We start from the raw sequence: 72,089 nt of genomic DNA on the forward strand, positions 1-72,089 counted from the left end.
TACAGTTGGCCATGTATTTACTTACAAGAAAAAGAAAAATAATCTGGTTCCACACAGCAGTGAAAATCAATATGTCCTTTATTGTAGTAGGTAAGCGCTTTCTTGGAATAACATCCGCTTCATCAGACCAACAAAGATAGAATAGCAGTTACATTTTTAAACACTAAAACATCCAATCAAAAATCAGATAAAATGTGCATCATAGTTAAAAGCCATGTGATAAAATACATCTGTAGAATATATAGATCGTTAAAAAATTGAATAAAACAGACTAAATGAAAAATATGTACTTAAAACTGGTAACAAATACAATAGTAAAAAATAGTAAAAAATAATAGAAGATGGGCTATTGAAACATATATGATAAAATATTAAAGGAGAGATCAATGCTTTAATGGCCGTGCTTTAAGGAAGGGTTTCAGGGAAAGTCTGTTGTTTAAACCAGGAGGTTTATCAGCTTGAAAGCGCAAAATCCATTTCTGTTCACTAGATTCTGTTCTATTATTTATGTCACCTCCTCTCTTGGTACTATATAGAATCTCTAGTAACATAATGCTAAATTTATGTTCTTTACCCTCTTTAGCTACATGTAGTGATAGTGCACTGGTTTCTTTAACATTCCTGATATTCCTAAGGTGTTCAAGTATTCTATCCTTAAACACCCTGTTCGTTTTCCCTATGTAAAATGAGAAGCAGGTAGTACAATAGCAAAAACAGACAACATTTTTTGTTCAACAATTTGCATAAAAAGCAGTATCTATCTTAAAACCCAAAGTGGGATGTGTGAAATGATTACCAATATGTATATGTGTACAGGCCATACAATTCCTACACATATATGTACCAAGTCTATCAGATATTATAGTTGATTTAGTATTAAAAGATGGATAACAGAGCTGACTCTTAAGTGATCTATTATTTCTAAAAGCAAAATCTGGCTGTGTGCCAATGACCCCATTCAACTCATGTACAGTAGACAGAATATCCCAGTTCTTTTTAATAATATCACATGCTACATGCACATTACTGGCAAAGGTCAATGGCATCCTTAGTTTATTCCTAGAGGTATCAGTGGAAGCATCACTTGAGAAAGTATTGTCAATATTATCCCTGTTGTTAATACTAGTGGGGAGGGAGGAAAAGTATGGCTGGCACTTAGATCTATGCCGCCATCCTTCTGCTATTTGAGAATCAATAAGTTTACTACTATAGCCCCTTTCTAAAAATTCTTGTTTAAGTGTTTGTAATGCAACAATGAGACTATCATCATCATTAAAAAGTCTCATAGTTAGAAATATCTGTCCTTTCAACACATTAAATTTCATATGATTCGGATGCATACTGCCATAGTGTAGAACATTATTCTTTCTAACAGTTTTCTTATACAAAGTAGTAGACACAGTGGATAAATTATTTTTAGTAACTTTAACATCCAAAAACTCTACTTCTTTATCAGAATATTCATAGGTAAAACTCAAAAAAAGTATTTAACTGATTTAAGTATAAAAGAAACTCTTGTAGCTGCTGCTCTGAGCCATGCCACAACAAAAAATATCATCCACAAAACATTTATACCATTTGATGTTAACCTGGTATTCATTATTTGAAAGTACATGTTTAGCTTCCCAATTAGCTAGGGATAGGTTGGCGTAGCTATTAGCACAAGCTGTGCCCATAGCTACATCAACTTTTTGTGCATAATAAACATCATTAAAAATAAACACATTGTTTTCTAGGATGATTTCCAAAAGTGTGCAAATAAGTATCACCTTAGTATCAGGGGTGTTTCTCTCACACAGTAATTTTCTGACATTTTCAATTCCCCATTCATTGGGTATAACAGTGAACAATGATTCAATATCCAGAGTTACAAATAAACATTGTCCTAAGATAATTTCATTTTGTTTAGATAGCTCATTTAAAAAACTGTTGGTATCCTTTAAAACAGTGCTACAATTAGCCAAGGCAGCATGCAAAGTCTTTTCTACAAAAATAGAAAGTGGCTCAGTTATGCAACCTCGGCCTGAAACTATAGGGCGCATAGGTGGAGTTAAGGGATTCTTATGTATTTTGGGTAGACCATATATCAAAGGGACTGTTGGATGTTCTACCTTGAAATACTCAAACAGTTACCCAGATATCATGCTTGTTATTAATAAATCAAAGATCAAAAACTGTACTTTTTCTATGACACTACTCAGTATATGCATAGGTAAAATGGCATACGTATCAACGTCACTGAGATGACAACACAGATTCTATATATTTGTCCTTGTCGATAACAACAATACCACCTCCTTTATTAGCTGGATGTATTTCTATACTATTTAGTTCTTTCAATTCAACTAGAGCTTGTAACTCTGCAGCTGATAAATTACTAAAATTATTAGTTTGCTTATCTAGAGACTTCTCTCTAAGTTGTTTTTCACAAAGGTCAATGAACAGATCTATAGTAGAATTACTAGGTGGTATGTAAGTGCTGGGCTTTCTAAATATACAATCAGCATTATTAGAATTGCCAAACATAGCTTTAAGTGTAAGAGTTCTGCCAAAAAGGTGTAGGTCTTTAATTACCTCTGTTATGTCCATTTTTTGAGCTGGAACAAATGTTAGACCTCTGTTTAACACAGATAATGGTGAGTCAGTTAAATTTAAAGTAGAGATATTGTGAACTAAGCTTGTTTGTATCTCTTCCCTGACCTTATTTCATCCTCCTGGCTGTGTAGTCATCGTGTACGTTGATTTTGCAGGCGATTCCTCTATCTGCCTCTTATAGGCAGTGGTTCTTTCAATAAAAAATGTCCACGGGTGGAGCCTGATAGTACAGAGGCCTGCTCTGTGGAATGCAAACTCACACTGGAAGCCATGCTTGTTTTAGGTCTAACAGCTGCAGTGCTTGTGCTAGCATCAGAGTGACTACTTATAGCAGCTACAGAAGTATTTAGGTTGACTTCTGAAACAATTCCCTCACTTACAGGAACAATAGGAACACTGGGTAAAAGTTCTGTGGGTTCTGTAGAACTGGTAGTTTTAACAGCATTTGCATATGCTGCTTGTTCATCTGAAACAGTTGAATGCAATGTAGTTCTGGGTCTTACAGAGCTCTGCCCATTTCCTGTTATATGCTGTATGTTGGAGTTAGTATTAACCCTTTCATTTACCCAAGAGAAGACATTACTTTCTTTAAAATCCTTCAAATCCCTTTGTAATTTTTTGTTTTTGGTTGATGTACAACTAAATCTGTACGCAAACTGCATCTTGTCTTTTTTTCGATTTAACGTACTTTCAACGTACAGACTAGGACCTATATATATATATATATATATATATATATATATATATATATATATATATATATATATATATATATATATGGGTGTTTATTTATTTATTTGACATTTGTTTACTAGGAAAGTCTGACTGAGCCAGAAAGTGCCCATTTTCAGTGGAGGCCTGGAAAGAGAAGCTCCACAATCACAATCCTTCAGAAATCAATTAGAGGTGGGTGTGGCCAAGATGTCAGAGAGATAACAGCACTTTTTTGATGCTCTGCTTAACAGAAATTTCTCTGACAGGAAATTTTCTTAATATTATTTTAAAAACATCTAAGTTTTCTTTCACCTATATATTTAGATACAGTGGATTATTTTTTTCTACAAATATTTCAATTTTGGTGAATAGAAAGTGAATTACATCCTGTCAGAAGTACAGCAGCTGAATATAACAAACTCTCTCAGCCATGAGTCATTCAAAAGCCTCTCTCCAGGAAACTTCCATGAAGAAAGAATTACAAACAATAATATCCAGTATTCAAGATCTTTCCATGAAAATGTGCAATTTAGAAAAAATCATGGAAAACATGAAGAAAGAAAATAGAAAGCAGATTGAAGAATTCAAGGAGATAATTACAAGACACACAGACCAGATAACAGAAATTGAAGAAACTCTTAATGAAATAGACAGAAGACAGCATGAAAATGATAGCCAGATTGACTTCTTACTAAAGCAAAACACCGCACTTTCAGATAAAGTGGAGGACCTAGAATCAAGGTCACGAAGAAATAATATTAGAATATATGGCATACCTGAAAAAATGGAAGGAAATAACACAATACAGTTCTTGAATGACTGGTTGCCTAAGACACTAAACCTACCTGAATCTCTCTCTTTTGGGATAGAGAGAGCTCACAGGTCATTGTCAAATATGTCTGTGTCAAAAATCCAAATGCTTCAAGATCCATTATTGTAAAATTTTTATCATCTCAAGACAAGGACTTAATCCTGAGAACAGCGTGGGCAGGTAATCCTATACAAATTAATGGTCAAAACATAAGATTTGACAATGACTATACCTCTACTATAATAACTAAAAGAAAAGCCTGCATTCCTCTCATTAAAAATCTAAAGAAAGCTGAAATTAAAGCACAAATCATTTTTCCTGCCAGAATTAAAATACATCTATCTGAAGGAATAAAAATATTTAATAATCTTGATGACGCCTCTGAATATGTGAAAAAGAATAAGATTTGGAAAACACTGAAGATATGGACATCTCATTACCTAGTTTAAAAAGGCAGGCAACAAATGGAAAAATGTTATCGATTGATAAAACAAGCAAGAAGCTTAAGGGTAAATAATACAAATGAAGCTCTTCCACAATCCCTTCAAATCCCAAAATTTTCATGCTACAAATCACCTACATCGGGGAAAAACATACATGTTAAGGTAAAAATCATTTAATATTTATTAAGTATGCTTATTTATTTATTTATTTTTAAATTTATTTGCTGTTTAAAAGCCTTTAATACAAATACGCTAGAATGTTAAACATAGATGTTAAAATTCTAAATCTTCCCTTGACAGAGTGTGTTATAAGTTGACAACTACATAGGGGCAATGTAGCAATACCATAGAAATATTGGTTAAAACAAGACCCCCCCTTAATACCGGATACTGTATGTGTATTAGATTGTGATGATATAGATCACTCCGATAAGTGAAAAGAAGGCTCCCTATCTCAGTGTAATTAAATGAAAGTGTAGCCCCTTTTTGCATTAGCGGGCTTTCTCTCCTGTTAAATGTCATGTTATGCTTGGGTCCTTTTAGAGCTAACGGATATAACTTAATGTGACTTGTACTAAATAGTTTAAAAGGTATTGGAAATTGTTCTTTATCATAATAAGAAAAGATTGTTTTCTTTCTAAGAATCTGTCATGACATGTAAAAATGCATTCTCATACACTTGAGAGGTTTGTGTCTTTACTAAATGTGGTTTTGGGTCCATCTGCTGATGGAGAGGGAAAAGGAGAGGTATTTTCTGATGAAAGCTGGTGGAGTGTGTGTTGCAGGGACAGAAGGGTTTGTATGCTTGATATCAGATACATTGGCCAGTAAAATTGATAGTTACAGAGAATTTTATATTTATATAAAATGGGGAAAAGTTGTTTTTTTTTTTTTTTTTTTTGTACTTCATATACATGCTTTTTGAGTAACATATTCTGTTTTTCTTTTCTCTCACAAAATGCACATCACGAGTATCTTGTGAACAGTTATCATAGCTTGCTGCAGATTCCCTAGCGAGAGCTTTTAACCACCAAAATTCAAATGTTAAAGGAGAAGGAAGGGAAAAAAAAGGAAAAAGAAGGCTGTTGCCTCGAGACATCTTGGTCAGATCTTCTTTGTAATACAAGAGACTTATGCATGTACTCTCTCAAAGTCTCTTTTGTCATATGAACTTTGGTTACGTATTCACGTTACCAGAAATCTTCACATGAAAAAAAAAGAAAAAGAAAACGGAACAACTGAATGCTTTATCACATACCAAGAGCGACAAAGAAAAATATATAAAAAACATAGACATATATAAAGGTCCTTTTTACTAAACCAGTGTTGATGCCTTTGTTGTTCCCTTCATAATAAGTTTTCTGATGACATGTTTTACAAAGTAGTTTACACTTGATCATTAGTTGGCAGCTGTAGCTAACAGATACAGTGAAAACATAGACTAGGTCATCTGATCCTGTTTGGTTAGCAGAGCAGAAAGCGGCATATACAATGGTTATAAAGCCACTAAAATACATTATCTATTGGGGGTTAATGTGTTCTTATTATTTTTAAAGTAGATTTTGGGACAGCTATGTATTTTCTGTGCTTTCATCTTGATATCTTCGTCCACAATCTTATTGATTATATGAGTTGTTGGTTGATGGCAATACTGCTGGAATGGGGAAGCCAAAGCTGCAGACAGACCATTACAATAAATAATAATTCTGTTATAAAAGGGTGAAATAATATATTGGGGCAGGAAAAATTTCGGTTCCAAAGAAAAAGAGACAGTTCTGCTTAGAGAATGATCTTAGTTGTTACTGAAGTGATGCTTTTGCCTCACTAGTCAGTGATAGTAGTAGAAGACTGTTAGGAGGGCAGTGCAAAGTGGGGATGGTTACTCTTGACTTATAGTTACTACTTTCATCAGGACATGAGGACAGTTGTTATTTCCAAAGGTAGCCTTTACTTTTTAACTGCTTTTCTAATTAATAGTTTATATTATGTTGGATTTATAGTGAATGGTGAAATTGTGATCTACTTAATCCACCTCCAGCTACATAAGTGCATACTACAATCTGACATTTTCACTAATATTCATAAAATATTGAATGTTTTACTGTCTGTAGACTACATTTTCTAGCAAAAGATATATTGCATGTTAACAACTGCCACTCTAACTGAAAAAATATTGGTAAAATGTGTTAATGTATTTTGTTAAAAAGGACAACTTAAGGAAACACATTATTACTATAACATCTAAAACTGAAGTGTCCTTGAAGGTTAAAAGCTGTGACTTCATTATATGATATTTTTATCAAAATCAGGCTACACTACATAGTTTCTTTAGACTCACATCTTTGGAAAGAAAAGCTAATGTTTTTGATGATTACACAGATCTATATACCTGCATAGATATTTGTGCAACTAAAATATTATCTTCTCATGTAAAAAATTCTCATTAGTACATCTTTATTTTAAATATCTTTAATACCTTAAGAAATTATTTAAGGTTAATCAGATATGTTTTTTTTTTTTTTTTTTAGGGGAAGGAAAAACTGGTGATTTTATATCTTATATAAAAGGAAAATAAGCCTATAGGCTATATATTAATATGCTGATTCTATAGTAAATATTAACACTGTTGTGATTTCACAGACAAGTTCATACAGGAATGTTTTGTTACATGATAAATGTTCTTATTTTTATACATAAACTTCTTTACTGAATTCCTAGATAAGTAGGTTTTGATCTAATGTAGTATACTTAATTTTAAATTGTTTTTTTCTTAAAACTTGCATATTTTCTGTCCTTGACCTAGCACTCTTGTGTGGGGTCATTTACTGCACTGTTATAACTTGATATTACTTGTGAACCTCTGCTATCTCTGTAAAAAACAAAAAAAAATATCTTGCTTTTTTCCCACTTTTCTGAGAGTTAAAAAAGTTCAGTTACAGGCTTGCTGTTCCTGAACTGTTTGAAAGTTTCTGTGAGGCCATTTTGCTTGGGCTGAAGGAGGGTCTCTGTTCATCAGTGGCAGTGACTAACATTGAGCAGCTCTCCTGCCCCCCGTAGAGGTGGTTACTGACTTGAAACTGTAGTTTTATTGGCCACTAGGGGTCATTTCCATAACTCCTTCATCTTCCTCTCTTAAAACCTAGTTGCCTCGTGGTTTGAGCATCTTTTCAGGCTTGTTGGCTGTTGGTGAAGCACCTCCAAGAGGAAAAACGCTGAGAGAAGAAGGAGCCACTTTTGAGATTTTAAGTATTTTTCTCTGTTTATTTGCTAAGTTTTTCTGCATAGCTGCCTAGGTTGAGCATTTTCTGGCTTGTTAAACTTGATTTCTGTATTAGTAGCTGTATTTAGAGCACAACCAAAAGCTGTTTGCTGAATTTCCTGTTTGCACTTAATTTTAAATTGTTTTTTCTTAAAACTTGCATATTTTCTGTCCTTGACGTAGGACTCTTGTGTGGGGTCATTTACTGCACTGTTCTAACTTGATATTACTTGTGAACCTCTGCTATCTCTGTAAAACAAAACAAAAAAAATATCTTGCTTTTTCCCACTTTTCTGAGAGTTAAAAAGTTCAGTTACAGGCTTGCTGTTCCTGAACTGTTTGAAAGTTTCTGTGAGGCCATTTTTCCTTGGGCTGATGCAGGGTCTCTGTTCATCAGTGGCAGTCACTAACTTTGAGCACCTTCCCTGCCCCCAGAGAGGTGGTTACTGACTTGAAACTGTAGTTTTATTGGCCACTAGGGGTCATTTCCATAACTCCTTCATCTTCCTCTTAAAACCAAGTTGGCTGGTGGTTTGAGCGTCTTCTCAGCGGTGTTGGCTGTTGCTGAAGGACCCTCCAAGAGGAAAAACACTGAGAGAAGAAGGAGCCACTTTTGAGATTTTAAGTATTTTTTCTCTGTTTATTTGCTAAGTTTTTCTGCATAGCTGCCTAGCTTGAGCATTTTCTGGTTTGTTAAACTTGATTTCTGTATTAGTAGCTGTATTTAGAGCACAACCAAAAGCTGTTTGCTGAATTTCCTGTTTGCACTTAATTTTAAATAGTTTTTTCTTAAAACTTGCATATTTTCTGTCCTTGACCTAGCACTCTTGTGTGGGGTCATTTACTGCACTGTTATAACTTGATATTACTTGTGAACCTCTGCTATCTCTGTAAAAAACAAAAACAAAAAAATCTTGCTTTTTTCCCACTTTTCTGAGAGTTAAAAAAGTTCAGTTACAGGCTTGCTGTTCCTGAACTGTTTGAAAGTTTCTGTGAGGCCATTTTTGCTTGGGCTGAAGGAGGGTCTCTCTGTTCATCAGTGGCAGTGACTAACATTTAGCAGCTTCCCTGCCCCCGTAGAGGTGGTTACTGACTTGAAACTGTAGTTTTATTTTCACTTTTGGGTCTATTCCTGCTTCTTTCCAGCCCCTGCTATCAAGCACGCTTTAACGTGCTTTAGCACTTAGCGGAGTTGCCACTAGAGCAGCATCGGGCAGCCGGTTAAACAAGGTTAAACTCTTTCTGGCTCCAGAAAGTCTGTTCTTCAATTTTTCCCTTAGAACTGCTCTGTTAGGAACCTAAACAGTTTACACCTACACTAAAAAGTGCAGCACTTGTTCCAAATAGCTTTTTCTTCTCAAAAGCTCAGCACCTGTCTTATAAGCATATCCCTTGTCTTATAAGCATTCTCTTTGCAGGTCAAGCACTCCTATATTATACAAATCTCTCACTAGCAAAACCCCCAGGAGTGCCCACTTCCCTGCTAAGCCCACTACTTTTCTGTCTCATACCAACTCATAATTCTTTCTAGCATGTCGAAGGGTCAGATGCTGGCGTCCTCTCCTGCCCATTTGGTGAATCTGGGAATTCTGAGACAATGTTACAATTGCCTCATGTACACGGACAACCATCTCCTCCTCCCATGTAACACTAACACTTGTGAGAGATGCAGCTATTTAGCCAGACTGGAGGCTGAGCTCTCTCAACTCAGGACTGGCAAGACCAGGCAGGAGGAGAAGGCAACTACACACACCACAATACCAGTCTCACATAACTCAACCACACCACTGAATCAAACACATAAACACACTAAGACATACTCGGTTGCTCTGAGTAAAAATTTACCTAAACAGCAGAGGCCTCCAAAGCAGACACCCAAGCAACTGCAAACTCAATACACCACACAAACAACACATAAACAACAAAATCAGTGTGCAAAGCAGTCACTGCCCTTAAGGCCAACACCAAACATACTTGTCATAGGTGACTCCATAGTCAGACACACTGACGTCCCGCTCACCAGACTGAGTAAGGAGAAGGTCACAGTAAGCTGCCTGTCGGGCGCTAGAATCCGCCACATAACACAAGCACTCAGGTCTCTCAACAGCAGGTATAAGTATGACTCAGTCATTGTCCACGCTGGTGTCAATGACCTGAGACGTACCTCCTTGGACTACATGAAAAGAGACATTGAGGAGCTCTCTGATTATGTAGCCCAGGCAGGTATGACCCTGACCTTGAGCAGTATCCTACCTTCACCTAGAATGATGCCACAATACAGTGATAAGATGATCAGCTTTAATAATTGGCTTAAATTCTGGTGTCATTCAAAGGGGATCCAATGTCTGTCTGCCTGGGATGACATGCTGGACAAGCCACGCTGCTTCGCAAGGGATGGCTTGCACCTGTCACCCCTAGGCTTCCGGATATTGGCAAAGGCTCTTGCCACCCCATAGTTCCTTTTTAGGCAAGGCTCAAATTCTAAACCTACCACCCTAGAACACAAAAAGTAAAAACTAAGGGTAATGCTGCTCAATGCCAGACGTCTCAATCTCAACATGCACGCTCTCGAGGCCCTTCTCAGTATCGAGAACATCGATGTCTGTGCTGTGACAGAAACCTGGTTCAAGGCTCCTGAGAGCACCCCAGCACTAGCAGGTTTCACCTCATATCATGCGTTCCGGCCCCAAAATCCGGACAACACCAAGAAAGGAGGGGGGTGTCCATATTCATAAAGGACACCCACACCTCAAGGTTGGTGGCAACGCACGATGCATCGGAGACCATCCAGGTGCAATTAACCATAGGCAAGACTGCTCTGCAATTTGTAGCATGTTACAGGCCACCCTCTCAAATTCAGGAACCTCACATGGCCTTCCTGAAAACAATGGAGGGGATAAATGTATCTCCAAACACCATCATACTAGGTGACTTCAACTACTCTAATATAGACTGGGAACACTACTCAAGCCCAAACATTCTAGCCCAAAGGTTCCTGGAGTTCATAAACTCAAATGCCATGGAACAACTAGTCACCATCCCCACAAGAGGAGAAAACATACTTGATCTCATCATCACGAACATGGGATCACAATGTTCAACACCGAAGTATACCCCTCACTGGTGAGATCAGATCATAAACTAATCTCGCTGGAGGTCCTCATCCCGCCCCACCTGAAACAAAAAGACCACAGTGAAAAACTTCTCAAAAGCCGACTTCACACTTCTAAAAACTAGTGTGGTCTCCTTTAAGGCCCCTGAGCCAGTGGTAAACATTACTCAAACCGCTGAATCACTTACAAATGCCTTCTACCAGCACCTACAGGACTGCATGGATCAGGCAATCCCAAACAAAACTAAGACTCTTTGTACCAAAGGCAAGCGTCCAGTCTGGTGGACCCCAGCCATAAACAAGCTCTACAACAAAAGGAGGAAGCTACTACAAGATAGAGCAAAATCCTTGAAAGGTAAGACACCTTTGATCATTATAAGTAAAAACTAAGAGCTCTCATAAAATCATCCAAGGCAAATTTTGAGAGAAAAATCGCCAAGGATTCAAAAGACAATCATAAGGCCTTCTTTAGCTATGTTAGAAACCTAGGAGGAAACTCCCAGATATGCTCAGAATTAGTTCAAAATGATGTGAAGATTACTGAACCTACACACATTGCCAACATACTGGCTGACAGGTTCAGTGCAAACTTCTCCCTCCCCCAAAAGGAGAGATATCTATACCAGAGGATTGTAGCCCCCAAACATCTCCAACGCCCAGGTGAGAACTGCTCTCTCCAAAGCAAAAACACAGCATCCATGGGACCGGATGGTGTCCCGGCTGTGTGCTCCATGAACTCAATGAGGAATTAAACCCGCAGTTACGACAGCTGTTTAATCTTAGCCTCACCTCAGGATACGTACCCAAGGAGTGGCGACGGCGACTGTGGTCCCACTTCACAAGGGCGGTGCCTCCACCGACCCTGGAAATTACCGTCCCATTAGCTTGACAAGCCTTATCTGCAAAGCCATGGAGAGGATCATAATGGAACTCATAAATAAAGACATAGGGAACTTGCAGACTTTGGATCCAACCCAGTTTGGCTTTGTCAAAGGCAGATCATGCCTTTTAAACTTGGTTGACTTTTTCGAGACAGTCACCAAGGCCATTGATGAGGAAAGGCAGTCCATACAGCCTACCTTGACCTGGCAAAGGCCTTGACACAATACCCCACTCAGGTATCATCAAAAACTCATCAGCTTGAATGTAAACCCATACATCACAAGATGGGTTACAAACTGGCTAAGTGACAGAACCCACAGGGTCAGAGTTGCTGGAGCCATGTCAGACTCAAAGCCTGTCACAAGTGGTGTCCCACAGGGCTCAGTCCTGAGTCCACTCTTGTTCAGCATCTACTTTTCTGAAGTACAAGCAAACACAGGAGGGTTATGGCTGACAAAGTTTGCAGATGACTGCAAACTGGCCATAGTCGAAAACACATCTGACACAGATATCCTTCAGAAGGGCCTCACAGAAACGGATAACTGGTGCCAGAGCCATGGCCTAAAGTTAAATGCCAAGAAATGCATAGTCATACCCTTCGGGAAAAACAAGGTTACCCCTAGCTACCATATAGGTGGCAATCCACTGAGCACAGAAGAAGTCATCAGGGATCTGGGGACCCAGGCTGACAGTAGCCTTTTGTTTGACACTCATGTTGCTAAAGTAGTTAGGAAAACCTTCTACATTGCCCACCTGATCATGAAGGGATTCACATCTAGATCAAGGGAGGTCATCGCCCCTGTACTCATCACTCATTAGACCTATGATTGAGTACAATGCCCCATTCGGAATGTATCTGACCAGACACCTGCAGCAGCTGGAAAGGCCCCAAAAGTTCCTCACCAAAAGGATAAAGGGTCTCAAAAATATGTCTTATGCTGCCCGACTGAAAGAACTCCAGCTCTATTCAGTCTCATACCGCTTGCTCAGTGGTGACCTGTGCCTGACATATAAGGCCATGTCAAACCCTGATTTGATGAATATGCTTCACCTCAAAAAATCTAGATCCCTCAGAACCACAAGGCGGGAGACTTAAACCTTGACACGGTTATTAATAGAACATGCTGGAGGGACAGATTCATCACCCAGAGACTCCCTATGCTGTGGAACAAAATCCCGGTACATGTGAGGCAGAGCACCTCGCTGGCCTTGTTCAAGAGGAATCTTGACCAATGGATGGGGGATCGCAGATATACCCCAGGGATTACTTCAGTGTCACTGCTTTACAGAGGCACAGCAAAATAATAGGCATAGTTTTATTCAAACTAAAGGGGTGGCGAAAGCCAAATAACTATGGGCTAGGCTTATAAATGCCCTTGGGCAGATAGCCTAGTATGAACCTATGAACCTATGAACCTATAAGATCTGTATTAGTATAGAATAGACATAAATGAATATGATATACTATGTCATAATACAAGTTTAAAGACACTGTTCTTAAAATTTTTGAAAATTACATTATTCATGGTAATTGATGTTTTTCCACAATATCTCCTACATAGTAATACCTGTTCATCCTGGAGAATTAATAGGTTGTAGTTTGTTGATTCAATAAAATATTAGGTAGTAGCATTAGAGAATGATAGTCTTGAGCACTAAGGATGATAGAGGGTGGTATTGATGACTTCTTCATCAATCCAGGAACTAGATGTTCCATGGTTAGTTTTGTATATAGTTATATTTTCATCTTCTCTGAACGTTACTTGTTAATTAAGTCCAGAATAGTATTTATCCATCAAAAGCTTAAAGTAATCAATGTCTGGGTTTAAATGTCTGTCTCTGAATGCACATGGTCTTAATAACCCTACTAAAAGAGGAAGGTTACTCAAATACCTAGCATCTAATAAAGCTGACATTATATTTTTGCAAGAAATGCACATTATTCAGAAAGATCTAGGAAAAAATGGCTTTTAAAGGTTATAGTATTCTAGCTGAATCTCATTTCCAAACAAAGAGAAGAGAAACCATGATTTTGTGGAAAAATACATTACCAATACCTAAAATAATTAACAGTTTCTCTGATAAAAATGGTATGTTGTGTCTAGTAGTATTGGAATTGAATAAGAACTATTTTACTTTAGCAAATATGTACTAGCTACCTGGTATTGGTGCTAAATCTGCAAACAAATATTTGGAAATAATAACAGCAAATTCTAAAGGAGATATCATTTTGGCAGGTGATTTTAATTGTATTCTATCATCTAAAGATACCACTAATGTCAGCAATATTAAGATACCTGCATCAGCCAAAAAATTGATAGATTTTGTCTCATTATATAACCTAAAAGACATATACATGATCAAAGAGCAGAGGTCTCTAAATTTTGCTCACTTTTCTTATAGATATGGTACACAGACGACTATTGATAAAGTGTTTATATCTGACAGCCTATTATCTAAGACTCAAGATGTAGTGATTACATCATGCCCTCTGTCAGACCACAATGCCATACTATTTAAAATTAAAATTAAACCAAACGATCTTATTCATTGGCAGAGACTACCAGCCTATATTATTAAGATAAAAGGATTCAAAGAATGGTTTATAAAGGAAGTAAACTATCATATTGAACTTAATAATAATAATAACACAAATAAAGTGTTTATTTGGGACTCTTTAAAATCTTATATATATGGGAAAATAAAAACCTGGTATTTACATAAAAGGAAAGAATGGGACAAAGAATTATTAAATCTACAATTGAAAATTGACACTTTAAAAAAGAACTTACACCCCAAAGAATTGGGCTCGAATCTGGAATTAAAACAACTAAATCTCGAATATTAATTCTTAGTCATAAAGTAGCAATTAATTTAGAGAGGTTAAAATTACAATCTTATTCATCTAATCCAAAACATATGCATAGATTAGCAGCCAAAACGAAAAGTTTTCACAACAGTAAACACATAATTGAAATATTAGACTCATCTAAACACAATTCAAAACCTTCTTCAGATCTAAAAGATATTTTAGAGATTTTTCGTTCATATCATGAAACAATGAATAAAGCAAACTTAAACTTTACTAATAATAGTTCAAAAATAGAATTTCTAAAAAACAATATAAATAATAAACTTTCTAAAGAACAAAATAATAGATTACCTAAATCAATATCATTAATAGAAGTTAAAGAAAGAATACAAAATCTTAAAAATAATAAAGCCCCTGGTCTTGATGGCATAATAGGTGAATTATATAAAATTTTCCCTGATTCTGCTTTGAAGATATTAATGAAAGCACTTGAGGAAGTTCGTATTAAGTGACAAACTTTGTCCTCCTTGGAAATATTCGCCAATTTCTCCCATTCTAAAGCAAGATAAGGACTCCAAATTTTTTTCATCATATCGTCCTATTTCCCTATTAAATATAGATTATAAAATATTTACGTCTATTTTAGCAAACAGATTAAATCAAATGATGCCGACTTTAATAAACAACGATCAAACAGGTTTTATACTGAACAGAAAAGTTCAGGATAATACTATTAGACTTTTAACTTTAATAGATTTTGCAAATAAAAAAAAAAGAATTATCACTCATCAGTCTAGATCTAGATAAAGCATTTGATTCTATTAACTGGACATACTTATTTATGGTACTAAAAGAATATAATTTCTCCTCAGAAATCTTAAACTTGTTAAAAAAATTATATGAAGGTTCTATAGCGTATATTAAAATCGGCGCTTTTTTATCTGGCCCACTTCAAATTCTAAAAGGCACTAGACAAGGTTGCCCTTTATCCCCACTACTATTTGCATTAGCAATAGAACCATTTTCTAATTTTATAAGAAACAATATAAACATAAAAAGTTTTGATGTTAATGAGAACTATTCTTCTAAAATTTTACTCTTTGCAGATGATATCTTATTAACTATTGGAAATATTGATTCATCTATTGATCACATTATCAGATCATTAAAACTCTTTGAGGAAATCTCAAACCTTAGATTTAACCAAAACAAAACAGAAACTATTCTCATCAATAAAAAATTGAATAACACTCTATCTAATTACAATAACTTTAACTGGACCAATGATAAACTGAAATATCTAGGGGTTCATATTCTGTCTAAATGGAGGGACACTATAAATATAAATTATAAAATGTTATTAAATAAAATCACAGAATACATTAATAGATGGAAGAAAATGTTCTTTACTATAGAAGAAAGATTATCTCTGATAAAAATGATTCTATTACCAAAAATTCTTTTTTATCTTCAAATATTATTGGCTTCTCCTTCTAGAAAACAACTTAAACACATAAACACTATATTAATTAAATTTCTATGGTATCCTCAAAAACCAAGGATTAAATATGATTGGCACTATAAAAACTGGATTGAAGGAGGGATTGCTTTTTCCAAAGTTTGAGCTTTATGCTGATGCCATTATTCTTAATATAACAAGTCTGTGGTTAAGTCCAAAATACCATTCAAATTGGAAACATTTACACAAAACAATACTATTAAGTAATTTTGACAAGTTTTTCAAAAACATATATTGTTCTGAAAATATTAAGCTATTTATAGTTATTAAAGAATTCCTATTCAACAATGAGCAGGAAAAATCACATCTTATTCCTATAATTAAATATATCTTGCAAAATTTTAAAAAAGTAATGAATAAGAACCTTTTGAACAACAATTTGTCCATTCTAATGTTTCCAATAATCTTAACCAAGGGATGCTTTGATTCCTTTAACATGATGAAAATAAAAACTATGGAAGAAAATGGGTTATTATTCTGGCATCATGATACTACCTACCTTTTAGCCAGGTATAATATCTACCAAAATAACTGGTTAAATATTCAAATCTTCAGAGAATTTATTTTAACGGAATTTAAAAGACATCATTTTCCTGCTATAACAGACCTCCCCAAAAAATTATCCATCCTCTTTGACTTTACCAATATAGGCTATAATAATGGTATCTCATTGTCAAGATTTTACAACATTCTTAGATCAGATCTAATAATATCAGACGACAATTTATGGAAATATATCAACAATTTCAACAACTCCCAAATACATATAAATGATAAAACTTTAATTCTCAGATCTGTTTACCATACCTCTTCTTCCACATATTGGAAAATTTTTACATGGAAATTAATTCATAGAAGTTTTATTACACCAAAAAAAGCCTCTAGAATAAGCAAGAAAGATCTTAATAGATGTTGGAGATGCGAGGAGCTAATAGATGCCGACTGGGCACATATGTTTTTAGAATGCAGAACAATAACCACATTTTGGATGGAGTTTAAAAATGTTATTAAAGCTTTATGGTCAGACAGATGCAAGATCTCTGATTCTATGATACTTTTTAATGCACCAATGCCAAGGTATGTTCCACTGAATCAAATGAACCTCCTTTGGACTCTACTTGCTATAGCAAGAAAAACTATTATTAGAAATTGGAAATGTAAAAATAACCTCTCATTTAAGGAATTTATATCTTTTACTAAGATTATTTGTAGTAGGGAATTACAAACAGCTATGTTACACTCCTCAAACATGACTCATAAACAAATTGCCTGGATAAAGCTTAAAAAACTATTAGACAAAATGTAATGTTATTGAAGATTTGGTATCTATTTTGGACTTTGTATATAGTTTTTGTAAAAATTTGATATTACGTTGTTTGTTCTTATTAAAAATTGTAATTATACTCTTGAAAATCAATAAAAAAAATGAGAAAAAAAATCATTTAGAGATATTTTAAATAACAACGTATCAGGTTACACTACAAAACATAGGAGTGAAAGAAAAATGTAATGAGAAAAACAGGATATGTGTTTCATAGTAGAATGCAATGAGAAATAATAACTTCATTTTTAGAAAATATGTGAGGAAAACTCATTAGTCATATTATTTGTTACATAGATTGATATGTGATAAATGAGATCAGAGATAATTCTAGTAAAATATTTAAAGAGATATTAGAGATTACATGATTAGAGACAATGAGGGGAAATTGAGTGATGTCTTAGTATGAGAGATGGTGTTCATATTATGGTTATAGTAGGAAGAAGGATAGAGAGAAAAGATTATAAAAAGAGTGCAGGTAGGATGTCTTCATGTAGCTTAAGTGAGTAGGGAGGAAAGCAAAAGAGGTGGAGGAAAGGTCTCTAGAGGTGAAATGAATAAGGTAAGGCAGTGGGGGAAAAAGAAAGGCGTTAAGCATGCGGTTAGAGAGGGTTGTGAGGGGTGACTTAGGTTGAAGGAGGGGGGTGAGTGAAGTATAGTGAGTAAGTTCAGCCAAGACTGGCAAAAGTGCAGGTTCAAGAGTTTGAAAAGTATTCTTTTAGGGAGCATTTAAAGGTGGGTAGATTAGAAATAGTTGTGGTGGTTAGAGATAAAGAGTTCCATTTTTTTGCTGCTGAATATGAGTATAGGTTTTGTCCAGGGGATTTATTTTGTTAATTAATGGTGAGACGTTTTGCATTTGTGTATGTGTGCGTGTATATATATATATATATATATATATATATATATATATATATATATATATATATATATATATATATCCTGATGGTTTTGAGACCACCTCAGGGGGTTTCAGTTCCTCCCCCTATCTGGTTATCTACCCCTAAAAGATCTAGGGAATCTGATTCCCCACAGACTCTGATGAGGATTCCTTGTTCTACTCTTCTCAATTGCCATTACCCTTGGATTGTGGTTCTAAGGAAGAGGAGGAGGAGTCCTTAAGTCCTCACTCCTCTTTGGAAGACTTGTCCTTTTCAGGTTACAGTGGTTCACCTGATGTAGAATTTTAATTGGGACTGCTACCAAATTTCTGACATAGACAAAAGTTATTATGAGTTGCTGCAGATAGACTCCCCTAAGCCTTATGCTGTTTCCCCAGTACTGGCTGCTGTACTGGATGCTTTTTCAGCTGTTTCTTTGGCTCCTGATTACCATCCTCCTACCCTTGAGAAGCCTCACCATTTTTATAAGGTTCCTGAGGTTTTCAGGTTTCTTTATAAGTGTACTTCTGATCCTGCTGTGGTTTCTGTCACTGCTGAGAAGCCTTCTTGGCTTTTGTTTTCCTCTAAACTTCTTCCCACAGACCAGGATAGTCAAGCTATGGAAAGGCTGGGGAAGAAGGTCTACACTTCTTACACTTTGTCATTTCATGGCATTAACTATCAAACTGACATGACCCGGTATACTTTATTCCTTTTGTCTCAGCTGGAAGGGGTTAAGTCTGACCTGCCTGATTCTGAGGGTAAATCCACTGCTCTTTCTTTGGTGGGTCACATTTCAGGTAGTTCATCACTCCATTAAGTATAGTTATGATGTTGCTGATGCCTCCTCTAGAGCTGCTACTTCAGGTATGACCACGAGATAATATTCCTGGCTGGTCTTCAGGCTTTGCCAGATGAAATTAAGGGTAAGCTTCTTGATACTCCCCTAGGTAATCAAAGTCTCTTTGGGACTCCAGTGGCAGATTTACTTAAGACCTTACAGGACCAAGGCAAGGTCATGAAGGACCTTAAACAGTTTTTTATCTCTCCCATTTCTAAGTTTCAGAGGAATTATCCTGCTAAAACTGCCTTTGTTTGTAGGCAGCCTCCTCAGCAATCCACAGGTAAGAAACTCCCTAGGCGTGTTTTTTCTGACAAACACACCCAGATGTCTAGACCTCAAAAACCTTCCTTTCAGGACATATCTGCCTCCATCTTACATTCTTCCTTTCCTTCTCCTTGGCCAGGCTCTCTGGTCTCTCAGACTGTCTCTGTTTCTCCCTGTTTGGAAACAGATTACTACAGAATTTGGGGGTCCTTTCTATCATCTGTCAGGGCTAAGTCATTGTCTGGAAATCTCTTCCTCCCATTTTCATGGATTCTCTTACCCTCTTCAGATAAAATTTCCAATGTTTCAAGGGTGTTGTGGGATGTACTAGATTAGGGCATGATTCAATCTGTGCCAGAGACCCTAAAGGGCACAGTATTTTATTCCAGGATATTTCTGGTTCCCAGAAAGTTGGGGTCCTGGTAGCCTGTAGTAGACCTTTCCTTTGTGAATGCTTTCCTCAAGGTATGCACCATCAGGCTGCTTTCCTTCCAGACCCTGTTTCCTCCTCTCGCTTCCTCTAGCCTTCCTAGTTTCTTTGGATCTGAAGGATGCTTACCACTATATTTCCATTCACCCTCTGTTCAGGAAGATTTTATGTTTATCTGTTTCTTCCTCTCATTTTCAGTTCTCTACTTTACCCTTTGGTCTTTCCACAGCACCAAGTATATTTTCCAAGTGCCCAGCTCCACTCATAGCTTTCTGCAGGCTTCAAGGAGTACAAATATGTCCTTATCTGGATGATCTGCCCCTTCAAGCTTCCTCTTTTTCCTGCAGGACCTGCTCTTTACTAGGCTCATGTTGCACAGTCTGGGTTTCACCATCAATCTCCAGAAGTCTGTCCTGTCCCCCCTGTCAGGACCACATTTTCCTGGGATGCAGGATTCAAACTGTTCCAATGCTGGTATCTCTGCCTACTTCCAGGGTACTGTGTCTAAGAATTTACCTGCAGTCCTTGCTTCCTTTGTCTCTCATGAATGCCAGGGAATTTTGAGGGTTAATGGCCTTGACCAACCCCATGCTCCCTTTTGCCAAGCTTCACATGGGAAAGTTTCAGTGTTACGTGCAGCTAGTGTGGCTTCAGCATTACTACTCACTGGAGTTTCCAATTCCCTTACTTCCTTGTATGAAACTCAAGCTTCAGTGATGGATTCAACACATATCTCTCAATCCAGGTGTTCCTTTCCAGCCTCCTGTTCTGTCTCAGGAGCTCTTTAGTGATGCTTCATATCAGGAGTGAGAGTCTGCTTCAGGCAGTATGAGGGTTTAGGGTCTCCCATCAGTGACTGGGTCACATCAACATCAAGGGAATGTGGGCACTTATCCTTGCTCTCCAGGCCTTTCATCTCCATTGTCCTCAGGCCCTTTAAGGGTCTATATAGACAACACCACAGTCAGATGGTACATCAACAAGTAGGGGGGCAGAAGGTCCTATCTTCTTTGCATATTAGCCCTTCAGAACTGGGATCTAGCTATCCAAATGCAGGTTTCTCTGCAGGAAGTTTACATTCCATCAGGATAAAACCTAGTGGCAAAGTCTCTGAGCAGGTCCATGGCATAGCGTCAGCTTCACAGAGTGGTGTGTTTGGACATAGTTCATTGGTGGGGTATTCCTCAAGTAGATCTCTTTGCCTCCCCTCTGAACAGACAGCTACCCCACTTCTATTCCAGAACCCCAAGTCCAGTAGCTTAGAGGGTAGATGTCATGTCTTTTTCATGGAAGGGGGTTGTTTCCCCTTCCTATTCTTCTGAGAGTCTTGCACAAGATAACACAGAATTCTCCAAATCTTTTGTTGGTGACTTTCTTTTGGCCTAGACTGTGCTGATTCCCCCTCCTTTTTCATCTGGCCAAGGGCAATCATCTTAAGATACCACATCTGATGGATCTTCTCATACAAGATGAGTGGTTTTCCTTCACCTTCGTCTGTAGACTCTTCAATTGATTCTTTGGGTGATAGAGTTTTAATCCCCCTTCAACACCATTTCTGTAAAGATGTGCTTAAGGTTCTGCAGGAGGTTAGAAAACCCAGTACCAGAAATAATATATATCCAAAAGAAAGAGATTTTCTCTTTGGTGTCTTAAGCTTCTCCAGAATCCCTCCTCAGTAGGGCTTTGGTTCTGTCTTACTTATGTGAACTGCTCCATGCTGATTTGACATATTTCTCTGTTAAAGCATACTTGTCAGCAATCACTGCTTGTCTGCCTTTGACTCCACTGTTAGCCTCTTATTTTGAGATTAAACAATTCCTGAAAGGTATCCTCCACATCAGGACTCCAGGAAAGCCAATCCCTCTTCCTTGGGACCTTATTTATTTATTAGTTTATTTGACAAATTGACCAAGGCTACTTTTGAGCTTGCTGTTTCTTCTCTGCAACATTGCACTCGGGAAACTGTTTTATAGGTTGCTCTCACTTCCACCAAGAGAGGGTATAAAAATCAAGTTTTGATGGCGGTTTCTCCTTTTTTTATTTTTCTAAGGGACAATGTGTCTCTGCAGATGTATCCTTATTTTATGCTCTAGGTAGTCAATACATTGTCCCTTAATCAGTCACTCCAGCTTCTTTCCTTTTTTCTTTCCCAGCACTCTGCTAATGAGAAGTTTCTACCCTCCATGGATCTTCATAGACAGCTCAGGTATTATCTAGATAAGACAAAGGCTATACATAAATCTGAGCAATGTTTTGTTTCTTTCCTTTGCTTGACATTGGGTTTGGATGTTTCTAAGTTAACCATCTCCTCCTGGGTTTCAAAAGCCATTTCATTTTGTTATTCCTTTCATGGCAAACAGCTTTGTGCCTCTGTTTGGGCCCATCCTACCAGGGCAGTGACCTTCTCCTGGTCTTTCTTCAAGGGTTTGGACACCAGTTCAATTAATGAAGCTGCTTCTTGGTCTTCTGTACATACCTTCACTAAACATTAAAAGTTGGATATCATTTCTAGACCCAGGGTGGGTTTTACCAAGGGTATCCTTGGGTTTGTGGAGGGTTCTTCCCTTCAGGACATTACAGATTGGATGGTCTTTCCAGATCCATTGTGGATTTTGTCAAGGCTGTCCTTCATGGGTTTGTGGAGGGTTCATCTCTTCAGTACATTATAAGTTGGATGTCATTTCCAGAGCCAAGGCAGGTTTTGCGTAAGCTATCCATGGGTTTGTGGAGGATTCATCCCTTCAGTACATTACAAGTTGGATGCCATTTCCAAAGCCAGGGCAGGTTTTGCGTAAGCTATCCTTCATGAGTTTTTATTCCTTATTGCTGTCCTTTTCTCATTCCTTACAATATATTTTCTGCTTTATAAACAAAAATGGCAGCTCAAGGCAGGATCCAGCACACAGTTTAATGGTAAGCGCTTTTGACTGGTAAAACCAGCCTTCTTCAGTCAATATCAAAAAACTCATTGACCCATTTTATACACTCCATATAATTGAATAATTAAACAACTAAAACCAATTCACACACAATTTATAGTATGAATGCATAACATTCACCTATTAAATACCCTCATTTGTAGCACACTAGAAACATACATGGTCTCATTCAAAACAGAAGCATTAAGAAAAACTTGCCAGCAATATTCTTTGTTTTCTAATATAACTTCCAAGGGACCCCTTGGGACACATTTTAATTTGTTCTACAATAATAAAAGCAAGTTTTTTTTAATTTTGTGTTTATAACTGTGGACGTTAAAGATTTGTACTCTTGTATTCCTCATGTGCTTGGAATTGAGTGGTTCACAGAATTGTGGGCTGAATTCTACTTTGAGCTGCCGTTTTTTGTTTATAAGCCTGTGTTGTTTATCTTTTCTGCTTTCCCATTGGTTATGAATATTGCAACAGTGATATGGAATGACATAATACAACTATGTAAAATCTTACCATAATAGAAGATGTTCTTCTCTTCACTGTTGCAATATTCATTCCCTCCCTCCTGCCCCCTTTTCTTCCTTTTCTATTTTTTCGGTTGAGAATATCTGCCTGGTCGAGGGGTGTGGGGAGCATACATCTGACATAAGGTACTGGTAAGAATTAAACATTTTGTTATACTCTCTGGTAATAGGGCTATCCTTGTTAAGAATACTGAGACACTGAAGAGAAGGACATCTACTGTTATGGTAAGATTTTACACAGCTGTACTTTCTTCTTGTATTAACTGCTCACATTGTATGTTTTATTCATGAGTGCACCATTTTTGTTCCATCTCATACATTTAAACTTCCTCTCACTTGCCTCTCTTCTACTTCATTATACATTTCAAAGTTGGCATTATATGCAATGATGGGGAAGTAAGAATTGAGTAACATGAGATTAAGACTTCCTTGGAGATAGATGAGATGCATTTGGTTATTTGTTTGGACAGGTAGAAGGATATTCTATCTAAATGTAAGCATCATTGTAGGTGAGGGCAAACTACTACTCAAGATCAGTGTCTTGCCTGCCTAGGAGACATGCTCAGTAAGGTTAGACAATATCCTTCTGCAACTCTGTTTGTGTATAACGCCTAAGGTTACTCACCCTGGAATGACCTACCGATGAATCATAACTGTATTTGTTCATAGGTTCATAGGTTCATAGGTTTATACTAGGCTATCTGCCCTAAGGCATTTCCTTATATGAAAACTGTGCCCATTAGTTTGTTGTGCCTCTGTCCAGCAGTGACACAGAGATGATTCGATCTCCCATCCACAGGTCTAGATTTCTCTTGAACAGAGTCAGCGAGGTGCTCTGCCTCACATGGATTCCACAGAGTCTCTGAGTGATAAATCTATCCCTCCAGCATGTCCTATTTATATCTGTGCTAAGGTTTAAGTCGCTTGCTCTAGTGGTTTTGGTGGATTTGGATTTTTTGAGGTGGAGCATGTCCATTAATTCCGGGTTGGACATGGCCTTGTATGTCAGGCACATGTCACCTCTGAGCAGACGGTATGGCACATGTCACCTCTGAGCAGACGGTATGCGACTGAATAGAGCTGGAGTTTCTTCAATCTGGCAGCATATGACAGATTTATCCTTTTGGTGAGGAACTTTTGGGGTCTCCAATTGCTGCAGATGTCGGGTGAGCTACATCCCAAATGGGGCATATCATTGGTCTGATAAGTGAAGAGTACAGGGAACAATGACCTCACTAGATCTGGATGTGAATCCTTCATCACCAGGTGGGCAATGTAGAAGGTCTTTCTAACCACTTTAGCAATGTGAGTGTCAAAAGAAAGGTCACTGTCAACCTGGGTCCCCAGGTACCTGATAACCTCTTCTGTGCTTAGTGGATTGCCACCTATATGGTAGCTTGGGTATGACTATACATTTTTGGCGTTTAACTTCAGGCCATGGCTCTGGCACCAGCTATCTGTTTCCGTGAGTCCCTTCTGAAGGATATCCGTGTCAATGCACTTTCCACTATAGTTTGCAGTCGTCTGCAAACTTTGTCAAAGTCCTCCCATGCTGGCCTGTACTTCTGAGAAGTAGATGCCAAACAATAGGGTGTGGGACACCACTTGTGACCGCCTGGAGTCTGACACAGCCAGCAACTCTAACCCTGTGGGTTCTGTCCTAGTTTGCAACCCATCTTGTGACATATGGGTTTACATTTAAGCTGGTAAGTTTTTCGTGGGTTATTGTGCAAGGTCAAGGTAGGCTGTATGGACTGCCTTTCCCTCATCAATGGCCTTGGTGACTGTTTGAAGCCAAGTTCAAAAGGCATGATCTTCCCTTGACAAAGCCAAACTGGGTCGGGTCCAATGTCTGCAAGTTCCCTATATCTTTGTTTATGAGCTCCATTATGATCCTCTCCATAGCTTTGCAGACTAGACTTGTTTTACCAGGGATCCTGTGGTAAGGCTGAGATTAAACAGCTGCACACCATCGGTCCCATTGATGCTGTGTTTTTAGCTTTAGAGAGCAGCTTTCACCTGCACATTTGAGATGTCCGGGAGGCTACACTCGGCTGGGATAGTTATCTCGTTTGCACTGAACCTGTCTGCCAGCATGTTGGCAATGTCTGTGGGTTCAGTGATTTTGTATCATTTTGGACTAATTCTGAGCATATCTGGCTAACATAGCTGAAAAAGGCCTTATGATTGTCCTTTGAATCCATGGCAATTTTTCTCTCAAAATTGGCCTTAGTTGATTTTGGAAACCAAACTAAATGGAAAGTGAACGAAAATAAACTAAGAACCAATATAATGAACACTAATGTAAAACTCGTCCAACAATATGTGGATATAAATGGATTGAAATTTAGCAAGTTGTTTCAATAGAGATTTCATCAGAATTAGTTGCATTTGCCAGGCTGTAGAAATCTAAAAGCCCACACAGCACCCTGGATCCAGACTGTAAAAAGATTGCTATTACCTTTTCTTCTCCTCCAGCCTAGTGAGTGTGTTGTCTGTATGCTTGATGATAGAAACATTGATTACCAAAACATTATACTGAGTGTTTTCAGATGTAGAATGCCTTAATGGCTTGGGATTTGCTCACTTGTGATTCATATATAGCTTTATAGGTGTGTACTAGGCTAATGGCCCTTGAGCCTTTGCAAGCCTAGCCCATAGGATTACCCTGGCAATGTGCCACCCGACCTTAGTTCCTAGTGCCTCTGTCAAGTAGAGCCACTGGAGTGATCCCTGAGGTGAATTTTCTATTTCTCATCCACTCATTAAGATTTCTCTTGAAGAGGGCCAGTGAGGTGCTCTGCTTGACATATATGGGAAGTGTATTCCATAGCATGGGCAGTCTCTGGATTATGAACCTGTCCCTCCAGCATGTTCTGTTGATTGTGGTAATGAGGTTGAGGTCTCTGGAGCGTGTGGTGCAGAGGGATTGGGATTTTTTTAGATCTAGCATTTCTAACAGAGATGAGTCAGACATGGCTTTGTAAGTCAAGCAGAAATTGCCTCTAAGTAGGAGGTATGAGACAGAGAATAGTTGGAGTTTTTTGAGTCTGTCCATATAGGGCAAGTGTTTAAGGCCTAGGAGTGTCTTTGTGAGGTACTTTTGCGGCCTATCCAGTTGTTGCAGGTGTCTAGTGAGGTACATGCCAAATGGGGCATTGTACTCAATGATTGGCCTAATGAGGGAAGAGTAGAGGGAGACAATGACCTCTTTCATCCTGGATGCAAAACCCTTAGCAATGAGATGTGTCGCACAGAAGGACTTTCTGACCACAGTGGCAATGTGGTGGTCAAAAGAGAGGTTGCTGTCAACCTGTGTTCCCAGATCTCTTATAACGCCTTCTGTGTTCAGTGGACTACCTTTGATGTGGTAATTCGAGGGAATCGGGTTTTTCCCAAGGGGGATGACAACACATTTTTTGGCATTGAGCTTAAGGCCATGGTTCTGACACCATTCGTTGGTCTCAGTGAGGCCTTTCTGTAGGCTGTCAACATCACTTGGGGAGTTAATAATAGCTCCCAACTTGCAATCGTCTATGAACTTTGTCACCCAGAGTCCCTTTGTGTTGGCCTGGACTTCAGAGAAGTAGATACCAAACAGGAGAGGACCCAGGACTGAACACTGTGGGACTCCATTCGTGATTGGACGGCAGTCTGACTTGGAGTCAGCTACTTTAACACTGTGGGTTCTATCTGTGAGCCAGTTTGCAACCCACCTAGTGATATAGGAGTTGATGCCCATCTTAGTGAGTTTTTCTATGATTCCTGAGTGGGGAATGGTATCAAAGGCCTTGGCCAGATCAAGGTAGGCTGTATGAACCACCTTGCCTTCATCCACAGCTCTGGTGACTGACACAAAGAAGTCGAACAAGTTGAGCAGGCATGATCTACCCTTCACAAAACCAAACTGTGTAGGATCCAGAGTTTGGAGATTCCCTATATCCTTGTTTATTAGGTCCATGATGATGCGTTCCATAGCCTTGCATATCAGACTCATCAGGCTAATGGGGTGATAGTTGCCAGGGTCTGTAGTTGCTCCCCCTTTGTGGAGAGGGGATGACTGTAGCAGTGCACCATTCAGTCGGGATAAAGCCTGAGGTGAGGCTGTGATTGAACAGGGTACACAGGTGAGGTGTCAGTTCACTCTGTAGTTCATGTAGAACACAGCCAGGGATATTGTCAGGTCCCATAGAAGCAGTATTCTTGGCCTTGAACAGTGCTGTTTTAACCTGTGCAGCAGTAATATTGGGTGCCTGGAAATCTACTTCTATTCTAATTGGTCCTTTGGGGGGGGGGGACCGGTAAAGTTGGCACTGAATCTGTTGGCCAGTATATTGGTAATATCTGTTGGCATGGTATAAGAGGTACCATTGTGCAGTAGCTCAGAGCAAATCTGGGTATTGCCGTGGAGATTCTTTACATAACTATAGAAGGCCTTCTGGTTGTCTTTACTATCTGCTGCAATTTTGTTTTCATAGCTAGCTTTAGGGGATTTGATGAGGGCTCTCAACCTTTTGTTGAGGCTGATAAGGGAATTTTTCCAGTCTTGGGACTTCATTTATTCCACATCAGTTTGGTTATGACAGGGACCACCAGACTGGCTTCCTTTTTTTGAGGAGAGCATCTTGGTTCTGTTGGGTATGGCGAGATCCATGCATTTGTGTACGTGTTCGTACAGTGCATTGGTGTATGATTTGGTGGTCATGCAACTATTATCCATTTGCATGGGTGCCGTGAAGTTAGCCACCTCTGTTTTTAGGAGCCCAAAGTTAGCTTTGGAGAAGTTTTTCATGGTGGTTACCTTTGTGGGGAGGTGGGAGGGATGTGGATTTCCAAGGTGATTAGTTTGTGGTCAGATATAACCAGGGAGGAGTTGACTATTGATGTAGAGCAATGGTCAGCCATGTTAGTAATGACCAGGTCAAGGATGTTGCTACCTCTAGTGGGAGTAAGAACGAGCTGGTCCAGGGCATTGGAATTAATGAATTCCAGGAAGGATTGGGCAGGTGTATTGCTACATGACCAGTTTTCCCAGTTAATGGAGAGGTAGTTGAAGTCGCCCAGTATGAAAGTGTTACGTTGGACCCTAATATTCTCCAGGGTGCTTAGGAACATGGAGTGTGAGTCTTGGGACATGGTTGAGGACCTATAGTAGGCTATGACCTGAATCACTGTCTTACCCAATGTTAGCTGCACCTGAAGTATCTCAGATGCATTATGTTGGGTTACCAGTCTGGTGGTGGGCGCATCCTTCATGAATATGGAAACACCACCGGATTTGGACTTTCAGTCCAAGTTCTGGGGCCGGAAGGTTTGGAATGAGTTATAGCGTGGTAGTGCAGGGGTGCTTTCTGCTGCCTTGAACCAGGTCTCTGTTACAGCACAAATGTCAATGTTCTCCATTTTAAGGAGTGCTTTGAGCGAGTGAATTTTGAGATTTAGACTTCTAGCATTGAGCAGCATGACCCTCAGATTGCCTTTGTTTGTAGCTGTTATGGTGGTAATTTGGTCTTTGGAACACCACCTAAAAAAGGCACTATAGGGGTGGCAAGAGCCTTGGCCAGTATCCAGAAGCCCAGAGGTGACAGATGCGGCCATCTCTGGCAAAGCATCAAGGTCTGTCAATCATGTCATCCCAGGCAGACAGATACTGGATCCCCTTAGAATGACACCAGAAATTTAGCCAATTGTTGAAATCAATCATTTTCTGCTTATACTGTGGTATCATTCTGGGTGATGGTAGGATGCTGCTCAGGGATAGCATCATACCTGCCTGGGCTGCATAATCCGAGAGCTCCTCCATGTCTATTTTCATGTAGTCCAGGGAGGTACGTCTCAGGTCATTCACACTCATGTGTATAATGACAGAGTCATATTCGTACTTGTTGTTGAGGGACCTGAGTGCGTGCGTTATATGGTGAATCCTGGCACCTGACAGGCAGCTGACTGTTACTTTCTCCTTATTCAGCCTAGTAAGTGGGACATCAGTGTGCCTCACTATTGAGTCACCTATGTCTAGTGTGCTGGGCATGCTGTTTTGCCTTAGGGGCTTTGGTTGAGAGGCACATTGTTTAGGAGAGTTATGTGTCTCCTGATTAGTGTTGTGTTGTGGTGGTCAAGTGCGTTTCTGCCTTGGAAGTCTCTAGTGTCTGCTCAAATTTGTGTTGCTGGGAGTCATGGTGACCTAGTCTGGTGAGTGGTTTCTCTTACACCTTCTTCCAGGTATTTTAATTCTCAGGGGCTTGGGGCGACTTCTTAACCAATTTAACATAACTAAGTGTATGGTGGGCATTCTGTACCATGAGTGAGAGAGACAGCAATGCTTATAGAGCATGACATGAATTGTCCGGGTAGTCTACAGATTAAGTACTTGCACCCTTTATATACTAAGTTAGGTTGTAGCAACAATAATGTATTTTAAGCAGGGCCGGCTCATCCCATCGGACTGCAGGACTGCAGCCCTCCCAGCAAGAAAAGGAAAAAAAAAACATGTTGTATATTAATATAAATTACATATAATTTATTTTTCTAAGCTGGCTAGCTGCTTTAGCTGTGAGTCCGACTGGCTCGCTGACGCTGAAGTCCCAGAACTTGAACTGCGCATGCTCGCTGAGTTCTGGGGTTTCGTTAAAAAAAATTAATTTCTGTTAATGAATCCAGACTGCTGTAAAAGCAGTCCGGATTATGGAGCAAAGGCTTCAGTGTGTGCCAGAAATCTATGCGGTTTTTAACCACATAGAATTAGAAGGGGCTTGGACTGCCATGTCCGCAGGCACGTACATGACGTGGTGGGCTGACTGGCTGCTGATTGGTTCTTCCTCTCTTCCCAGGCTTTATGTGCTGGGAAAAGAATGAGAAACAAACAGAGTAGCAGCCAGTTAAGTGACTGAGCAGTATTTTTGTTTGGAAGTTTGATTTCATTTGGAATTGAATTGCTGCCATTGCATTAGCAGCATTATGGAAATCGGTCATCCTCCTGAGGCTAATTATTGAATTCCAGACTGTGACGGTGAGTAAGCTGAGCTTTTCTTTCCAGAATGTATCTGCATTTTTTTAAGTAGAAGGACAATGTGCTATTTTAATTTTACAGATATGTGCACTGCTAACACTAAGCTTATGAGGGAAGTAGCTTGTAGATAGTTAACTGGTACAGATTTATGTTTATTTTTCTCCCAGGTTCCTGCCATGAAAAATGTTATATACTATAAGATTAAACAATATTATTTTCCCTGTATCGACGAGCAACATAGATGGATGTTAGCAGGGTGATACCGTAAGCATAACAATTGGTCAGTTCGATGCCCTAAAGTGAATCATGGACTATATAAAATACACAGACATTCTGCAAATTGACAAAAAATTAAAAACACTTGATTTCTTGCATTTTTAAAGTTGCAGTTCTAAAACAAAATGGTACTAACACAGAAGATCACAAGTCACACACAGAGTGATGTTTTGCTTTCAAGTTCATAGGTGCTCAGTGGTGAAGCTTATAGCCTACTGGACTGCTGCTGTACCCCTTATTGAGAGTTTGTTTCCCCAATATGTGCTGAGGTTATTGTTGAAGTAAACAAATGGCTCCTTCTGATTGTAAATTATTCCGTAATTTTTGAAGGTGCACTGTAATGTAATTTTACCATTTTTGTTAGCAAGAAATAAAATAGTATTTTGCGTTTTTTTTTTTTTATTGTTACAGTGTTTCAGAGTTCCCAACGGCATTAATGAAATACAGAAAGATAACTGGCAAACATTTCTGTTTAATGAGTTAATTTGCCTCTGAATGCACTTGTATACATTTTTTGAATAAAAATGAACTACTGAGCTGTCAAGACAGATCCCTTTTTCTCTCAAATACATCAGTACTTTGTTAATGCAAGAAATGAGAGGACTGTCCCACAAGAGTCAGGACAAGGTAGCAGTAGCCATAGCCTAACCCGAAGACATTAATACAACTTTACTGTTCATTGTGTCTGCGAAGCTCATTTTCAGAGTATAATGTTTATTATAATGGAATATATTCCACAATTTAAGGCTATTTTAGTTGCAGTTAGCAGGCAGTTGGATGGAAAGAAATCATCCTAATGGCTAAAGTTGATATTCCAGAATGAGGACTTCTAATAGAGCAGGGGATTGTGCAACCTGACAGTGTGTGTGTGTGTGTGTGTGTGTGTGTGTGTGTGTGTGTGTGTGTGTGTGTGTGTGTGTGTGTGTGTGTGTGTGACTGATGTGTTGTATATACTAATACTATGCCAATGCCATTTGCTGTAACTCTGTAACTGTTTTATAATGTGCAAGAGAGCAAGAGAGCAAGACAAGTTCAACAAGCAGTAGAAATAGGCATTATGTCTGTCTGGTACATGATGATTCATAATAATGCACATAGTCTGCACTGCATTGTTGTAGTGGGCATTAAAACTTAATAATTAGCTGAATATTTAGAAGTGGGGATGAAGGAGCAATAACTACAGTTAGTGGCTGATCAGAAGGATTTAGAAGCACAATGACTTGGACTGGATTAATTAGCTGCAACTAGAACCTCAGTAGCTGTAGTCATTTAATTCCTGGATTTGTTCACTTAATAAGTTAATAATAAAAGTGTCCCTGGTTGTCCCTGATTTCTTCTGGATTTGTCCCTGATTCTGTTGAAATTTATCCCTGATTGGTTGAGAGCTATGGTGGGGGTGATTCATATAAAATTGCTTTTTATAACAATTATTTTGTATTCTATTCTCATAACTGGATATGCTGTATTTGATCTGTCTGCTTAGGCAAAATTGTTGCCAGGAAAGCTCAGATGACTCAAGAACTCATAGTAAATCCTGTTTCAGACTTGCAGCACTTCTATCTGATGCTCGCTGCACCATCATTCTGAAGGTTTTCAAGCTAAGAATGAAAAAGTATGCATTATATAGTGCACATACTGAAAAAGGAATAACCATTTACAACAGACTGATTTTATACGTCACCTCACAGTCTGTTGTAAATGGTTATTCCTTTTTCAGTACGTGCTCTATATAAAAATTCATGCTTTTTCAATTAGTACTTTATCCCACACATCTAATAATCCCATTTCATCTGAAGTTCTGCATATAGAAAAAGTAATCACTTACTGATGCTTTTCATTTCATTTACTTTTTACATTAAATTGATGGCTGTTTTAGGGGAGTACATTCTGTCTACCATTGTAGACTCTTTCTTTCCTTCAATATGGCTGTTTTCGGTAATGATTTGACAGCATATTACAACCACCATGTCTTTCACTTCCTTTCCCTAGTCCTGTGAGTGGAAGACTTGGCAGGACACTCGAAAAATGAATTATAACAGAACAGAAGGGAAATTATGATAATAAACCTGTCCATGTGTTTACTTGTATGACATGAAGATGGTTACTATAAGGAAGTACTGGTGCATATATTACAAGCAGATTTGAAGTTAAGTGTTTTAGAGTCCACTAAAGGTTCTATGTAGAAAAAGAAAGTACTTATAATTATTTAGCATATGGATTTGGATATTATATTAATTTTACACAATGTATTCAAGTAAAATGCAAAAATGTGTTAATACATTTTAACAGGACAAGTTGTTTATATAAATGGAAACAAAGGTGATAAGGACTAAACTGACGTGTGTGTGTGTCTGTGTACAGATTTTTGCAGAATATCCAGATTTTCATTAAAGATTGAAGTTTGAAAATAATGACAGATGTTTGAGTTTCTGATTTCATACTAATACAAGACCTACTACTTTATTTATGTTCTAAGTTTGTAAGAGCAATATTTAAAATGTGTCCTTATTTTTCGGCCTTTGCCCTACTTTTATTTATGGCTTTATCCAGATGTCTTGCTTTGAGGTTGAGAGTATGACAAATGTGTCAGGGCCATCACAGTCAGCCAGAGACATTTCAAATTGTGACATATTTGTTGCACCCCACTCCCCCACATATTGACTCTGGATGTGTCCAAGCAAGGCAAGGAGCAGTTATGCAGTCTAAGTGTGCAGAGTATCCCCCATCCAAGGTAGACACAAGTACTACAGTGGCTTTTCATCTGTCCTAATATTCTTGTTTTCTGTCATATTTTTATGCTGTTGATTTATGCTTCTTATTCAGAAAATGCATGTTGTCGCATTGCCCTGTTGCTCTGTGTTTAAGTAGCAATGCTTTAATAACCATCAGGTAAGCTTGTCTGAGACTGTAAGATGCAAGTAAGCTTTAATAAGCATACTGTTAAAGAATTACCAACATTGAAAGCATTTTTGTTGTTACCATGCAGACAATATTTATATAACTAGATAACGTATAAGCCTTGGGTATTGAAATGCATATGACAGTATTTGTAATAAAGGACAGGATTACAGTATTTTCAGAAGCTCATTACATTTGTTGGAGATTGCAGTCATCTTTGCAGGCTTTACCCGTAAACTACACAGAATGTCAATCTATAATGTGTGGTCCATAACCTGTGCAGTAATCCTTTAAGCAATTTATCTTGAGCTTGTTTCTTGTTTGCTGTTCATTTTTTACTTTGATCATGTTTTCTCCATGAAACAAATAGGTAGTTGTCAGGCATAAGGTCTTTTTTGGATAAGAAACATTTTTACAAGTGAGGGTATCGTAGAGATTGCTACTTTCAGCATGTTACTCGGTACTTTTATAAAGCTGAATATAAATTATAATTAGAACTGCAGTGCAAGGAGAAGTGGTTTGAGTTGAGTGCTGCTTGTTTTTTATACTTGATTTTGACTGGCATTCCAGTAATGCATTTAAAAAGTAATTTATTTTTCCATGCCTCGAAACCTTTTTGTTTCCATCTAGATATTAAGTAAGCTGTCATGTAGCCAATGCATTGAAATATTTTTTTTTCTTCTACAATTTATTTTGTCTTGATTGGACTCTCATAATGATGGTTTGGCAGTGGCACAAAGGACAGCATATTTAAAGTGCTAGTTTTTTTGTTTTATAGAATAGCCCCACCCCTTTCCAGTTGATCACACTCTTTCTGTTGGCCCCACCCATTCTGCTGTCTTCTGCAGCCCTCCTTTGATTTGAAGTCACCAGCAGCCTCTGATTTTTAGTAAGCAGGTAGTAATTGTTGCATTGCCTCAAAACACCAAGTCATATTAGGCTGGATACAGAGGTGGCTAGAGCTGATTCTATTTCTCTTTTAGCTAGCAAAAAGTCAGAATCAGTCTTATCTCAATCTACAGTATTGTCACAGCTCCCAGATCAGTCAAGAATTGCGGCAAGATGCATCCACGAACATCAGAATGCCAAGAAACCAATATGCAAAAAAAAAATAATGCCATGAAGTTCAAAGGGCAAAAAAACTTTACAGCAAGTGTTTCTCGCAAACTTACATATACCAACTCAATGGTTACACCAACTCAAAGAAGGGAGAATTGTAATTAAAAAAGGAATCATTGCCAGAGCACAATAAAACAAAAATTGTCATTGTGTTTCTTGACATCTTGTATTCAGGCAACTGACACTGGGGATTTCACCTCAGCCACCAGTCGATATACCACTGCATGCTAATAATAGAACCCAGCTCAGTATAATGTAGTGGGAGTAAAACAGCTGGCTACTCACTGAACCTTCCTTTCTAATTAATTAAATGGAGCATAACTCTTCCTATCATGCTTTTAGTAACAAATCCATAAAAACAAACCAAGGCAAACCCTGAGCTTAGAGCACCAAATATAGTAGTCCAAAAAGCCACTCAGGAACCACTGACCCAAAAAACATTATAGAGAATTAGAAAACAAGGCAAAAGGAATTGAAAGACCACCAAAAAAAGAAGAAATAGATACATTTTGGAGGAGTATCTATGAAGATCCTGTGGAACATAACAAAGGCACCAAACTTGATAGAAGAACTAATAGAAAGAATAAGAAGTTTAAAAGTGCAGGATATGAAATGGGATGAGGTAACAACAAGAGAGACTGAAACAAAGTTAAGAAAAACCTCTAAGTGAAAAACCTGAGGCCCAGATGCAGTACCTAACTTCTGGTTAAAAGTATTAATATCTTTGCATGAAGCTTTAGCCATGAGTAAGAACTATTTATATGTACACCCCAAACAGACACCAACCTGGCTAATAGGAAAAACAATGCTCCTACTTAAGGTGAACCTGCAAGCTACCCTAAAAATTATAGACCAACAATTAGCCTTCCAATGACATATAAACTATACATGGGAATTGATGCCGACAGAGTTTATAGTCATTTAGAAGAAAACTCAATTATGGCAGTAGAACAAAAGGGCAATAAAAGAAAGTCATATGGAACAAAGGATAAATGCCAGAAGTCTTAACCTCAAGATGCACGCACTCAAAGCTCTCCTCAGTATGGAGAACATCGATATCTGTGCAGTGACAGAAACCTGATTCAAGGCTCCAGAGAGCACCCCAGCACTACCAGGTTATACCTCATATCATGCTTTTCGGCCCCAAAACCTGGACCGAACCACAAAAGGAGGGGGAGTGTCCATATTTATCAAGGATATCCACACCTCCAGGTTAGTGGCATTGCACGAAGTATCGGAGACCATCCATGTGCAACTAACAGTGGGCAAGACTGCTTTTCAGTTTATAGCATCCTACAGACCACCCTCTCAAAGTCAGGAATCCCACTCGGCTTTCCTGAAAACATTGGAGAACATGAAGATCTCTCTGAACACCATTATATTGGGTGACTTCAACTACCCAAACATAGACTGGGAGCACTACTCAAGCCCCAGCACCTTAGCCCAAAGGTTCCTGGAAATTATAAACTCAAATGCTATGGAACAACTAGTCACCACTCCCACAAGAGGGGATAACATACTAGACCTGATCATTACCAACATGGGGACTCTATGCTCCACACCTGAAGTATATCCCTCATTGGTAAGATCAGACCATAAATTAATTTCACTGGATGTCCACATCCCGACTCCACCCCCAGCCCAGAAAACCACAGTGAAAAACTTCTCAAAAGTGAACTTCTCACTTCTCAAAACTGAAGTGGAATCCTTCAAGGCCCCAGGGCCAGTGGAAACTACGGCCCAAACTGCAGAATCCTATATAAATGCATTCTATGGACATCTCCAGGAATGCATGGATCATGCTATCCCAAACAAAACCAAAACCCAAACATCCAAAGGCAGATGTCCAGTCTGGTGGACCCCAGCCATAAATAAACTGTACAACAGAAGGAGGAAGATACTACATGATAGAGCAAAATCCCTAATAGGGAAGGCATCCTTGATCAGTACTAGCAAAAAATTATGATCCCTCATAAAATCCTCCAAGGCCAGCTTCGAGAGAAAAATTGCTCAGGACACTAAAGACAATCATAAGGCTTTTTTCAGTTATGTTAGGAACCTGGGATGCAACTCCCAGACTTGTTCTGAGTTGATTCTAAATGACAAAAAATACACTGAACCCACAGACATCGCCAATATCCTGGCAGACAGGTTCAGTGCACACTTCTCCACCCCCTCCCCCCCCAAAAAAGAGCAAGTATCTATCCCAGCAGAGGGCTGCCTCCCAAACATCTCTGATGCTCAGGTGAAGGCTGCCCTCTCCAAAGCAAAAAACACTGCTTCCATGGGACCAGATGGTGTCCAGGGTTGCATCCTACATGAACTCCAAGAAGAACTAATCCCTCAAATAAAACAGCTGTACAATCTCAGCCTCACTACAGGATATGTGCCCACAGAATGGCGTACAGCAACAGTGGTCCCACTCCACAAAGGTGGAGCCTCCACGGACCCTGGAAACTATCGCCCCATAAGCCTGACTAGCTTAGTCTGCAAGGCTATGGAGAGGATCATCATGGAGCTCATAAACAAAGACACTGGGGACCTACAGACACTAGATCCTACCCAGTTCGGCTTTGTCAAGGGCAGATCCTGCCTTTTGAACCTGGTTGACTTCTTCGAAACAGTCACCAAAGCCATAGATGAAGGGAAGGTAGTCCACACAGCCTATCTGGACCTAGCAAAGGCATTTGACACAATACCCCACTTGGGCATCATAGATAAGCTATCCAGCTTAAATATAAACCCCTATGTCACAAGATGGGTCGCAAACTGGCTCAAAGACAGAACCCACAGAGTGAGAGTTGCTGGAGCCATGTCAGACTCGAAACTGGTCACAAGTGGCGTCCCACAAGGTTCTGTCCTGGGACCGCTCTTGTTCGGTATATACTTTTCAGAGGTACAGGCCAATATGGGAGGACTATGGCTCACCAAGTTCGCAGACGACTGCAAACTAGGCGCCATAATCAACTCTCCAGCTGACACAAACATCCTTCAAAAAGGTCTCACAGAGATGGATAACTGGTGCCAGAGCCATGGTCTAAAGCTAAATGCCAAAAAGTGTATAGTCATACCCTTTGGCAAAAACAATGTGCCCACAAATTACCACATAGGTGGTAACCCATTAAGTACAGAGAAAGTAATTAGGGATCTGGGGACCCAAGTTGATAGCAATCTCTCCTTTGACAACCACATTGCCAAAGTGGTTAGAAAGACCTTCTACATAGCCCACCTCATCATGAAAGGGTTTCACATCTAGATCAAGAGAGGTAATCGTGCCCCTTTATTCATCCCTCATCAGGCCCATCATAGAATACAATGCCCCTTTTGGGATGTACCTTACCCGACACCTGCAGCAATTAGAAAGACCCCAAAAGTACCTCACCAAGAGGATCAAGGGACTCAAACAGATGCCATATGCTGCTTGGTTAAAAAAACTCCAGCTCTACTCAGTTGCATACCGCCTACTTCGAGGTGATCTATGCCTGACATATAAAGCTATGTCCAATCCAGAATTAATGGACATGCTCCACCTCAGTAAATCTAAATCCCTTAGAGTCACACGCTCGAGGGACTTGAACCTCAGCACTGAAATAAATAGAACTTGCTGGAAGGACAGATTCATAACCCAGAGGCTCCCTTCGCTCTGGAACAGAATTCCAGTTCATGTTAGGCAGAGCACCTCACTGAATCTCTTCAAGAAGAATCTTGATGAGTGGATGGGGGATCGTAGGTTTGTCCCGGGGATTACTTCCGTGTCACTATTAGACAGAGGCACAGCAAACTAAACCTTAAAAAGGGCACAGTATACTCAAATCAATGGGTGGCGTAAGCCAAACAAAATCGGGCTAGGCTTATAATTGCCCCAGGGCAGATAGCCTAGTATGAACCTATGAACCTATGAACCTATTTGTTGTTAAATAAAGTCATAGTGGAGATCTGCAAGCTTGACATCTAGGAACAAAATCCAAGCTATAGACCAATTTGCTCTTCCTGTCCTAACTTACAGTTTTGGAGTGATTGACTGGCCCCAAAATGTGTTGGACAGATTAGATAGGAAAACAAGAAGGATGCTTCATGCTCACCAAATGATTTATAAAATTCACTGCATACCAAGATTATATATTTCCCATTCCAATGGAGGGATGGACCTCCTTGAAATTGATTACACATATCGATCTGCAATTCTGGGTCTCCACACATATCTGCTGACCTCACAAGACCTAAACACAGTGAAGCATTTGAAACATGAGGAGAATAAATCTAAGATGACTGCTATGCTTAATCTAGCAGAAGCATATATATGCAGTAATGGAAATCAAACCAGAAGTAGATAAAAATCAGGCATCAGCTGAATGTGACAAAAAACAAAAGAAAGAATATAAGGTGAAGGACCAGATGAGAAGGCAAGAAATGTGGAAAATGCATAAATATAGTTGCAAGTATAGAAAACTTCTGGAAAAAACTCATGTTGATCAGGAATAAATGCAGGAATGGTTAAGGAGAGGCAAATCAATCCACAGATGAAAGGTTAATATTGGCGGCCCAAGACAGTGAGCTGTGTACACATTGGTTTACAAAGTCCACTGAACATGTGGGAGAAACAGACAAATGTAGGTTTTGTAGAACCAAATTGGAAAGAGCTCCACACCTCGTTGCTGGTTGTGACACACTAATGGCAGTAGGACTGTATAGTGAAAGGCATAATAATGTGGCAAGACTGTTGCACTGGGGATTGTGCAAACATTATGATATTGAAGTGGCCGAAAAGCACTGTAAACATGAGCCACAAGGCATCATAGAAAATTATGATGTTTACATTACATGGGATCACCAATTACCAACAGTTCAAAAGATAGATGCTAGAAAACCGGATACAGTGGTCCATGGAAAGAAGACAAAAGTAGCATTGATCATTGAAATCGCTACACACAGTGACTCAGTGTCTTGCGTACAGAGAGGCACAAAGTCATAAAATATCAGGATATGCAGGCAGAAATGAGAGCAATGTGGAAGAAAGATACCCAGACAGTTCCAAAAGTAGTAGGAGCAACGGGTCTTATAAAAAAGAATTTTCAATCTTATTTAGACATGTTACCAATGCATGTAACCCCATACAAACTGCAGAATGGGTCCACATTGTGAATGCTGCAAAGAGCACTTTTGGCTAACATCAAAGATTGAAACAATACTAATTTCATGAACTTTAATTGTACTTTGACTTAGGAATGGGGTCCATTCCCGTTATGGTATTAGAAACCCAAAAAACTTGGAGAAATTACAAAAAATGAGAAACTCACTCCAGTGAAGTATAGCTTGTAATCTTGTCAGTGTTTTAGTAGTACTTCTGTAGTGACTCACCCCAAAACATAACAAAGCACACACACACACACACACACACACACACACACACACACACACACACACACACACACACACACTGTGTGTGACAGCAGCAGCATAATGTTGCAGCTATTGCTGTTGTCAGACAGTATCATCACAACTGTTGTGATGTACCCTGTTGGGCTACAGTCATAGCAGCACAGTAACAACAGTAAAGGTCCATAATGTGGCAGGGAACCTGCAATTCCATGTCAACAATCAGAGAACACAAAGCTCACATGACCACTAGTGCACAGAAATGGGTGATAAACACAATGCTTGTCAGTGAGATTATTTATGGCCTTTCTCATTTGTATAGTCTGCCTAGCAACCATAGTTCATTCAGTGTACAGTTATTTCTTGCCTATGCCACAGTGCAGCTCTCCTCCCATATTGAAAGGTGTCATACTGCCAGTAGGCATATGACTTCCATGATGATTGCATAATTATATGATATAGCATTTAGTGTACCTTTAGTGAGTAGGGAACAGAATGCTGTCATACTGTTATAATTTAATAACCTCTGTGGCATCCAATGCACTTTTTATGAGAAGAGAGATCATACCTTTTTATCAGAATAAGTGTATAATCCACACACTATCATGAGCATGTTTAATAACTAGGGTGCTAAGTGCTGCCCTATTGAAATATCCCCTCCCACCCCACACTGTGTGTTATATAGGTTCCCCTTTGAATTGTCGAATGCACAGAAAGTCGACTCACAGAACAGCAAGATGACAACGTCAACAATTTACAACAGCAAAATCCCTGAATGGCGAATTTCATCACTGGGAATCTAGCCACTTGGCCACCACTGACTGTTGCCCTTTCTTCCACTATAGTGCGATCTTGGAGTTGTTATCTTTAGGTAGGGGGTGTGGGGAGCGAAGCCCCCCATTCTGGTGGGTTTTATTTATGTATAGTTTTATTTTGTGTACCACAGAGGTTACTTAACTAATTATGTTATTTTTCGGGAAAATAACCACTTGGCTGCCACTGAGGAAAATAACATAATTAACATGGAAATTCATATGTACACCCTGTATTACTGTGATCATTTCTAGCTGACTCTCTATGGCAATGTACTGTGACTTAACAATATTGCGGCACATTTGCAGCTGGGCAGCCAGTGTTTTTCATATCTCCTGAGGTAGCAGTGACATGTACCTACACCTGACACCCAAAGATGTCATAATGGATACTGTTATCTCTGAGTTTACTGCCATCATCCAGAAGGTGTTCCTGTGGTTCTACAGATACAGGTGTTGAGGTGCATGGGCTTTTTTCCTCTACAGGCTTTATTGTAATGTCCCCATGTACCTGACTTTGTGATTCGGTGTCACTTTCTGCAGAGTTATTTGCATGTTGGGGCTGTGTGATACTGCTATTAAACATGGCAATTGTGTGCCACTTCCCTCAGCCTATTTTATAAATATAACTATGTTATCACCATCATCAGCCATTCCGCTGCTGCCATGATATAAATTTACTGGTATAGTGGAAGTGCTCATTTCTGCTGCTAACACTGTAAAGAATTAATTAATTACATTATTACTCATACTGCCGTATGCTGTGTAATGAGGTATGGAGGAGACTTACATGTACACTCTGTTCAGTTTTGTTCAGTTTTATTCTTTTCTTCTTTTATTCTGAACAAACAAAAATTTAGGTTAAGGAATAAATTTTATTGTAACACCAACCATATTACTTATTTAGCTAAGTGTACATCCTGTTTAGCATTTTACGTTGGTAAGACTGAAAGAAGACTACGTGAAAGGATGTATGAACATCTGTATGCCATCTTTATGGAATCTACATTTATGTGTATATATACATTTTCTGTTTATATGCACATGTGTATTATGTTTTCAGGTCTCTCATGGGTTTAATGTCTGTTATGTTTTTCACGCCTGTTATGATTATTTTCATGAACTGATCATGATTTTCATGACATTAGGTATGTCTAACTTATCATAAATAATTTAAATTATTAATACAATACATAAAATTTATTAAAAAATTATAAAAATTATTAAAAATTATTATAAACATTTATACACCTTCATGTATTTAACACACTTTTCTTTTAACCTTTTTGTATGTTTTTATCTGCACGCGAAATATATTTTAAATTAACATTAGCATTTTAATTAAGTAATATTAACTCTTAGTAGCAGTTATGGCGAATATATTTTTAATTAACATTACATTAATTTAAGTAATATTAACTCTTAGTTAGCAGTTTCAGTATCATCAAATATTGTAGTATACCTACTTTTGTTTGACAATTACACACACATATATAAATAATAAAAAAAATAATACAATATTTTTTTTTTTTAAACTAGTTTATAAAACTGATTTTTTACCATTTTTCTAATGGATTTAACAGTAAAAAAAAAAAAAATAAAACAAAGGTTCTAAAGCTGTAAAAAAAGTCACATTACTGTGGTATAGTAGTTTATTTAAGGTTGCAACAAGCAACACATTCCACAGGATTCACTTTCACATCAACAGATTGTTTAAATTCATCCATCTTCTTTTTAAAAATCAATTTACTTCATGTTAATTAGACTAATTGAATTACTGCTTGAATGATTTGTTAGGTTCACCTGTTAATAGTAAATGTCCGGTGTTACATGTAATAATTTAACCTGTCAATAGAATTTATATCCATAACCACTTAGTTCCAGGCCTTTGCTCTCTCAACTTCTGTAGGTCTCCCTTTAACAAAAAGTAATTTGCCATATATCATAAGGGCTGCCATGAGAATGCTGTTCTCTTTGTGGCTGAAATTATATTTTCTCTGTCTGGTTCCATACCTCCCAACCTCTTAGCACTAGAAATCTGGACAAAGCCTGACATAATGGGGGGGACAAATGCCCAAAAATAGGGACACATTTTAAATATTGCTCTTATATACTTAAAATTGCTAGACTAGTAGGATTTGTGTTAGCATGCATGTTCTTAAGGATATGAAGTCTGAAACTCAAATGCCCCTCATTATTAAAGACTTTAATCCATAGATCATCCCAGTTACTTGTCAAAAACACTGTTTTTATGAAGAACAGACCAAAAATATATGGCAAAAATCTGGACATTCTGCAAAAATCTGTACAGTTGAGAGGTATATCTGGATCCTTGTTGCTATATCATGCATTCACCTAAAACTTACAAACGTAACATGCCAAAGCCAAGCAGAAGAGCAATGAAAGCGTACATGTTTTAATAAAAAATAAATCAAAGATCTGAGTACAGCAACATTTATCCTGAAACAGCAATTAGATTCATACATGTACTGCCAATCAGACTTCATCATGTTAAAAGTGTGTTGTATTAACCTGTATAGCATCATCCATAAATGCAGAATAAAACTGCAAACAGTTATCAATACACTGCCATCATACGCTGTTAGTAACACAGTTAAAATCCTTCCCCTGCTACTTTTCTGTATTTATACTGCCATCATTTTTCATCCACAAATCCTGTTTATAGTTCAGCAACATTTATCCTGACACCACAATACACTGATGTAAATGGAGTAAAACCAACTTCAATCACTTAAAGCTGTGTACTAATATCTTGTATAGCATAATGAACACATGCAAAAAAAATATTGCAAACATTTATTGTTATTGATTCCCAGTACTTTCTCCTCATGTTCTGCTTTTAGTCTGGTGCTTAATCCATCATAGGCTTTGTTAGCCAATGTCCATTAGTTCATAGAAGTTGGATTTTCTAGCATTTTCACAATATTGGAAAGGTAGGTTTCTGTGTCCATAATGAAGATAGTGCCTCCTTTATCTGCCCTCGTCTACAGACTCAGGGTTAGAAACCCTTCTGCCATACCAAGGTTGATACTCTGGAGCTGCTATTATAACACAGTATATTAAGAGGCAGCAGAGAGAGAAGCAGAATGCTTGGCAGGGGAACAATTTAATTCACCCTCACTAGAGGGGGCTGAGCTTACCACACCCTACTTTTATATTCTCGCTTCAAGGTTGCATGACCTCCAAAGATGCATGTAATAACTACAGTATTTCTGTTATTCACTCCACCCCTATGGTCATGTGATCTTGTAGTTAGGATCCTAAATTAGGAGGAGAATAAAGTTGATGGAGGAATCCAGTGCTATATATAATTGTAACTCTCCCAGTACTATGGTCTGGGATGTTTTTGCCGTGCTTCAGTGATTACTGAAGAAATGCATCTTGGCATATTGCTTGGTACACTTTGTCATAATATTACTGATATATAGTCTATCAGGAATGCTGTATTGCTGATCTTGCATAGTTTACTGGCATACGTTACACATTTTGGTATTGACACAGTTGTATAAAATTACATGATACTTTGGGTGTGCAGCTCCAAAGCTGAGTAAGGTACTGTCATTCTGATTTCCTACCTGCAGGGGGCAGTGCAGAACTGAGGTGATGCAGAAGAGTTACTTGTACCAGAAAACATACAAGGAAGAAGGAAATAATTAAGGAAAACAGTAACCGTGCTTTGCGGTGGTCAGGGTCTTGGAACTGGTAGGAGGATTGGGGGTACCAGGAAGACTGACCAGCTATATGCCAAAGACAGGTACCATCTTTGCCCAAAGTGGCCCTGAACTATGCAAATCTCAATTATACCAATAAAGTACAACAGAAGAGTTATGGGCTTCACAGATGCAGAAGAGGAATAAGTACTCAGGCATTAGAATGAAGGAGAAAAGGACAAAGAAAATAGAAATGGTAGCAAATAAGGATGATGCATAACATTAGCAATTCAAGAGTTTGAGTAGAAAGATGTAGGATGTGAGACAGGAGGAGAGACTAGGCATTTCCAGTATCATAGAAACAAATCAGCTGATGAAGTCATAGTAAATACAGATGAAAGTGCTAAAGTAAACAGATTTTTGGTGTACTCCTGCCATTATGCTTTTTTGGTTTGGTTAACACAGACAAACAAGAACAGTGGGTAAAGCATGGAGCTGGCTGGTTATAGCTTCTTCAGGAATCATAAGGGAGGAAAGGAAGTAGAGAAGCACACTGCTTAAAGAGAAGCTGCAGATCAGAGAGGAGGAATATCACCCAATGAAGCCGCCAAAGGAACAGGCATAGTCAAAATCTAGAAAAGTCTACCTGGTACACATATGATCTCTGTGGAAAACACCAACACCTCTGAATTGGGCACTTTTGTTCTATTTAATAAAGAACTTCTTCAGAAATAAACATCTATTCAAATTCAAAACCACGTATACATAAATCAAAAAGTCACATGACTCCTAATGCACCAATTAAAAACATTTTAAGCCTCGTCTTTTCCCAATACAAGTCAATGAAATCGCATCATTTAAACATGGATTAAACATAGCCCCAAGCATCATTGCCGATATAACTTAAGTCGTTCCAAAATGTTATTGCCATTACCTCACCTTAAATCAGTTTTATTCTGTTCAGTAACTTGAACACATATTTCTTAAAGCACTTGCACACTGAATCATGCTTTACTAAAGCATTCTTCACATCTAGCTGCTTAATAGCATAAATATGCACATATATCCTTTTGTTTAAGGCTTCTAATAGTCTTGCTCATATGATATGCAGAAAAAGTAGTGCATGTGGCCAAATATACTGACCCCCTAGTGAACAAGTAGTGCATGTGGCCAAATATACTAAATCCTGGAATGAGAAAGGCAAACTAAGGCAGGTGGATGAAGACTGGTTAAACACAAGTCAAACAATTCAAGTAAAAGAATAACCAGTCAACATGGCTGAATCCAATGAAGTAGCAGTTCCAATGTTTAATCAAACAGCATAAAAAATGTTAAAAACATCCAAAAAAAAAAGACAAGTGCTTTCACACTTATCCAGGCGCTTCTTCAGATCTAATAAAACAGGAATGGAATGCTGCTTAAATACACATAGTTTCAGGTATACCTCTTAAGGTCATTTGTCCTAAGCAGTGGTCCTAAAAGAACATAGTCATTTAAATCTTTCCCTTTGTCACTTTGTGATTCTAAAATCCATTTAGTTCCAATATATTCTCTTTTAGTACTGACATCAACACCTCTAATGCTGACAAAGCTGTAGCACAATGCATTTAAACTTGTGAGTACTTCCAGCAACTGGAATATGTTTTAACAGTCCATTTCTTTTATCTTTTCTCTCAACTGTACAGATTTTCACAGAATGTCCAGATTTTTGCCTCGTATTTTTGGCCAGTTTTTCATAAAATTTTGGTTTTCTGGCAAACTAGTGGCAAATCATTAAAGACTGAAGTTAGAAAATAATTTCAGATTTCATACCCTTCAGAAAATTCATGCTACTGCAAAACCTATTATTCTATCAACTTTCTAAGTTTGTAAGAACAATATTTAAAGATTGTCCCTATTTCTGGGCCTTTGTCACACTTTTATATATGGCTTTGTCCAGATTTCTTTCTGTAAGAGGTTGAATGGTATGTCTTTTCTTGATACATCATAACTGTGTCACGTACACAGTTTTTCAAGGGTGTTAGTTTTACCAACATAAAAACTTTTACAAACAGTGCAGCTAACTAAATAAACAAGATTATAGCTCTTACAATTTGCAAAGCAATTGAATTTATAAACATGCTTGATCTCAGGATGCTCAAATCTATCAGTAATTTCAGTAAACTAACACATATTGCAGTCTGTACAAGGGTGAGTTCCTATTCTGTTAGTAATCCTTGGTTTCTTCTGATCAGGTTTATAGCATAACATTTTCCTCAAAGAAATATTGTTCTTAAAACAAAATTTAGGAACCTCACCTAAAATAGTTTTGTTTCTATCATCACATGTAAGAACATGCAAGTGTTTTTTAATAACATCAGAGACAGAGATAACATCATTTGAGATGTAATGCTCATTCTCAGAGTGTCTCCACATGACACTCTAGAACTCTTAGCCTCTGGATCTTGATGAGAGAAGTGTGGTTTGGCCTGGGCATTCCTATTAGACAGAGCCCCTTGTCATGCTGTATCTGTCTCATACTGTTGGTGGTCTCTACTACTAAAATCATTTGCCACCTTATCAAAAGCAGGTACCATACATTCATCATCTGCATAGAGTGTGGCATACCTAAGGAACTGTCCTTTCAAGACATTCCTGGGAATATGTTGCAGGTGCATACTCTGCCTATGGAAAATACTACATATTTTGCAAGATTTTTTATAAGCTTGAGTGTCTAAAACCATTCAGTTTCTTCATGATTTTAACATCTAAAAACTCAATATTCTCAGCAGAGAACTTATGGGTAAATCATAGGAACTTGGTCGTCTGTTGCAGATATGCAACAAAATCATGCAGCAAAGAAACAGAACCTGCCCATACAAAAAATAAATCATCCACAAACATGGCATAGTGTGGAATATACTGTTTAAAAAGGTTGCTCTCATTAAAGACATAGAGTGTCTCTCAATAAGCTAGCACTAGGTTTGCATAGCAATTGGCACAAAGTGTGCCCATCGCTATGCCCACCCTCTGCTTATATAGCTGATCATTAAACGTGAAAACATTGTTGCTTAAAATCAAATCAAGAAGTACGCTTATAAGATAAATATGTCCTGCACTATAATCAGAATATTTAGACAGGAATAGAGTAAGAAATTCAATCCCTGTGTCATTGGGTATGACTGTGAAAAGTGACACCACATCCGTTGTAGCCAACAGAAAATTGTCACTACTGTTGGTACTGGACTAATCAAATAACGATGTTAAAAAGTGCTTAGTATCTCTAAGAACAGTGTTAACTTTATCCAATACTGGTCGTAGTTGCTTTTCAGCATAAATAGATAAGAACTCAGTTGCTCAACCATGGCTAGAAACAATAGGCCTCATTGGGGGGTTTTCCAGGGATTTATTTATTTTGAGGAGCCCATGTAAAATAGGAATGGTAGGATATTCAATCAGAAAATATTCAAACAGTTCCTTGGTAATGGTACCTTCCATCAACAAATCATGTAGATTAGAGCAAATTCTTGTTAATTGCATATCAACATCAGATTTAAAGCAAACAGCATAAGCAAAACTATCAGATAGCATGTTACACATGCTCTCTATGTACCTAGAGATGTCCATCACAACTGTGGCGCCGCCTTTGCCAGCAGATCTAATATATACATGTTCCATCAAAGTTAAATCCGTGAAGGCAATAAACTGTGTTTCAGTAAAGTTAAAAAAGTGTCTACAATGTTTACTTTGCAACAACTTATGTATATCTTCTTCACAAAGTTTCAAAAAAGTCTCAACCAGTGGTGGATTCACCAGGACAAACAACTAGGTCTCTTATAGATGTCACTCTGAACACTGAAGTTTAAGCTGCACTTCAGTTTCACAGAAAAGCCCTGGAATGGCATGAAACCTTACCTATAATGCCATAAATTTCAGCATTATTGGCAAACATGAAAAAAAGAATAAGTATTAATATACCTGCACTCTCTGCAGGCCCCACAAGGGAAGGAGTCACTTCTTTTCTTTGTTCCTGAGTTATTAAAAGGTTCCTCTCCGGTAATGTTTTCAGACACCTCCCATTGTTAAAAAATGTTCTTCAGATATATACCCACAGTCTTACTAGTACTTAAGGTAGAGTAAGGTAGAATGTTAGTATATCAGTACAGTGTATCAGCTCTCATACATGTAACGGGATGAAGATAAGTGACTGCAGGAAAGATCAGAGGAATGAAGTAGAAGATAGATTTATTATCATAGAGTTCTGAATTTGCCAGGAGCAATGTGTGAGATTATGAACACCAGGGTAGAGATGAGTTCTAGCTGACTAAGGTCTTGAACCATTAGGAGTTCGTCCAACTAGTACAAGAATGTACCAGAAAGGACAGAATTCTGCATATGGTCTTAACTAAGGTGGAGGTGATCATAAATATATCTATTGTCTAAGGAAACATTAGCAATCAGTGGTCAAACTATTCTGTAGCTTAGAGTGGGGAAGGGAAAGAAGGCAAGTACAAAGATGATGTGTGAGATTTTAGCAGAGTGGATAATAATCAGTTGACAGGAGGTTCAAAGTTAATTTAGGATACTGGGAACAAATCAGGGGAGTAAACAAGCTATGGAAATGAAGCACAGATGCAGTATTCAGTTCTGGGTGCAAAACACAAAGGAAGAGACAAAAAGGCAGAAAAATAAAAAAAAGGGGAAGAGCAGTGTGGTGACACAAGAAGGTGAGACTAGTGATCATGGCAAAGAGGGGGCATGCATGAGGTGGAACAGTAGAGGAGGAGAATGGGAGGAGCATAGTAAAGGCGGCAAGCAGAATGACAACAGAGGAGGTGGAGTCAAGGACTTTTTTTGTATATAGCAGAAAGGAGGAACAGAACTCGTTAGGCTGGGCACAGTTGGGAGAATGGGTTACAGAAAACTGGATGAAAGCAAAGGCTGTGAATAAAAACTTTGCTTCAGTCTTTATGAGGGAAAAGGAGTGGATGTAGGTCAGCATGCATGTAGCTGTAGACAGACACCATGACAGATGGGGAGAGAGTTGATAGGGAGCTGGCTTATCTAAGAGAGGATATAGTACAGACACTGCATGAGCTGCTGCCAGGTTCTTCATGAATCTGGGTAATGTGCTCATAGCTCCCCTAATGGAGGATTGTAATAGGTCACTGGCCAAGGCAGAACTGGCTGAAGACTGGAAAAGAGCAAGAATGGTACCTAGCAGCAGTGGCTGAGAAAATCACGGAGAGAATCCTAAGTGACGGGCTGCTTGCTACCATAGAGGACAACAAAGAAAACTCAGTCCTGTTATATGGCTCAGTTATAGGGGAACCTGACCAGGGCTACCAGTATTTGTGGCATACCTGGGTTTCATTGAGGGCTTTTTGTCTCACTAACATGGCTCCAGGAAGGCTGCAAGGGGTGGGCTAGGGTCAAAATGAAGTAGCTGGACTGTTGCATAATTAATGGTAGGACAGAGAGAGTTATGGTAAGAAGAATAATTTTAGGAATAAGGGATGTGACAAGTGGAGTAACATATGTGCCAAGTCCTATTGCCAGTAGTCTTCAATGTGCATATTTATGAGGGAATAGAGAACAGGATTTATTTTTATTTTATTCATTTACATTTGTTAACCGGGTGGTGTCCGACTGGGCCATGGAGCCCGTTTTCAGTGGAGACCCGGGGAGAAAAAGCTCCACACACAATAGTGATTACTAATAATGGTAGTACAAAATGATACACACACAGTAGTGTTGAGTAATAATGGTAGTACAAAATGATACACACACAATAGTGATGACTAATAATGGTAGTACAAAATGATACACACACAATAGTGATGACTAATAATGGTAGTACAAAATGATACACACACAATAGCGATGACTAATAATGGTAGTACAAAAAGCTCTACACACAATAGTGATGACTAGTAATGGTAGTACAAAATGATACACACACAATAGCGATGACTAATAATGGTAGTACAAAATGATACACACACAATAGCAATGACTAATAATGGTAGTACAAAATGATACACACACAATGGGTTTTATTGAGGGCTTTCTGTCTCACTAACATGGCTCCAGAAAGGCTACAAGGGGTGGGCTAGGGTCAAAATGAAGTAGCTGGACTGTTGCATAATTAATGGTAGGACAGAGAGAGTTGTGGTAAGAAGAATACTCGACACTCATTAGACCCATTATAGAGTACAATGCCCCTTTTGGAATGTACCTCAAAAGACATTTGAGGAGCTGGAAAGGCCACAGAAGTACCTCACAAAGAGGATTACTGGCCTCAAACAAATGCCCTACACTGACCGCCTCAAAAAACTCCAGCTTTACTCCGTAGCATATCGCCTACTCCGAGGTGATCTTTGCCTAACATATAAAGCTATGTCAAACCCAGAGCTGTTGGACAAGCTACACCTAAAGAAATCCCAATCCCTCCGAGCTACACGCTCTAGGGACCTAAACCTTGTCACCACAATAAACAGGACATGCTGGAGGGATAGATTCCTGTCCCAGAGACTTCCCATACTCTTGAACAGGCTACTCATCTATGTTAAGCAAAGTTCTTCATTAGCACTCTTCAAGAAAAATCTTGATAGGTGGATGGGAAATAGGAAATACACCCCAGGAATTACTTCTGTGTCTCTGCTCAACAGCACGGGAAAATAACTTTCTTGGGTGACATAAGCCAGGAAACCTTGTTGGCTAGGCTTACGTAGGCCCTTGGGCCGATAGCCTAGTACCTACCTATGAACCTATGAACCTAGGAATAATAATGGTAGTGCAAAATGATACACACACAATAGCGATGACTAATAATGGTAGTACAAAATGATACACACACAATAGTGATGACTAATAATGGTAGTACAAAATGATACACACAATAGCGATGACTAATAATGGTAGTACAAAATGATACACACACAATAGTGATGACTAATAATGGTAGTACAAAATGATACACACACAATAGTGATGACTAATAATGGTAGTACAAAATGATACACACACAATAGCGATGACTAATAATGGTAGTACAAAATGATACACACACAATAGTGATGACTAATAATGGTAGTACAAAATGATACACACACAATAGATACACACAATAGCGATGACTAATAATGGTAGTACAAAATGATACACACACAATAGTGATGACTAATAATGGTAGTACAAAATGATACACACACAATAGCGATGACTAATAATGGTAGTACAAAATGATACACACACAATAGCGATGACTAATAATGGTAGTACAAAATGATACACACACAATAGTGATGACTAATAATGGTAGTACAAAATGATACACACACAATAGTGATGACTAATAATGGAAGTACAAAATGATACACACACAATAGCGATGACTAATAATGGTAGTACAAAATGATACACACACAATAGCGATGACTAATAATGGTAGTACAAAATGATACACACACAATAGCGATGACTAATAATGGTAGTACAAAATGATACACACACAATAGTGATGACTAATAATGGTAGTGCAAAATGATACACACACAATAGTGATGATTAATAATGGTAGTACAAAATGATACACACACAATAGTGATGACTAATAATGGTAGTACAAAATGATACACACACAATAGCGATGACTAATAATGGTAGTACAAAATGATACACACACAATAGTGATGACTAATAATGGTAGTACAAAATGATACACACACAATAGCGATGACTAATAATGGTAGTACAAAATGATACACACACACAATAGCGATGACTAATAATGGTAGTACAAAATGATACACACACAATAGTGATGACTAATAATGGTAGTACAAAATGATAGACACACAACAGTGATGACTAATAATGGTAGTACAAAATGATACACACACAATAGTGATGACTAATAATGGTAGTGCAAAATGATACAAAGTTATACATGTATATTCAGGTAGACCAGAGATAAAATTAGACACAGAACATACTGTATACAGCATTGTAAATAAAGAGACATCTAATGAATGGAATTGATTGGCAGAGAACTTTTCATAGTGACATCAGTCATAGTACAATTACAGAGATACATTGTTCACAAAGTAGATGCACTTCTAAATGGGCTTGAGCCAGAGTTAAAGTACCTTTGAGAGGGGGATGGAGTAAGTACTGGGAGGGCAGAGGGATTATCCAGGACTACAAGGGCAGAGCCAGGTGGATTTGAGATGTTCTTTAGTTTTTGTTTTGAAGGAAGAGTAGATGGGAGTGTTTTGAATGTGCTGGGGTGAGCATTCCAGGTCTTGGCAATTTTATTAGAGTAGAGGGAGTCTCCATGGTAGTTGTGAGACTGGGTTATTTTTAGCATTGGCCTGTCTGAGGATCTAAGGGACCTTGTATTGACATGAGGTTGAACTAGGGAGGAAAGAGCAGGGCATTGACTGGGATTTGTGAATGATTTGGTATGTAAAGGTGAGTTGGTTTAATGTTAACAGGTTGGGGAGCTCCAGCCAGTCAGTTGTTGGAAAGCAGAACAGTGATGAGATTTATGTGGCTGATTGCTGGCAAATTTTGCAATTTTATTATAGCAGGATGATAGGTTGTTTAGGTTGGTTTTGTGCAGGATTGTAAATATGTGTGAGCAGTAGAGTAGGGTAAGGTAGATAGAAGTCGGGATGTAGCTGTGGCTAGTTTAGCTTGGTTTGTGGACGTTTTTGATTTTCAGGGATATGTGAATATCAAATTTCAGCCTGTCAACTATAGTTACACCTAGGAGTTTGGTATGTTTTGTGGGTTAAATTTTGATTCCATTGGTGGAGTGAATAAAGAGGGATGGAGACTGGGCATTGGATGGATTGTTGATAAAAAGTATTAGTTTGGTCTTGTTAGGGTTTAGAATGAGCTGGTGGTTGGATAGGTAAGTTTCTATTTCCTGAAATGATCTTTGAGTCTTATCTTGAAGTTCTTGGAGGGAGAGGGCAGAGCAAATAACGTATGTATCATCTGCATATTGCATGATTGTAGCGAGTTGGGTTACTGAGTTTATACTATTAGTAAATAGGATGAAAAGGAAGGGTCCAAGTATGGACCCTTGGGGTACACCAGTGGACACTGATAGCAGAAGAGAGAGAGATTCTTCTCCCATTTGGTGGCCTGTTGACGGTCAGATAGGTAGCTCTGAAACCATGTAAGTGTTGATAAACTGAGAGGGTAAGTGGCAAGTTTGTTAAGGAGAAGATGGTGGGAGACAGTGTCAAATGCCTTTGACATGTCAAGGAAAATTTCTGAGACTAGCAGACCATTTTTCATGAGGTGATGTATGGTGTCAGAAATTATATTAAGGTTGTGTTAGTGCTATGCTTGGGTCTAAAGCCATGCTGGGAGTGGGATAGTAGGTTGGTGGTGGTGAGGTGATTTTGTAGTTGTTGGTGAATACATTTTTCTAGGATTTTCGCTATGGGTGGCAGAATCTAGCCTCTCCTCCCACAAGATCGCAGACCACAAACCTTCTTAATGTAAAATAACTGGCCTGAAGCCCAAGTTCTTAAACCAGAACTAAGACACTTTTAGAATAAGAGACATACTAAACTCTTGCCCGTGTAATTAATTGGATGGCCACACTTGCTTTCCTGGCTTGATGATTATGCCGACTGGTGAGTACAGCAAGGCAGAACACTTTTAGTTTAATGAAAAGTCAAGGCAGTAGGTCTCGTGCAGGGCAAGCAGTGGTGTACTACAGAAGAAATAAAACACAGACAGACAGAAGTTAAGATGGGGTGAAAGGTAGCCTGGAGGGAGATGAAATTAGAAGGGCTACAAGCTCTGGTTATTCACAGCAAAAACAAAAAAAACATTTGCAAGTGTTCACAGCAGTAAAAAAACAAGCTCATTCACAAAACAACTCTAGTCTTGGGTCTATAGGCTCAGGTTAAAACACACCAGACAGTTATGCAAGTGTTAACAACAGTACTATTAGCCCAGTTCGCATGACTTGGGTGAGAGTTTACCACTGTAACAAACAGTACAAAAACAAGCTCATTCATAAATAACCCAAGACTTGGATTTGTGTGAGAGTTTACAACAGAGAAAGCAAGCTCATTACTAAATTACCCAAAACTTGGAACATAGTATACTCTATACTGATTATTAAAGCCATGCTGGGAGTGGGATAGTAGGTTGGTGGTGGTGAGGTGATTTTGTAGTTGTTGGTGAATACATTTTTCTAGGATTTTCGCTATGGGTGGCAGAATCTAGCCTCTCCTCCCACAAGATCGCAGACCACAAACCTTCTTAATGTAAAATAACTGGCCTGAAGCCCAAGTTCTTAAACCAGAACAAAGACACTTTTAGAATAAGAGACATACTAAACTCTTGCCCGTGTAATTAATTGGATGGTCACACTTGCTTTCCTGGCTTGATGATTATGCCGACTGGTGAGTACAGCAAGGCAGAACACTTTTAGTTTAATGAAAAGTCAAGGCAGTGGGTCTCGTGCAGGGCAAGCAGTGGTGTACTACAGAAGAAATAAAACACAGACAGACAGAAGTTAAGATGGGGTGAAAGGTAGCCTGGAGGGAGATGAAATTAGAAGGGCTACAAGCTCTGGTTATTCACAGCAAAAAAAAAAAAACATTTGCAAGTGTTCACAGCAGTAAAAAAACAAGCTCATTCACAAAACAACTCTAGTCTTGGGTCTATAGGCTCAGGTTAAAACACACCAGACAGTTATGCAAGTGTTAACAACAGTACTATTAGCCCAGTTCGCATGACTTGGGTGAGAGTTTACCACTGTAACAAACAGTACAAAAACAAGCTCATTCATAAATAACCCAAGACTTGGATTTGTGTGAGAGTTTACAACAGAGAAAGCAAGCTCATTACTAAATTACCCAAAACTTGGAACATAGTATACTCTATACTGATTATGGCAGATGAGAAATTATCTATATTATAACTGCAAGCAACTGCATGAGAAGACACACATGCTTAGTACAAAAATCAGTAATAAAATACAATTATGTAATTACCCACATTGTATAACTGTATGCTTGTAAACTACTTGTGTAAAAACATAACTCTGATCTGAAAGTGATATACTAAATAACTAGGAGCAGGAAAACACTGTTGACTGGAGTTGGGAATTAGAGAACCGTGCAGGTAGACAAAATGGAGATGGGAGGTTTACAGTGCATGCAGTATACTGTGCGTACATGTACAGGATGCCAAAATAGCTACTGACGGTCTTTCATATGCAGTATACTAGCTTCAGGCTTCTGTACAGATTATGTATAACACTGTTAAGCTGAGGGACAGATACAAATAGCAAAATATTTTATACAGTCTTTTAAATACAAAAGAAAAGCAAAGGTCTACCATACAGCGTGTTAGGGAGCCTGTTGCAGTGATTGGCAGCAAGGGAATAGAAACTTGAAAATGGCATCCTGAAAATCCAGGTAGGATAAATAACCTCTGATTGGCTGAGGTGGGCTGGCCCAGCACAGCAATCTCGCTCAGTCAAGAAAACAATCAGTGAAGGTATAGCATTTCACTAGAATTCTGTAAGTTAATGCGTGAAATATAGTAGTTATGTCAAAAAGGTTTGATAGATATAGAGGTAAGAGGGATAGTCCTAAAAGTCAAGTGTTTAGAACTGAAGGTTATCCGTAATTGTCTAGGAAGGCTGTAGATTATAGCTGCAGGAGGGTATTGGTTCCTTGTTGCCGTACTCCACAGGATGTCCAAAAAATGCAGACGTAGGAGAGCAATTTTCAAATAAAAGAAGAAAGAACAAATTATAAACTGGAGTTAACACATACTAAACTCTTGCCCGTGTAGTTAGTTGGATGGTCGGACTTGCTTTCCTGGCTTAATGATTATGCCGACTGGTGAGTACATTGTGGTAGAACACTTTTAGTTTAGTGAAAGGTCAAGGCAGTCGGTCTTGTGCAGGACAAGCAGTGGTACATAAACTCTTGCCCATGTAGTTAATTGGATGGTCAGACTTGCTTTTCTGGCTTGATGATTATGCTGACTAGTGAGTATAGTGTTGCAGAACACTTTTAGTTTAGTGAAAAGTCAAGGCAGTAGGTCTCATGCAGGACAAGCAGTGGTGCATAAACTCTTGTCTGTGTAGTTAATTGGATGGTCGGACTTGCTTTCTTGGCTTGATGATTATGCCGACTGGTGAGTACACCATGGTAGAACACGTTTAGTTTAGTGAAAAGTCAAGGCAGTAGGTCTCGTGCAGGGCAAGCAGTGGTGCATAAACTCTTTCCTGTGTAGTTAACTGGATGGTCGGACTTGCTTTCCAGGCTTGATGATTATGTCAACTGGTGAGTACAGCATGGTAGAACACGTTTAGTTTAGTGAAAAGTCAAGGCAGTAGGTCTCGTGCAGGACAAGGATCAAACTCTTTGCTGATAACAAAAAACTGCAGCAGTGTAGGAAGGATGAAAAGTCTATAAAAAATTTTGAAAATGTCCAGATGGGTAGGAAGGTAGAAGTTGAGGTTCAGTGAAGACAAACAGCAACTATTATATGAACTATAAGTTGGGTGAGTAAAAATGATATCAGCAGAGGAGGAAAAGGGTCTTTTGTGCACCAGGAGCAAGGTGAGATGTAGACTATATGCTCTGAGGGATAAATTTCAAAAGCAAACAGGTAATGATGCCTCTCTTTTGAGCCCTACTGATGTCACACTTTGAGTGCCGGTTAGAGTTCTTGAGACCATATAAAGAAAAGAACATCTGACTGCTAGATGTAACCCAGAGGAAAGACACTAGAAGGGTACATGAAATGGAGCGGAAGGAGTATGGTCAGAATCTAAACGCAATAGAACTCTTCACCTTAGAGACCAGAAGGAACACGTGATATAGTTCTATGTAATCATATCAGGTAGATGCAAAGGGAACCTGATTTAAAGGAAGGAAGGGAGGATAATAATAACCAACTACTCAATGAAACTCTTATAATATTTCCTCATAGAGAGAGAGATTGAATTGCTGACCCTTGGAATGGACCACCAGAATGACTGGTGGAAAGGGACTTCATAGACGCATTCTTGTGGCATGAGATAGGTGGAGAAAGTATGAAGGGGAGGGAAATAAAGATGGAAGTGAGGAGGTATAATGTTAAATTCAGTTTAAGGCAGTTTAGACATAGAAGATTATGACTGAGTCTATCATCATAAACTGCTTAATATGCTTTTGAGAAATGAATGTCAAGAAATTTACCTCGAGAGCGAATCTCGAGAAGCACATCTTGACATCCATGTCAAGAACACATGGTATTAAGTAGCAATCAGAGATATGATCATAATTTGTTGTTTGTTGTACTACATGAAGATTTGTCTGCCCCATGTACTACAAGTTACTCAAAAAAAAAAAAGTGTTGCGCCAGCTTAAAAGCCAGTAAATGAGCTGGGAAGTGCTGTCAGACAGTGGGAGATGCCCTTACATATTCCCTGTCTAAGGGAAGTAGTTGGTTCCTAACTATGTTTTTAGTGGCTTTAATGTTGTAGGCAGCAGTCAGAAATTGAGTTGGAATGAAGCTGTTTCATATTCTGCTACTGTTGTTTACTGGCTGGCACTGTCATCTTTTAGTGCATACTTCCAGATTTGATTATAACAGTGCATAGGGGGATGCTTAACAGTTGTTAAGCACCTTTCTAAGCATTGTTAAAATCTGGTCCCACTCCAGAATAGCACTGAACCAGTGTGCCTTTTATTTATTTATTTATTTATTTATTTATTGCATTTGTTTACCGGGGAGGTCCACTGGGCCAAAAAGAGCCCATTTTCAGTGGGGAGTAAAGCTCCACAGTGATATATACAATACATACAATCTGATAAAGCACAAATAGCAATTATAACAGTTTAAACATAGTATATGAGCAAATGAAGAGTTTTGACAAACGGAGAAAAGCTATGTGCCTGAGAGTATCTCCAATTACTGACAGTACAAGCATAATTATTAATACATACAGAGAGAGGCAATCCAGATGTGTGTATACAAAATCACTCGACAATACATTTGCACAAAGGTAGATAGGTTTAGCTGATACTTGAGCTTAATCCCTGCACTCCATGCAATACAAGCTTCTTTCTGCTAAGTAATATGCAGCCCACATGCTCACAATCTATATGTTATGGATTTTTTTTAGATGTGTCTGTTACCAAACTTAGTCATAGGTTAGTCTGCACTTCTGTATTTTGAAAACCAGGTCAATCTGTACTTCTGTGTATAGAAACATTTTAGCAAAAAATTGTTAGCTTATGATAGTTGTCATCCTGCTAACATGAAGAACTGTATTCCAACTTCCTAATTTGTAAAAATACATAGAATTTGGTATTCAGAAACAGTTTATGAAAAGGAACCTGAGGATTTAGGCAGAGGTTTTTGATGAGGGGTAATGACCACAAGATCATTGCAGGAACACTTCACAGATGCACTGGGGCTGGAACTGAGAAGATCACGCCTATCAGATTTATTAACACGTATTTTTCAAATAAGGTCATACTGAAACTCAGGCATCTTGTCTCAGATTACAGGTTCTTTTAGGACTTTGTTAATGACAGATGTTTCATCAGTCATTGTAAAGGTAGGAATTCGGGACAATGTGTATCACATTTTTATATATATTTATGCACACACACACACACATATATAGAGTTATGGAATTGATGATGAATATACTTATTTCTATGTATTTTTGCATATTTTCTCATTGTCAAGTTATGTTTAATTGTTTACAGTTTTCAAAGTTATATTTCCTGCTTGTGCATCCTATGTGAGTGGATATCTTGATGTTATTGTCAACAATTTGCATTTTTTTCAAAGTTTCACTTCCGGTTGTATGATTTCACAAAGTTATAGGTTCAAAAGTTCATAGGTAAGCCCTTTCAGACCATTTTAAATCTGGCCAATTTCACTTTTTATGCTAGAATTAACTATCCCATTGTTGATAACTATACATTACTATACATTACCCCAAATGAGAATAACTGAGATCTTGCCATAGATAATTTGAGGGGACCCATGCATGAAATAAAACATTTTGGAGTGGGCATTGTCCAGTAGTAGTACAGGGGGCAGTCCTGGGGTAAATTTTATGTTTCCCATCCATAAATCCAAGTTGCACTTGAATATTGACAGGGATGAACTTTATTTTTATCTGGATAGGGAGTCTATTCCAGAACAGCAGCATCTTCTGTGAGATATACATGTCCCTCCAAACCATTCTGTGATGTTGCAGAAGAAGTTTAGATTCCTAGAATGAGTATTTCTAATGCCATTTGACTTGCTGATGTGCAGTAAATCCATCAGTATTGGGTTGTAGGATGCCTTGTATGCCAGACACAGGCCACTTCTTAGCAGTCTGTAGGATATCGAATATAGTGACAGGGCATTGAGGCGGTCCATGTAGGACATGTCATTTAGGACTTGCTTCCTTTTTGTGAGGTATCTCTGTGGGCATTTCAGCTGTTATATGTGTCTGGACAGATACATGCCAAAAGAGGCATTATATTCAATGACTGGCCTAATGAGGCTTGAGTAAAGGGTTACAATGACATCCCTAAATCTAGACACAAACCCCTTTGTTTATAAGCTGTGCAGTGTAGAATGACTTTCTTATAACAATGGTCATAAGTTGGTCAAAAGTTAGATCACTGTCCACATAAGTTCCCAAATCCTGAATAAGGGGGTCAGATCTTAGGGGTATATTGTTAATGTGTTAGTTCCCTGGGATAGATAACTTCTCAAAGGATACAATAATGCATTTTTTTGGCATTTAGTTTCAGTCCATGATTTTAGCACCAGTTATTGATTTGGGACAAACATAGTCCTGCAGGATGGCTAATTCATTTGGGGATTCAGTGACTGTTCCTAGTGTGCAGTCATCTGCAACCTTGGCCTGAGCAGTTTTGTAATTGGCTTTTACTTCAAAAAAGTAGATGTCAAACAGGAAAGGTCCCAGCACAGAACCCTGGGATATATAATGATCTGACAGTATTGAAAAAGCTAGATTGCAAATCCAGTGTTTGTTGTGACACAGAAGAATTGATTTCTACCTTAGTGCTGTAGTTTTGGTGTTTTTTCATGGTGGTTCACAAGCAGTAAAATTAACATTTTTTTAAATTACACTAATTTTTACATTTTATAATTCTGCACAAGTTTGCATAGACATAAAACTGCACTTCTGTACTCTGTTTGCAAAGTGCATATGGCAATATCACATTTAAACAAAACAATGGAAATTATTTAATGAGAAAAACTGTTCTTGTTTTGAAGGCAGGAGAGTTTTATGAGTTACAAAATTATTCAGCATTAAAAATTAGGAAAAAGAATTTGGTGACAGCTTTCATTCTTCACTCTACAATATTTGTGCTGGGTCTCATAATCTAAACAACACATTCCTTTACATAAACTGCTTCTGTCACATCAGCTGTCAAAACAATAATGTATTATAATAATAAAAAAAACAAATAACACCTTTGTTAACTGTGTATGCCCAACGAGCACGCACGGGCAACCCAAGAGCAATATCTGGAGGGAAATTACTTACTCAGAGTCACAAAGTAGGCAAATAATGCATGTGGGATAAAACACAGGACTGGTGCTGGGTCAACACATAGTCGTAAATTTCTACACCAAACTGCTAGATATTTCACTCGTGTTCCTACAGTGCCACATATAGTACATATGCTGTTGAGCTGAACAGTAGAAATTGACAAGAGTATTTTAAAATTTTGATTATTAGTGTGGTGATGGGTACTGTCCTTACTGACATGTTTCTACCTTCAGACATTTGATGTGTTTGTAATTTATAATCCTCACCTACATTTAAAATAATGTTTCAGATAACTAATTGCAGTGAAGTTACAATGCCTATACAAGTTCAGTGGTGAGGTCTGTGTTTTGTAATATAATAATTTCTGAGTCTATCATCCAATATAGTTGAAAACTGATGTTTGATAATAGCCCAAGTAGGACAATAAGCAAGCCAGTCTAGTAGAAATCAGATGTATGGCTGCAAATATATGTTATTTACAAAACATGTTGTATCTGGGAGAAAAAAATGAAATTTTCAACTAAAGACATATGTCTGTTAACCAATAGCATGTTTTAATCATCCAGAAAAGAGACAGAGTGTATTTTGAGAACTGTATGATACAATTACTGAGTTTGTCAGAAATATACAACTATTTTAATGAACAAAAAGCTAACAAAAGCGCATCTGGAAGTAGTTATTATCCCTGTATCTGAGCTTGAAGTACTTCAAACATGACAGAACTACCCTGACATCCATTTCTGCTGATAACAGTTTTTCTTTTACTTAGAAAGAAATGTTGACACTCGGTAAGTCTCTAGTCAAATATTTTAAAATCTATGAAAACTTATTTCTGTTCTACATTTGCCTAACTTACTGATAGTTTTAATCCTGAAGGGTGAAGTGAACAAGACATGTTTACAGATCCTAGCATGGAAAGGCCAGACTATGAAGCACAATAACATATATAACTATTTAGTTGTCTGAAAGTAGAATACTGAAATGTCAAATTATTTCAGTATGCAAGCTGTTTAATATAGTTACCTCAGATGCTTAGATACATGATTTCTCTATTAGTTACTGACATGGGAAGTTTCATGCCTGCATGCTATTTTCCTGCAGCAATATAAAGAATTAACAAAATCTCATTTTGCCAAGCATTTGTTTAATCTAAAAAATATCTTAAAAGGACAGTAGATAGATACTACCTGTTTTCTAAAAAAAAAAAAAAAACACAAGAGAATTGCCACTGAAGACCAAGCTATGAAACAAACAAATAAGCAAACACATTTTTAGAAATGTCATCTGAAAAATCAAACAAATATTTATTACCATGAAGAAACTCCAATAAATATATATATTGGTATGCAGCAGTGTTTCAGATGAAATCCATCTTTAGTTTACAGAACTATAATGAGTTCTCGACATTTATTTTTACATACCAAATTAATTAAACTTAATCCCACTAGTTCAAAATGAATCAATCATTGATGCCAATACACATAAAAAATTTAATTTAATGTATTTAATGAACTTTTGTCTGTCATTCCAAAAGAGCTGTAGGCTAAATGCATTATTTAATCCATTGCTGCCATAAACTAAGACAGAATTTTCACTTATCTTCCAGTCTTATTAACAAATAATGCCTTACCAGCATACATTAATGTAGTTTCTTCAACTAAAATATGAAAAGAACATGCATGGATGTTGTTTTTGTATGCACCTCAAACAGATGTATCTTATGTGATATTTCTAGCATGTTCTGAGATCCTGTCACAAAAATTAATAGTCTTGTCCATGTGAATCATGCTGCATATACAAAGGCAACATATACAAAGAAGTGATGCTGTTTACTTGAAAACTATTATAGTATCGTTTATTAGAAAACCAACATATGAATTCATATTTATTCGTACTGTAGTGTCCATAATGATAGTGCTCTGCCTTGCAAGTTAAGTTTGCATCCCATTCTTTGTAGATTATCTCAAACTATCCCTTGCAGTTTTTGGCTTAAAATATACACCTAATTATGTTTCACCAGCAATATCTAACATTCCAGTAAAATAACCTAACAAATACCAATGTCATAAGAGGGCTGTAAGTAATTTCCGGCTGTCAGCTGAAAACCTCATAATAAACTTTGTTCCATATGTCAGACTAGAGGATTAATTACCGGCAGAGCTGTGTGTTCCATTCCATCTTGTCTACCAGTGTTTTAACTTTAACAGCAATCTTCACATTATGATATATTTCCCTAAATCGCTCACCTTAAACTACACTGTCCTTATTATATTGTCCGTGTTCGTAATTATAAGTCTGATGTGCAGAAATTGTCCTTTAAATACATTGTCCATAGGACACAAAGGTTGGCACTGGTCATGTACATGTGCTAGTTATCTACACATTTCTAACAGAGTCTAGTTATAGGCCTCAAGCCCTCCTTAAAAACATCATATCTGAAAATCAAATTTCAGCTTAAAATTAATTATCTGTGGAATAATCTCAGTTATACTTGCTAGGGATAATATATAATTATTGACCGTGGGATGGGTAAGAACAGTGTAACACCAGATTGGATAGGTTAATTCAAGTACCAAAAGAACTGGCTAGGCTTAAAATAACTTATAATAGCAGCTAACCTAGTAGTTACTGATGAACCTATGAAAGTGTAAGTTTGTATTCACATGTGCTAAAAATTCCTATAGTCATTTAGGAGCACCTATCTATAAAATAACTATATCATCAATAAATCATTTAAAAATTAATAATTTGTAACTCAACTTACATAAGAAAATACAACAGATGTTCACAGCAATCTAAAACAGTTAAATGAAGCTGAGTGCCATACACCTATAGCATTGTTGTACTTCTGATAGTATAAGCATTTAATTATAAAATGATCTATTCCTTGATAATATAAACTGCAGCAGTGCTAGCAACCTTGTAGTCCTGGAGCCTGGATGTTCTGTTTTCACCAGTAAATAGTTTCTAACAAAGAAATAAAAAGTTCATCCTGGCCTTTTGGTATGTATAGATGGATGAAGTCCCTATGATCCAGACAACTCAAGCTCAACTAGCAGATCATGTAATGAGGATCTCAGAGGAGGAGGAAGATGGAAATGACCGACCAGTGTTGGCTTGCTCATCCTGGTGAGGGGGGGGGGGTCATGATCTTTGCATTATTACTATCTAGCAGTAAGCAAGCTCCTGGTATCCAGTATCAATCAGAAAGGTATTCTTGCCTTTGCAAAGCTAGTGACTGTAGCCTGTATTACTTATATGCAGCAGTGCCCCCGTGTGTGTGTGTGTGTGTGTGTGTGTGTGTGTGTGTGTGTGTGTGTGTGTGTGTGTGTGTAGTGGGATGGATAGTGTGCTCCTCCATGATGATTTAAGTCTATGCAGAAGTCACCAGGGGGAACAAGGTTTAGCAGAAATGTCCATTAAATATGTATTTTGTATGTTGCAGCCTGTGGGTGGCAAAGATGTTGAACATGCTCTTTGGCCTGGGGAGCAATTAGGGTGGAGGTTTGTGGTCCATCCAGCAACATTCATACAGCCCAATATGATGGAGTTAAGCCACTTTCTCATGCCACCATGATTAGAATGTGCCCCATCTCCACAGGTAGCATGGAAGTAAAATGCAAGGTGGGGCACAAGAAATCTTCTCACCTGCTTGCATGATGGCTTTTGTCTAGCCAGCTCTTGCCCTGTCCAGTGATGAGTCTTTACAAGATGAGGGAATGTATCAAGACCTGTGGGGCAAGGAACTGTAATGGTTGGTATACAGGGATGTAAAAAAAAGCATATAAAAAGACAATGCCAATTTCATGAGGTATATAGATGTATAAATATCAACTTCTATCATCAGTGGTTATCATACTAATAATAATAATATTAATAATAAGGATATATACTTTTTGCCTCCATGGCTAATCATGCCTCCTGCTATCAGTCTTGATCCCATTCATCTACCCATAGTAGGTCATCCAGGCAGCCATTGAAGTGGTCTGTGCTCTCCCATTGGCATCTCAGCAGTGAGGGCATATTTACTAAAGCCCTAACTCCACCCTTGGTGGCTGACATGACTGCCCACATCACCACAGGTTATTCTACTTCCTCCTTATGTGTGAACTTGCTCCTATTCATACCCACAGCTATTGTCATTGACTTGGGATCCGCAAGTTCAGGTTCTTGGTCCTTACCTTTTTGGGGGCGTACAAGCATCCATTTGCAAGGTGACAGTCAGCTGACTTAAATCATCATGCATAGCCTTCAAGAATAAGTGAGACAATGTCAGCTGCTCGCCCTCACCTTTCCCCTCTCCAGCTCTGCCAGTGTCCAAACTGCTATCTGAACTCAGGTAATCGGTTTCTTAGTTAGGATTTTATTCTTCTATGTCAAAGAGACAGGGGGTTAATTAAAATGCCCCAAGAATAATTATAAAATAAACTGCATAAACTGTTATAAATGCAGGACTGCATTAATTTCAAAAGTAAACATAAAGAGCCATTCCAATTTGTGAAAGAGTTTCATTTAAGTGATCAGTATTGGACATAATTGATCCAAATGGAGTTCTGCTTTAGTTCGTTTGATTTTTAGGCAAGCTGTATGTCACTGGTACTATTGGGAATGGTGTAATCAAACATTTGTATCATTTAGTACAAATGGGTTTGCCACTGTAATACTTCCAACAAATAGAAATCCATCCACTGTTTTAATACTATAATGTATTATCCTCCAAATATTCATAAAACTCAGAGTCCAATAGATGTTCTGTGATAAAGACCATCCCCATTTGCCCATGGCCTAAATACAAATAAAACCATTACTCGATGTACCATTAAGTTCTTTTTAACCACAAATACTTATATTACATTTTCCAAATGTCTTTTCTTGAAATATTTTCAATAAATGATTTTGGGAAGCATAAAATATGAAGGCTTAATTTATTCAGAACAAAAACTCTTGTTTGTGAACAAAAGGTGGGTTAAAATTAACTTTCTATGATTTTTATAAAAATAAAACCCAATATCTTCAGTATAATCCATATTTCTGAAGGAAAATACATATCAGTGTCCAATGTTTTGGTTTCAGACAATAAACTGATAACAACATATTTTAATTCATGTGCTAATATTTCTTTTATTACCTGTCCATGTTGCCACTGGCTTTCCTCCTATTCTGTTTGAATGAATATTTTACAGTATGACCACTGGCACATTCTGATATGGCGAATAAAAGTTGTTAACTTCCCCTAAATTAAAATGAATGTCAGTTCAGTTAGGGAAATGCAATGGACATTGCAGTTTTTGTAAATTTGTTCCTAAACAATGTTCTTTCACTTCTTCTAATTGTTCTAGAGTGTTTGATAGTCTGGTTTATGGTAACTGTAGTACAGATTGGATTATTTATATGGCTGCATGTACATTCTCTGCATTTTATGTGGGACAGACTAGAAGACCTTTTAAACTTAGAATATCACAACACTTAAGTGATATCAGGTGTGCTAGAACTACAAATGCCCTTTATAAACATTGTTTGAAACATACAACTGTTAAATTTACTTTTACTATTATTGATAAGAAAAACGCAATTAGAAGACAACTGCTAAAAGGTCACATAATTGAGTATAGGATAAATTGGTTAATGTGATAAAAATTGTATATCATTCCTTGAACTTAGCCCCCCCCCCCACCTCCTTGCTACACTGCTTGTTTGTAAACCCCCATATAGCTGTTTGAGCAGTTGTATATCACAACTTAATTTTCCTCCATTCTCATTGATGCATTCACAGTCATATCTGCAGCCTCTCTGATTGGTTTATTGAAACTGCATGCTGTCTAGATACTAAGGCAGCCTCAAAGACAATCCAGCCAATGTCTGTTCATTATCAGATCCACTTGAATAACCTGCAGTTTTAATATTGGCTGACTTAGGTATTTAGATATCTTAACATGTTGCTTTTTAGAGCGGTTGAATACCAAACCATTTCTAGATATATATGTATAGATATATATATATATATATATATATATATATATATATATATATATATATATATATATATATATATATATATATATATATATATATGGGTCTATGTCAAAAGCTCATGTTTTCAGAAAGTCAATTCATATTGTAGTGAAGATATGACTGAGTTTCTGAAAATCCGAACTTCAAAAAAACAAAAAAATCTACATTTTTTCTAAGTTTTTGTGGGGGGGGGAGCCTCCACACCCCCTGCATATTATACACACCAACTCTGAGATAGCACTAAAGTGGGGAAAAGATTAAATTCCCCAATATGCACTATACAACGATCTCCATTCAAAAGTTTTAAGTTTCTGAAAACTTGATCATATCATCTCGACAATATGAATTTCGAGTTTCTGAAAAATTGAGCATTTGATAGTGACCCATTATATATACATATATATATATATACATATATTTATATATATATATATATATATATATATATATATATATATATATATATATATACACACACACACACACACACACACACACACACACACACACACATATATATATATATATATATATATATATATAATATTGTTTGAGTTTCTGAAAACTCGATCTTCTGACAAACCCACACACACACACACACACACACACACATATATATATATATATATATATATATCCTCACATACACAACTACCAACAACCTAATGCTTTCATCCGGGTCGGTCTTCTTGTCGATGTTCTGTCGGTGAAGTCAGGTAGAACCATATATATATATATATTTTTTTTATACCTTTCTGTCCTTGAGTAAGAACTCTTAACAGCATTGTTTACTGCCTCTGATAGTGAGCATAACCAAAACGTTTCATAATGATGATGTAAATACATCAATGATGGACCTTATGTCAGTATAGAAGGTTACTTGTCCAGGTCATTTTGATTGCAACACCATTGGTGTTGCTTATATAGCGACATGTGTTTCATACCCATTGTATCACATTTGGAAAACACCTAGGAAATTAAGGGATGGAATTAGAGAATATAGCTATGACATCAGAAAATGAAAGAACCCCAATGCTTGAAGTAGACTGCCTTCAAAAAGTTTATATTTTTGTTATAGATTAATTATTTTATGTTGTAAAAGGCAGCAATGTGGAGACAACTTTGGAGTGTAAAGAATTAGTATGGTATTTAAGAATAAATTAATGAATCAGTAACATCAGGTATCAATTATCACGTCATTGATTAGTGTCCTAAATTGTAGAGCACAGGTTTATTAGAAGTTTTTAATATTATAATTTTTGAAATATTGGCTTTCCGTGACAGTGTTTTGTGAGGAATTTTTTATGGTACTCTAGTGCTTTAAGGCTGAGTTACAGACTAATCAGTTTAGGATTCACACAAAATGATTGGTTGGTTCTTATTTTAAATGTAATGTTCTTCACGATGTGTGATTTTATTCTAGTGAAATCCCAGTTACTTGAGGATGAAAGCGCAGTAGTATTTTACAATAAAAGTTTTTTCGCTGTACTTTTACAGTTCCTGCTTCACTATTTTGTTTTTATTTGTTTTCTTTTCTTGTTAGTTATATGTTATATAACAATAAGACAAATTCTTATTGTTAGTGCTCTCCCAAAATCCACTGCAGTGATATAAAAACATCAAGCAGTTCAGAGCTGGAGACCCATAGTTATAAATGTTCTGCCAATATATTTTCAGTATTATCCTTGCACTCTCCAGTGATATTACTTGCAAGGTAATATTTGAGGCAAACTGTCTCGCTAGTTTTCTATTGAGTACTAGATATCAACAGTAGACAAGCTACTAAGTCTATTCTTCATCACTGATATCTCATCTTTGGAGGAATGTAAGACAGTGGATATCTCGTCCAGACTTTCTATTACTCATTCTTCCTATGAAGTTCTGTGCTTCTAATGCTGTCAAGTATATAAAATCTCTAATTTGACAAAATACAAATTTTGTATGTTCAATGTTTTTCAAAGCTGGAACCAGATATAGTGATTATTGTTTAATAAATCAGCTTTAAACTACTAAACAGAATACTCTTACTGTTGCACTATTTAAAGCTTTCCATGGTCTCCCAAGCATCATATATCCCTCTGTAAGATATTTTGACAATGTTTTGCACATATTCTGTAAACTCCATCCCAGTATGTCTGCATAATCCACAAGAAATAGTATTGGCACTAATCAAGGCATGTAACTACCAGAATCAAGCCTTCATTGTTCCATTAATATAGGAAAACAGTCAGTTCTCCCCACATTTAGTTTGTACAATTCTGTTGATTTCATAAAGCTTACAGGCACCCCTCATTGAATAAATGGAACAACAACACTTCAATGACATGTCGGCAGAGATGTGAGGGTGTAGGTTCATGAAAGCATATGTAGTGGTCCATCCAATACAAAATCACCTTATCAGCTTGTAAATATATCTGTTGTTTTGTTTTTCTACAGATGCCACAGCTCACACTGGAAACTTAGGTTGTTAGTCTATAATTAAAATTTTCAAACCACTAAAAAAGTATTTTCTTTCTGGCATCTATAACTACCAAAATTTAATTCTAGCACACTAGACTCAACCCATTTCAGACCTCTTATCTTTAAATATGTAGTGGGATTTGGTCTCCAAATCATTATTGTTTGAATGTGTAAGTCAAAAGTAGGTCAAGCAGGTAAAGGGTGGACAAGTTTGGAAAGAACAATGATTATCTGCATTTTTTCCCATAACTTACAATAGTTCTAATCTATGCTATTTTATAAGTAATAAATAAATAAGTAGGCCACTACAAACAAGAATAAGCATTTTGACTGTCCTCAGAAGACAGAACTCTTTCTAAAAAACATGAAGATGTACGGTTGTGTGAGAAATCAACAAACAGAAAAGTTTTGATCAGTGACTTCTGAGTTTCTCCCCTCTGCTTGTTTTCTATCAGCTCAATGCCAAGCATTGGCCAAGGAAAACAATTCTTATCAGTTCTTAGTATGTTCCTGCTTGCCACATTAATATTATCTCCTGAAGATGAGAGCAGCAGAAGTCCAAATAAGGGAGCTGGAGACATTATTTAAATCTGATTAATGAATTACAGGATGTGAGAGACAGAATGGTGAGGTGAGAGTTGGCAAAAGATGTAGATCATCAGAAGAGAGTTGTTCTTGGATGTTTAGAAGTCACCTCTCCCATTGTTTTGGTATGCAGGCAACATAGTTTGAATCTACTTCTTCTCAGCTGAATGTACTGACTTATACTAAGGTGGAAATAGTGGAAACAAATGGTTTTGCGGGAAAGTTCCAGTATCTTAGATAATGCATGGGCATTTACTGGAATATAATAACTTTTACACCATAGTTAGTTGGGTGAACTTCAGGTTAACTTTAACCAGAGCTTTCAAAACGGTCAAAGTAAGAAGGTCAACAAAGCATGCATTTCTGTTAATGACTAGTTGAAGTTTTTGTGCAGTGGTTGTGAGAAGGTTACTTACCGCATGGGAAGCATAGAGAAGGGGAGGGCTGCTCAACAAGAAATCAAATAAGCTGAAAAAAGCCCCCTTGGAAGCAAAACAACAGACCCAGTAGAAATAAAAATCGCACTGGCACGTAGCAATGAATGACTCTTCTCTTTAATTTGTACGCATAAAATCACATAAAAAACAATATCTGGTTAAGCGCTTTCATCTACTGCCGTAGATTTCATCAGAACCACTTACACAATTGTTACTTCCCTTTTTATATGGTATCTCCTTTCATCAATTAACATACCATAATTGAATAATAACATAATTAAAACTTATTACATTTGAATCATCAAAATTTAAAGTGCACAGTGCTGGATTCCCTCAATATGAACATATCTACTTATGTTTAATAAAATAATAATATTTAAAAAATAATTATTTCATATGCATGTAGTAACTTTCATAACACAATCTCCTAAAATGTGTTTAATACACCTAAATATTAAAAACCTCATTTCATAATTATTTATTGCCACTACCTCTTACTTTATATTATGTACTAAAAAAACTTTAAAATCATTTTATTCATACTTCACTTCAATATTGAAATAATTATTTGAATGACAAGTACTTTCCAAGGTTAGACTTGTACCCTATTGTCTATCTAATATAGGTTTTATAGAGATGTATTCATTTAGCCCTGGATATTCTGAAGCATTCAATTTAATTTGCCAGCGGGTCTCTTTTTCTAATAATTTCTTCTTTATATTACCTCCCCTAGGATTCACTTGTACCTGTTCAAGTATACCAAACTCAAACGTTCTACATTCTTTATTAGCTTCACAATGTCTCCATAGGGCATTGTTCACATCTTGCCTTCTTATTCTATAATAATGCTCATAGATTCTATTTCTTAAGCATCTAGATGTCATCCCCACATAGTAACATGAACATGTAGAACACTTAGCTAAATATATGACATTTTTAGTTCTACAGTTCCCCTTACAAAACTTGACAATTGTTTTCTGAGAGTTGTCCAATGTGAAACTACCAGCCCCAGTAATATACTGACACAGGTTACATCTTCCACATTTGGTGGTACCTCCCTCACTTTTTCCTACAATGCCCTTCATTTTATTTAATCTACTCTTTAAATTCAATCCATTCCTATATACAAATGTTGGTCTAGGACCTACTATCTTGTATATATCCTCATCTGTTTCTAATATGTTCCATTTTTTTACTATTATGTCTTTAAATTTGTTCACTAATGGGGCATATTGTATAACACAAGCTCTCCTATATTCAGTACTTAATTCCTTAGAATTACTAATGCCATGCTCACTCCCCAGTATGGAAATTAGAATAATGAAGCCCGACAAGGGTGGGGGGGTAGTATTATATTATACTGAAGATTATAATAATAAAATTACGAATATACTACTCAATTCAGGAAATTATATAGCTACTTCACTAAATGAAGTCAATATTGCATATCATAAAATTAATTTAATAATAGAGGATTTATTAATAGACAATAGAATTGACATGGATATGTATAACTATGTGAAAATCGAGTATCCTAT

The sequence above is a fragment of the Protopterus annectens genome, chromosome 6.part0 (assembly GCF_019279795.1).
Source record: "Protopterus annectens isolate FY-2018-M chromosome 6.part0, PAN1.0, whole genome shotgun sequence".
Taxonomy (NCBI): domain Eukaryota; kingdom Metazoa; phylum Chordata; order Ceratodontiformes; family Protopteridae; genus Protopterus; species Protopterus annectens.